The 72,089-nt window shown below is 45.3% G+C and overlaps 1 protein-coding gene and 1 pseudogene across 2 annotated transcripts; one reads left to right on the forward strand and one right to left on the reverse strand.

The window, feature by feature from the left end:
* Window positions 1-25,265: 25,265 nt before the first annotated feature.
* On the reverse strand, window positions 25,266-38,703 carry EMB2423 (telomere length regulation TEL2 family protein). Of its 2 annotated transcripts, none has more exons than XM_048677801.2 (13): window positions 38,325-38,703; window positions 38,195-38,223; window positions 37,491-37,593; window positions 36,990-37,209; window positions 35,773-35,961; window positions 35,416-35,576; window positions 34,580-34,856; window positions 27,945-28,159; window positions 27,761-27,859; window positions 27,169-27,671; window positions 26,325-27,085; window positions 26,043-26,241; window positions 25,266-25,753 (listed from the first exon to the last, which is right to left on the reverse strand). In XM_048677801.2, exons 1-13 carry the CDS (start codon window positions 38,530-38,532, stop codon window positions 25,583-25,585), a joined length of 3,135 nt encoding a protein of 1,044 aa, XP_048533758.2. In that variant the 5' UTR covers window positions 38,533-38,703; the 3' UTR covers window positions 25,266-25,582. The 2 variants fall into 2 exon arrangements, with proteins under 2 accessions (XP_048533758.2, XP_048533759.2); XM_048677802.2 differs by having other exon boundaries at window positions 36,990-37,161; window positions 38,325-38,702.
* Window positions 29,861-30,873, forward strand: LOC147965325 (uncharacterized; annotated as a pseudogene).
* Window positions 38,704-72,089: the final 33,386 nt, after the last annotated feature.

Here is a 72,089-nt window from a genome sequence, read left to right on the forward strand (position 1 = left end):
AACACACCCACACACTTTGTGCTACAGTGACTGATCTGCACCATCTGAGTTTGATCCAACGGTCATGTTGCGCCGAGACATGGACATGCCCATGCAGAGGGTGCCTAAACACCACCGAAGTCCCTCTGCTTCTCGAGGCGCATGACGTTGGTGATGCAGGGGGCGAAACGGCTGAAAGACAATGCAATCTACGGGAAGGCGGAGGAAGCCAGCCGAGGAGCGGGGAATCTTTTGGTTTTCACCATGGTAAAACACCAGTCGACGACTTCTCACATCAGGGAGCAATGGGTTTTACAGGCGGAGTCATCGTGACTAATTGCTGCCGTGCCTTCTCCCGTCAATCAAAAAATTAAAAATCCTGCCGCGCCTGCTCCCGTCAATCAAAAAATTAAAAATCCTACCGCACTCAAACACCAGAGCAACACCGCGGTGGATGTTTAAATTTACCTATCGGCAAGTAGATAAAAAAAGGGGTGAAAAACAAATGTGGTGGCGGCCTAGCTAATCGATCGAACTAGCCCAACTAGCTAGCCAACGTGCTTCACTGATGTATTCAGCGGGAAAAGTGGTCTTTTGTGATTTGACGACTCATTTATTTACTTGCTTCGGCGAAAACGCGCAGTAGGGCGTTCCACGTCAGGAAGAATATATGCGTGCACCACCCGGGAGGACCCCGAAACCGCGCGGTAGGGTGTGCCATGTCTCGGCACGGAGGAAAATGTGCGTGTAAAAATTTACTGTATCAGATGTAGTACCTACGGTTCGACCTCGGGACCCAGCCAGTCGGTCAAAAACACCCCACTAGCCACACAGCTTCATCATGCTAACATGGCACGGAGGATAGGTGTGGTTAGCTCCGTCTTGACCAGCCACAACGTCTCTTGTTCTAGGCGATTCTTCTATTTTCCAAGAATTTTTTTAGTTGTAATAACACCATGGCAAGCTAGCGCCACTCTTCGTGTGTGCCCGTGCAAAGGTTAGACGATGGAGAGAAGAGAGAGATCGCAGACCTGGGACCCACCAGTAAGTGAGTCAACGGTCATGCATGTGTAGACGAGGCACTCCCTCTACTCTACTCAACGTAATACTGTATAAAATCAAGTCATGGGACAAAGCCAACAACCGTTGTTGTTTCAGGCTATCGACTTACGCTTTGAAGTCTAGGTTGCTAGTTCGAAACTCGTCTTTCAGATTTGTTAGTTTAGGTCCGAATTTGATTAATGACAAGTGGGACCCCCGTGTGTTGTTCTGATATTTCAGTGTAGGATGGTTTTTTTGAACAAACACTTTGCGCGGTTAGACAAGTAACGGCACAAGTTACACGTATTTTGCAAGTTTACGAACAAAAATGATAGCAGCATAGAATATCACATCCACCCCGCAGCTTAGATGCTATGGTGATACGAGTTTTTACACCGTTGGAAGTGAGATCCAATGGCTTGGGAGTAGTCTTTGTAATTATGCGCAATTTCCAAACTCTCCAAAGGCTTTTTTGCAAATAAAACATTCAGGCCTCGTGTGTGCCGTTGCATCTTGGATCCAACGGCTCCCCGTTGCTCATATTAGGTGCTCCCCGTAGCTTAATTACCCGCTACGGTGATATGAGCATCTAGGTCGTATGATCAGTGGTCAGATGGCACATGCGTAGTACTTGTACTTTCTGCACAATTCCCAAACTCTCTCAGCCGTATATTGAAAAAACATTCAAACCTCCTACTGTGGGCCGTTAGATCTCCGTGAACTCGTATCACCATAGAATCTACGGTGCGGGGGCACCTCATATTCTCCCGTGCGAGAAAACATAAGATGCTCTCGCAGCTTGGATGCTACGGTGATACGAGCTTTGAGGTTGTTTGATCTGAGATCCAATGGCATCTGAGCAATCTTTGTGCTTGTAAGAAGTGGCCGAACTCTTTGGGGGCTTTTCTGCAAAAAAAACGTTCGAACCACCGAGGAGGCGTTGGGTCACAAATCCAACGGCTCCGAAGATCTTGTATCACCAAAGCATCTAAGGTGTGGTAGCACATTCTATTCTTACATACAGGAGAATATGATGTCCTCCTTCATCTTAGATGCTACGGCGATACGAGCTTCGAGGTCGTTGGATATGGGATCCAAGGGCATCTGAGTAGTTTTTGTACCAATTGTGTGCAATTCTCAAACTCATCAAGGTTTCCTGTAAAAATATTAAGACATCATGTGAGCTGCTATATCTCAGATCTACAAGCTCCAAGCAACTCGTATCGGCATATAGCATCTAAGGTATGGGGGCACATGATATTCTCCCGGGGAGGAGGGGTGGGGGTGCACAACCAATCGATGGTTGGGAGGGTGGGGAATATAATCTAAACAACCCTAAACTGAGCTTCACAATTTTCTCTAAGGTCGAGGGGGTGACCCCCGACAATCATAGCTCCGCCTAATTAAACACAACATTTGCATGTACTGTAGTACTAGACTTAATATTCATGTTTCAGTTTCATGTTCATTTTAAATATTGAATTGAGGACTATGCATGTCTTACATTTTACTCCCTTCGTTCCTAAATATTAGTATTTTTAGAGATTTCAAGTGGACTGGCACATACGGATGTATATAGACATATTTTAGAGTGTAGATTCACTCATTTTGCTCCGTAAGTAGTCGCTTGTTGAAATCTCTAAAAGACTAATATTTAGGAACAGAAGGAGTATTTTTGAATTCGTGTCATACATGCATGGTTTGGAAAAATAGATGCACTATACTTATTGGATTGTTGTTGTGTTCGTGTGTGGGTGTCTGTGTGTGTGTGTGTGTGGTCATATGCTTGATACATACAAAGTTTTCTCACCTCCATATTGTTCATCTTTTAAATTTGAATTTGCATTGAAAAACTTAGCAGGGATACCATGAAATGTGAAATCCACGTTGAGATCACTATATCGCAAACTCACTCTAATTCAACAACTCGTCATACACGTTGAGATTAGTATTTGCCAGGAAAATACGGGCATTGTAATACACATAGATTCGTTCGGCAACTTAAAAGGTTCCTTTCGTATTCTCGAATGGTAGGACCCAACGGCGTACCAGCCAGACCTTGGCTCGTGTTGATCCTAAAAAAACCGGGCTCGTGTCCTTCTGGTGGCGTGCGTGGTACGCACATTAGGCAACCCTAACCAGTCGAACCTCCGTGTTTTGAGTCAAAATATCTGGCGGCCAGAATTCCAGCCCTAGGAAATTCCCCTCATGTCCCCGATCCATAATGACTACCGATGAACAACGGAGGGATGCTTTAGTAACTAGACAACGTTGTGTTCAAAAAAAATTAACTAGACAACATTACCTACCATGTCGGTCACGGTTCAATTCCCTCGGTCGCCACTCGCCAAGGTCACCCATCAACTGCATTGCCTAGTACTACTACTACTACACCAGGATGAGCATAGAATTGAGCCCGTTTGTTCGTGCCTGGTACTTGAGTTAATATATCAGGCAATGCACTAGTACGGAGGGATTATCCTTTTGCTCTGCATATATAACTTGTCTGAAGTCTAACTAAGCAAAATGTTTGACCAAATCCTTTCTTAAGAAATACAACAGGACAGATGTATGGCTTGAAAATTTATTGCATGATGCAGGTTATGATATTGTTTCGAATCCTGGATCTTAAATTTCAGAAAATCCAAAAGTGACCATAAATTCTTGAAACTGAGCATGGTCACGTGATATGGCACAAATATTACTTCGTAATTTTTTTCTTCAATTTGAGACAAGCTTCTTATGACAAATTGCACAAATGAAGAGCCAAGGTATTTTGGAATAAAGACCTGTCACGTTAAGGCGAACGCTTTCACTATTGAAACCGTGGGCATTTACGTGCCGCCACGAGTCTCGCTTCTCATCGGCAGGTGCCGTCCGAGCAAGCGTGTGAGTCGACGGGAGGCGTGCGAGCAGGCCACTGCGCTGGCTGACAGGGAAGCGTGCGAGCAGACCACTGTGCAGGCTCACCGGGAGGCGAGCCCTTTGACCAGGCTCCGCCGCCCACCTTCGTCCCAACTGCTCCCACTTTTGATGTCGTCGGCGCCGTAGTTCAAAATCAACCCCGCACTACCCGGTATTGCTACAATCTTCTCTCTTCCTCTACGATTCTCCTGTCGTCTACCTCCAACCAGCCTGACCTAAACGTACGCCATGCCGCATCACGATGGTCTGCCCTTAGTCTTCCAGTTTTCTGAGGAAGACACCCAGCGGGAGTCTCAAGAACATAAGGCGCTTTGGGACGAGCTTGAACTGGCCTTGCAGGAAGACGCCGCGCCTGTCCCCGCTCCCGTTCCGGCTCCCGTAGCCCCGACTGCGCCAGCGCCCATCCCCGTGGCATTAATGGGCTGGGAGCCGCACATTGTCGCCGAGCTTGATGCCACGGGGTTCCACGTGGTCCCCGCCGACTTTCAAGCGCCCGTGCACCTGCTAGGGCATGCGCCTGTGCGTGCACTGATGCGCACGCCCATGCCAGTGCCCGTGCACCTACTAGCGCTTGCGCCTGTGCGTGCATTGGCGTGCGTGCCCATGCCGGTGCCCGTGCACACGAATGTCTCCGTCCCACCGTTGACAGCGCATGTCCCCGCGCGGGTGGCAGTGCCCCCCTCAGCGACATGGATGGCCGCCGTCGACCGCTTCCTTGCACCAACGCTAGTAGCCTCCTCCCGCCAGTTGACTCGCTCCTGGAGACCGAAGTCCAGAACATTGTGGCCTTCCTTGAAGCTAGGGCCAACGTCCAGGAGTATGCCAACAACGGCGCAAGACGTCGCCGTTGGTCAGTGGCCCGACAACACACAGAGGACGGCAGAGGAGCCGCTTCCCACCGCAAGATGCCCCCGCCGCCGCCGCGTAATCTAAATTTGCCATGAAAAACGTTCGGAGTGCCATGCTTAAAATCCGAACGTTTATCATTTCCGTTTATTTTAGATCGATCGTCGTATAATTTAAAGTTGGAGTCAGACTGGACAAAATCTATGGTTTGATCGATTGAATGTTCTGCTAGAGCCGTATCAAATTAAATATAAAACTTCATCAAGCCACATGTATTCCTTGTCATCCAATGACCTAGACTGCTTCAATGTCGAGCGCTCAACACGTTTAGCGTGCAGTTAATTTCATGCCAAAAATAGTGCTAATCACATAATAACACGCAAATAATATCCAACTTAATATCCGCATGTACTTAATATACTTCCACATTAACATGCATTGCATGTACACAGTGACTAGTGCTGCTAGCATGTGAAATTGGTGCCGTAACTTATGAATGCGTCCAGATATGGTCAATGGCAACATCACCCGCGAGTTCTTTGTGTTTGCCTGTGCGTCTAAACGCGGAAGGGGAGGAGAGAGAGAGAGAGAGCACACATGGAACCCACCATTAAGTGAAGGTGAATAGTACTAAAAATAATATCACATGTTATCAATTAAATAGGCTGCGGTAATATAAAAACATTATGTGAACAAAGGGAGGTACAACAAACATTGTTGTTCTACGTATGTTGCCTATTGACGTGCGACTTGAAGGCCCTGGTCGCATGTTCGATCCTCGTCCTTTATTTTTTAATTTATATATGGATCCAAATTTGTTTCATGACATGTGGGCCCCTCGGTGTGTAATTTGTAGCACTTTAATTTGTGGGTCCAAATCTGTTCCATTCCAAGTGGACTATCGGTGTGTAGTTTTGTAGCTTATTTATAATAATTAAAGAGAACAACAGAGTTTTTGCAATAATACCATGGTGCGATGTTGAAGGCGAGAAAGGACGTGCGAGAGAGCGATGACCGAGCCAGAGGGAATCAACTAGGGGAGTTGCGGGGGTTGCAACGGTGTTTCGAGTAGTTGTGGGCCGAATGCTACGAAAATATAATCTAAACCGACCGTAATAAATGCCTACACAAATTAATCCAAGGTTGGAGTGCCCCTCGCATTGTAAATAGCTCCGGCTTTGCGAGGGATGGAGAGGTAGCTTCAATGTGTGGAAGATACGGCGTGAGAAAGCAAGGTCAATCGAGAGACATATAGATAGAGAGACAAAGTGAGTGTGGTCCGACATTCATGGAACAAATATATATGCTCTGGAGAGATATTGTCCGATTGAGCTTTTGGCAAGGGTGGGGGCTGCAAGATAGAGCTTGAGAGATGATACAGTCACAGACGTGTAGATATATTTTGTGCTTGGGAGGAAGCAAGGTCGATCGATCACATAGGGTTGTCGTGCGATCGAAAGAGTGAGACGGTTGGAGTGACCTAGATAGACAATGTGTGTGAGAGAGTATACAATGTGAATAAGTCGAATTGGGCTCAAACATGGTAATATATCATTTTTGTCCGAGAAAGAGCGAGGTCAATCGAGACATCCAGAGAGAGAGAGAGGGAGGGAGAGAGAGAGGGTGTGGCCCACCATGAGGTCGAAAGAGTGGGGGCGGCTTCGATGGACTGACCTAGATAGACAATCTATGTGAGAGAGTATAGAGTGTGTCGATCGAGGCCCGAACAGGGAGATATATCATTTGTGTGTGAAAGAAAATGAGGTTAAACGAGACTCAGATAAAGAGAGCGAGATTGAGCGAGTGTGGCCCGTCGTGCGGAAGAAAGAGTGAGACAGTCTCGAGGGAGTGACCTAGATAGACAATGTGTATGCGTGCGCACGAGAGGTTGGGGGGCTAGATAGGCAATGCATGTATTTAGCGCGAGAGGGTGAGAGGGAGAGAGAGAGAAAGAGAGAGAGAGCTCGGCATGGGGTGCAATGGCGGGTGTATGAAGTAAATACATTTCGTAACATAGTAGAAAAGGGGGGTTCTGTAGTTGAGACAGTTAGAGATCGAAACATGGAGAGAAAGAATGGATGTGTGTTGGAAACCGATAGCTTCCTAAGCTGGTTAGGAGAGGAAGATTGACCGATATAGGAAGTATGTAGCATGTGTGCGGGGGGGGGGCTAAAAACAACATTTGAATGTAGATAGTACGAGACATAATATCGATGTTTCAATTCGGTGTACATTGTAAGATTTGAACTGAGGACCATGCATATGGGTAATTATTTCGAATTCGTGCCATACTAGGTTTTGAAAAGTTGACATTGACTCGATTTGTTGTGCTATTTTGTAGGTCATATGTTTGAATCCATCCAAAAGTTTTCTCACTACCATGGTGTTCATCATATACATATAAATTTGTATTAAAAAAGTAGTGTGGATACAGTGAAATGCGAAATCCACATTAGAATTGGAGATCGCTATGTGACACACACTCTAATCCACATTAGCGTGGATACCATTTCGATTTTTTTTCAAATAACTCCTCATTAATTAATTTATAGTATCTCGTTTCGAATGACTAATTATTGCAAGGAAAACACGGGCAAGGTAATACATACAGATTCGTTTGCAAATGAAAGAAGATTCGTTTGCATTCTCAAATGTAGGCGCACCAGGGTCGTGTCATGGTGGTCGCATGTGTCGGACATACGCGTAGCACCCAGCCACCCACCCCCCTCCCTCACTCCCCCCCCCCCTCCCCCCCCCAAAAGGACGACGACAAAATAAGTTCATGCTTCCACATTTCGGATTGAAATATCTGGCGGCCCCAGTTCCAGCCCTGCAAAATCTCCCTTGTCCATCATCCCCTTCCGCGCCCAGATTGCTCAAATCCCTAATTCCCCGCCAACCCAAGCAAAGTTCGAATCGCCCCTCGTCTCGTCTCTTTCCCCACCTATGTGCCGGATGACGACGACGAAGACAATGGTCGCGATTCACCGCCGCACCGGAGCTACCTCATCTACGCCCTCGTCCACCGCACCGGGTGGTCCACCAACAACGTCGGCCGCCGCAACCGACATGCCTCACAGACACCGACTTCCACCGCATCAGGTGCACTTCACCGACGCCGTCTCCCAGCTCACCAGGGCTACTTCACCGAGCACATCGTCGCACCTCCACCCCCCCCCCCCGAGGCCACTGGGGCTTCACCAATGGTCTCATCCACCGCATCGTAGCGCTCCGCTGCCAGTCAAGATCTGCATCCGTGCACGGCCAGCCAACGCCAGCGCATCACCCTCAACGGCTCTGAAGTGACCTGCACTCTAACTAGGCGAGCATGCCCAAATGCCGGCACGAACTAGGTATCCACACATCACTCCCTTGTGCATTGTTCCGATGATGTTTGGATATCCTTTCACTACTCTCTTAGCTTACACGCCTATCAAACTCTGACTTTAACTCTTATTTCTTCTGGAGATATCATCTGAAACAAGCAAATCCATTTTTTAGCGAAGCATGATGGCGCTACGGGATCTGGTACACATCCTGCACACCTGTATAACCTTGTAAGTATTTGTCCTCTGGTACAACAGCAAGGTCGGTTCCTCTTATTTGATCAGCCATTCGCCGTGTCAAAAATGCAGAGGGGGATGCAAGGAGCACAAGGCCTGCACATCCAAGCAAGTGGTAACATGGACTTGTACATGGAACATCCCAAGCACAAGCAGAGATGCAGTGAGCCTGTGCAATGAGCTAGCGTAAGTCCCTGCATTTCATTTAATTCATACTGGCATTCATGTATGATTTGTGTGTAGTGGCGGATCCACGAATTTAAGTTACCAGGGGCAAACATTTAACTTAAAAAATACGAAGGCACTTGCACTCCGGAAATCAACATAACTTGAGAAATGTGAAGCTACATGCACTTTGAAAACTAGCTAATGATCCAAAGTAGTTTAGATTATAAACACTAAATGATGCAAGCACCAAAAAACACAAAATGCAACATGGTATACAAGGACTACAAACATGGTCTGTACCTGCTTGAATTATTCGCTCTCTGGCTGAAAATATCGAAGTGTAATTGCACCTATAACCAGTGCGCAAACTGCATATCAATATATCTATCCTGCACAAGTATGCCAATAGTTTCAAACAACAGATTAGAAAAGTATTTATGCTACGCATGATACGGGGACTTTCTGGTAGATGGCCTCGATGTTTCCTCAAGCCATGAAAATGCACTATAATTTGCTTGTCATCAATGTCTGCAAATCTCTATGTCTCTCTCAACATAGCAGATCATCATTAGACACTAAATCCTTCAATGGGAGCTTGCAAAATGCTTGCATTAGATGCCTCATTAGACACTATATGTTCATCACCAGGAGCATGTAAAATGTTTGCATCAAATCCTTCATTAGCAGTCTGTTCATTAGACACTTCAGGCTCAAGAACAACATGAGCTTGGATGTTTGCACCGGAAACTTGATTAGATACATCAGATTCAGTCAGTCCAGTATTGATTGGGGGGTTATAAAATAAGTAGAAATTGGTTTCATTTTCTCATAGATTCCCTACATACAAGCAGTTTTACAACATCGTCAGGTTTAACTATTGGCCAGAAATTGAAGAGTTGAATTAGATATAATCAAGGATGTGATGTACCTGCTCGTTGCGCATGCTACTCTTGCAAGTTGCGACTGTCCGTTTGCGCAAGCTCGATGCCATGCCCGTGCTGCCGCCGTTGCCTCCCACGCAGGCTACACTAGGGTTGGATCTTCATATTCTTGTCCTTCCATTCGCTTGAAGTCCGGCGACCGCCCTCCAACGAGGGCGCGAGGAAGTGCTGTGTCGGTCTGTCCAGCGGCGGTTAGGTTAGGAGCGAACCAGATTGGAGGCTGGAGCGGATGAATTGGGATTTTTCCTGCTGTCGATCGATATGGGAGGCGCTCGTTTGGGCCGCGGGCCTGCTAAAGGGCCTGCCTTGCACTTATGTTATTGGCCTATCCAAATTGAAACATTTTTCTTCATTTTTTACATTGCCTGCTCGTGCATTGGGACGAACAAAACTAGCCTGGGCCAACCTGGATGACTCAAACTAGGTGCACACTTTTGAGCCACCCGAGGCGGCCGCCCATACCAGCCCCTATGGTGGCGTCGCCCCTTTTTGCGTGTATGATAGGGGTAGTGAAAAATATTCCAGTGGCGCTTTTGATTTAGCCACAGAAGGGTTGAATTGCTTGTTTCTATGAACTGAGTTCGCCAATAATGTGAAGGATGCCAGTCTTTTCATCCTATTGTAGATTGCTTAGATCTCGATATGCCAAAAGTAATCACACGAAATATACAGTAAAAGCTAGTGTGATGTGTGTGGCTACAACTAGTCTGACTACACGTCCTCATATAACATATCAAGGACGCACCATCTTACCAGATTAACCATTCGACTTACCAATGCAGTGTGGGAAGAAAGAAGTATTGGGACTGCGTATCCAAGCAATTGATGCCATGGACTCCTTCGTACAACCTTGTAAGCGAAAAAGAAGTTGCAGTGTGCCTGTACAAAGAACTAGCGTAAGTTCAGTTACCTGCTTCTCGGAATTTTAGTTAGCCACTTATTGCAAAATTGTTCAATTACGTTGCTTGGCTTAATTTAGTTTGCTACTGATAACATAATGCCACAGCCTGTTAATCCTATTATAGACTGCACCTATCTATGGGTTTGATACTTACTGTTAAGAATTACCTGTTTGCCTGAACTTAAGTAGCTACTTGTTTGTTTAACTGCTTTGCAGCTGCAACAACGGGTTACAATGATGTTAATAACTACTTTTCAGCATCGAATTGAAACTCTTTAATTCCTTGTTTGTTTAACGGGTTTGCTATTATAACTCCCAGTTGAGATGTTTTGCTAAATTCAACTTTTCTGAGTCCAATCAGAACTTTAATGGCAAAACAGGTTAGCCCAAGATCAAAGAGCGAGGTCCCCATGGACGTTGTATCATCCCACAGCAGTGGCACCGGCCCAATCGTGCATTATGAATTGACAATTGTTGATGCTCTAGAGGCTAAACTAGTGGTAGAAAGAGATTCTGCTTCTGCACTTAGAGATGAAGTTGACATGTTGAGGAAGCAAACAGCACAATCAGTAGCAATACTCAAGACAACCATTAAATATTTGGTGGATTTCAAAACGAAGCAAGATGAGACTGACCACATTGTTAAGGTCCTGAAGGAAAAAAGGAAATTAAATTCCCACTTGGTAAATCATAGGTGAAATGTTCTTTCCATCATTGAATAACCTTTGTGGTGTTTGTTCATGTAATCAATCAAACCATTTGTTTTAGAGATCATGTAATAATTGTTTTCTGTTTTTTGTTTTTTGGTTTGTAATTTTATTTGAGCACAAGTCTGCATTAATTGATAAGACTCGGAGACATTTCATTTTGATTGCTGTGCCAGACCTACAAATATGCCAATCGGGATGAATGTGCATTCAGCAATAATAGTAGTATAGATGGACCATAAGTGGCACGCATCGGAAAGGACCAAGATGTTGTAGTAGCTTGGCTAAAAACGGATGTTGTTGTAGCAAAGAAAAGTACAGCGGCCAGGCTTATGTATGTTAGTTGATATTATTGATCCATATACTCTATAAGTGTTTATATGTCTGTTAGTTCTGTACATTCTTGGTTGATTCACTCGGTATTTGAATCTTGATACATCGCTTGTGTACATATCTAAATGGGAGTACACATTATGCGGCGTGTGACATTTGAGTTGGACATGAAGTGTTCCAAATATTCGAATTCACCTTAAACTGGATTCTAGCTTCTGAATTTGAGTATCGGCATTTGTAAACCATATTCATATATGACAATGGAATACATCTTTGTCATCCTTTTGAAAATATATAAAAACACATAGAATGATTTATAAAGATTCGTATAGGAATACAAAATGGATTCGAATTTAGTTGCCAGGGTAAACGTGGATGTTTATTGTCCCAAAATTCGAAAGAAGCGGCAAAATGTCCACTCCCACGTCGGCTGCCCGAAGCCAAGTGTTTGGGAGATGTAAATTATTGTCTACCCATTACACGGACAAGCCATCGGCCTGATTTCCACTGCTCTAAATAGGGGTAGGATAGTAACTTCAATAAGACGTGACACGACCGCCTCTGAGCCCATTCCGACACGGTGGGTGCCAAACATGGGCGGCAAAACACATTTGATTCAAGCTCGTCCGAAAGACCTCTGTTTCTCCCTCCATTTCCCCATTCATACACGGTGGGCGGCAAAACAAACTCGACTCGGCCGAAATCGATGTAGGCAAATATTTTCAATAGGGGCAGGTTTGTAACTTCACTCAGACGTGACACAACCGCCCTACCTGTCAGCCCCGTTCATACACCGTGTGCGCCAACCATGGGCTCCAACCACCCTCTCCTTGCCCGAAATCACTCTGGGCAAATATTGGCGAGATGCGAGATTACCGTCGTATCCCCAACCGATGAGACGTCCAAATTTTAAACGGGGGCTAAGTTCATAACTTTCCCATATTTCAGACAGGCGCGTCCCAAAAACATGGTTCCCCGTACCTTTCCCTCCATTTTCCCATTCATACACCGTCTGCGCTAGAACACCATCCCCACACCAGCCTCCGCCCGCCACCCCATCCATCGCCGCCGCCCTCCACCACATCCATCGCCGCCGTCCTCCACCACATCCATCGCCACCGTCCTCCACCATGCTGGAGCGCCTACCAAGACCACGTCATCCACTACTAGAGATGGAAGTTTCTCATCCACGGCGACGGACCAAGAGCCTTGCATCACGTCCTCTCGCTTCATCGGCGCTGTCATCCTCTTTGTCGGGGCCGCTCACATGACCTTCTCTTCCACCGCAACGGGACTTATCCCCCGGTGCACCCGTCTACCATCGTAGATCTGCTTCAACGCCACTGACAGCCATCGCACCCCCGATTCCTACACGGCGCCGCAAGAGAGGTGGTACTTCATATCTCCTCAACTTTTTGATCTCAACCAGAAAATAGATCTTAACTTGGTTACTCTACTTTCTTTTCAGCTCTTAGAATTTAGTTCTTAGTTCGAAGCAAACAATGGCTGTTAAATATCATTTATCTGGTTTCCCCCTTTTATGATCACTATACGATTAGAATACGTGCTTCGTGTCATAATAGCACTGCTCGACCCATCAAGCTAAACAAGCTTAGTTGTTCAAATACGAATCTGATATTATTAAAACATATTCGTTTAATTGGTCAGCTAAATGTTCCTAAGTTAGTTTCGAAAATGCATGTTCGCCGCTCGAGTGTGTATCTCTATAGGGTGCCCACGGTGGGCTGGCCCACCCTGGGATTTTGGGTCGTCCCAAGCCCCGATTCCCCTCTGTTTTAATGTGCGCTTCCGATCTCTACTCGCCCCAGCCGCCTGCCTCGCCGGCGACTTGCCGTCCCTGGACAGCATGACTCTAGGAGGAGACGCCGGACTAACATGAAGTCAGGACTCGCTCGCCCAACAGCGTCACCGCTGCCCGGGCGCGCCGCCGTGCCTACCTTCCTAGTCCGTTCAGGGCTCAGGCGTGCAGCACCCACTAAGCCAAGCCGGTTTATCCTGAGATAAGTCCTCAACACTCAGCAGCCACTCCTCATCACCCATTTTCTAATTGATTCATTACTCATTAGGCAGGACTGTCATTAGGGTTTGTTGTGTGCTCAGTGCTACCTTCTTAATGGTTCAGATGTATTTTGGTAATCTTTAGTACTTGTAAAGTTCACAGGGTTTTCAAAATTCTGTCCCTAGGAACAGACACTAGTCATTTTGGATTGTTGGTCGTAGTGACATTGACCCAGATTACTACTGCAAGCCAGGTTTGTTGAAAATTTTACTTGTCTTGCTTACTCATTCGATATAATATACAATTATTCATGTCGATTAGTTGCAAACAATAAGTGCTAGACAAACTTCTTGATTTGGATTTTGGACGGTCTCTTACTGCAGTTACAATTCTGCATACTTGTCCTAGTGAGCTCACAAGTAAATGATTGATTCACTACATCTATGCTTGCCTTGTCATATTTGTTGTCAATATTCTTTTAGGGTGGACCACCCTGTTTCTAAATACTGCAACCCCAGACATGAGTGAATAGTATTTCTCTATGTGATCTCTTCCATCATGTGTGGGCAACGAACACTGCATTGTATAGAAAGAAAGTTTCATTTCCAGCTTTTACATAGGCTTCGATCTTTTACATGGAATACAATCTGCCTACTTGCTTTGTGTCGCACTACCAACACTCCACCCTTGAAGCTAAACATTATGCCACTCATAATTCCTTAGTTTATTTGTTCAAATACGAATTTCATATAATTCTAATGTTCCTACTTCGGTTTTGAAATGTGTGTCTGCCTGTTATAGAGACATAAGGGGTTTGTATTTCTGTGTGTGGTCTGATCAGCATGATTGGGGTGAACTTTGCATATGCAGGGGTTTATAGATAGACACTCTTCGAGTTGAATCCGCAATGCATTCCATAGATAATCTGACTACTTTTTATGTTTTCATGAATCTCAGATTCTGAATAGCATCATAATGATTATGAGCTTGCGCACATGAAAAGAATAAAGCAGAACAATGCCATGGCTATCAAACTTGGCATTAAGGGACTGAAATCAAGTCTAGATGCAATGCAATGCAAACGCTCTCCACCTACAGATTCATGCTCAGAATATGATCCTAACAGTGATTCTGAGCTAGAGGGAGACCTAAGTCAATGTAGCTCCCTAGTGGAGGAGTCAGAGGAAGATGCCCTATCTTATTCACCCATCAAGGTGCTTGCTCTAACTTTCCAAGGTTATATTTGTCGCACATATCTTACAACTGATGCCTTGCATTGCTTCTAATTTGTTGAACTGCCATTAGCTTAGTTTACACATCGTGTATGTGAATACGGCTTGCCTATCCATTTTCAGTACATATTCCATCTGTCATCATACCATATTTATCCATTCAAATGTTGTTCTTGTGTATCAGACGTTTAAAAGGAAGAGGGTGATTGCTGATCGTGGAGGAGCACAAGCAAAGTATTTGGAAAAGGTAGTGGCACCTGATAAATCAAATAGCCCATTAGGTGTAGTTGCAATATCACCTGACCCACAAAACACCCCAACTCTAGCAGACTCTAGCCCTACTACACTGGTCATTTCTGATGCCCCAACTCAGCAGACCCCAACTGCAGCAAACATTATGATTATGCCAGTTGACATAGCACCAGCTCTAGGACGCAAAACCCCCTGAGGCAAGCGCACTTCGATGGCAAGCCTCTAAACAAAATTTATGTAAAGTCTCCGGTGCTACATTTATCCGATGGTGACTGGTCTCAGCTGCAGCGTAAGGTACTATCTATGATATCACATCACAATTTGAACTACATTTCTGCATTTGCCTTAACGTCTCACTTGTACGAAAACTGTTAGCAGAAGAACATTCGTTCTCAAGGGACCAAGAATCTCGCAACTATACTGCACACTGCATTGCTCTTGTGAGTACCTCTTTCCCTGTATGACCATACTTACTTTCATAGTTGTTTGATTATGTAGCATAACTGCACATGTTAGCCTCGTTATCGTCCATTTGGTGGACATTATAAGATCCATATGGACTCTTACATAAATTTAGAATCAACCCAATGCTTTTGAAGAGGTTTAGCTCTGCAGTCCTCTTGTAAGGACTGAACATCGTCTATCATTGTACTTACATTAATAGCTACTCCCTCCGTCCCATAATATAAGAACGTTTTGTACAGTACACCAGTGTTCAAAACACTCTTGTATTATGGGAAGAGGGATTGGTTCATTGTGTAGCATTCTGCATCTTATCTCCCTCGCCCACCATTTACTAAAAAAGATCAGATCTATATTTAATCTTACCAAAAAGTAGAATACACAGACAATGCCAGTGCAGAAGTGTAGCCCATTGCTCTTGTCATTACATTTTGTCCTGTAATGCTTGTACTTCCAGGGATTGGTAGTTGATTATGTAGCATCAATCTGCATCTTATCTTCATTATCCTCTATCCCTTCCAGTATTATCATATCTATAATTACTCTCTACAAAATGTAGAGTACAGGCGATGCTTATGAAGAAGATTCTGTGCTGAAATTCTTGAGTTATCCTTCCCTTGACATGGAGAAGGGCATTATAAAGCCGATGTTAACTGTTAATGTAAGTCAGTCCTTCTAAAGCCTTTATCCTCAACTGCTGTTTAATTTGCTCATACTCCCTATCGTTTACTGCTGTTTGGTTTGTTGTTTCTACCAAAATGCATGTTTGCAAGAACCGTAAGTTCTAAGTTTTACTTGTAAAACCAAATTCCTTATTCATATCATGCACATTACTCAATACTCCCTATATGTATGCTTGTTTTTGTGGATCTATAATCTAGTGTGTGGTGAAGCAGCCCACGTTTGCACCTTGTCATCTCCTGTTTTATCTTACTGATGTGGCTGATGATATGAACAACATGCCATGCACATTAACCAAAATAGATACAATGATTTTCTTTGCCCTTCATCTATGCTTGTTATGTTGACATGGTAATCCAGTAGTGTGGTGAAGCTCCCCGCATTATGAACAATGCCAAATTATGCCATTGATATTTTGAACTTACTCTTTATTTTCTAATTTGAAATTGGATGGAATTGATAGCACAGTTATCATCTTTGTTTATACACGTGCAAAACCTATCATCTCTCTGCTTTGTTTCAAGGTGATATGCCTGATGGCATGCACATGTCTGCTGAAGGTTGTGCAACAAACCCAACATATATTGCAGCAAAGAAGGCAAAACATCTTGAAGATAGCGAGACAACCCCAAAGTCTTGTCTTGATGCAGTGTTCAAGTTACTTGAGACTAGCAGTCAGACAAGCTCACAGAATTCGTTGTCTGAATCAGTTCGACTTCTTCAGTCCCAAGTTCTAGCAGAAAGGCATTCTGCAACTCAACTTCGACTTGAAGTCCTATCTCTAAGAAAGATCGCGAAGAACACCAATGAGAACCTCATCGCTAAATAGCTACAGCTGGAAGCTATGACTGACATGCTAGGCCGGTCTCACAGCCTTGCTCAGCAGCTTGCGCAGCAGTTCTCGCGCAAGGCTAACCTTTCTTGAACTGTCTTGGAAGTGGTCTCGGTTCAGTATTATTTTGTTACACTGCAATGGTGCCCAGTTTTTGTAATCTGCTTCTTTGTTGCGCTTTATGGTCACTGGTGGCGAACTTCGATGCCCAGTGGATGTAATACACCATAAATCCTTTATTGTATACTGTAGGTTTATTCTTAGTTACTATGCCATAATTTCTTTAATGTATAGAGTAGGTTTGTTCTTAATTCCTACTGGTTACTGCCATCATTCGCTATCTGGAAAAAAATCAGATGTAGTCGACCGGGCCGAAACATTCGCCTCTAACGGGCCTGGTGTTTAGCGGGCCACAATTGGGTCGGCCTGCATCTTTCTTGGGCCCGAATGATTGCGGCCTTCACACTTTGCGCGAGGCCCGCAACTTACACCGGCCTATATTTTAGTTGGGCCTTTTGTGGACCCAGCACTTAGTTTGGCCCAGGTAGCGTTGGGCCATTAACAGGCTGAATATTATACTGGCCTGTTACGGCCCAGATGAAACCATGGGCCTTTAGCAGGCCGAAATGCATATTGGGCCTCAATTTTCACTAGTCGTTGACGGGCCTACAGCAGGCTGAAATGTAGACCGGGCCTTTTTGGGCCTAGTTATATCACGGGCAGTTACCAGGCCGAAACATATCTCGGACCTTAGTTGGCCCACTGATATCATGGGCCTTTAAGAGGCCGAAAGCTTAGTATAGACATCAACGGGCCAAATTATGCGACAGGCCTTTAACAGGCCCAAAGTCACGTTGGGCTTAACTGTTGCCACCTTTATCACGGGCCGTTAGTGGGCACGATGTCCCGTCGGACCATATATGGCCCATGGGCCGCACGGGCCATTCCCAGGCCGAAAGTCACACTGGGCTGAAATGGGCCCATGTCTACATCGCACCTCTAACAGGCCGAAAGTCACTCGGCTGTAATTGGGCCCAAATATTTGGCGAACAATTAACGGTCCAGATCTGGCTTCAGTCCGTAAATGGGCCTTTATTAAGCAGGCCGTTATTGGGCTGGCCCACTAGTACCTGAGTAAGTACTACGGGCCTTTTACTGGGCCGGCCTTTTTAACTTATATGGGCCTCTGTTGGGCCGTGCCACGCGTCGACGTATCATAGGCGCTTTGGGTCCAATGAGTGGATGACATTTGTCCCAACGGTGAGCCGACACGTGTTTCCTCCAGCCAATGATGATTTTACACGTGGAAAATCCCCATTGGTCGGGGCTGTTAACGGGTTACCGGATCCAAAACCGGACCCGATAGCTTAACGGCATTCCGTTACGGTGGATGCCACGTGTCGGTCACCCTTGACGAAAGCACTACTGTGACGCGCGATTTATCGTCATGGAAGTGGACACTTCCGTGATGATAATTTTGGTAATGTCATGGAACACGTCTACGACAGCACATGTATGACTATCTTGATTCTGTCATAAATTTGTCATGGATGTACATGCATGACAGAAAACGTGACATACTGTGACAAACACGTATCATCACGGAAGTGTATTTTTTTGTAGTGTATGGGCCTTATGGGCCAAGAGGTGAAACACACCAGCCACAAGGGGCTGGTGCGCCCCCCATATGGGCCGACCTAGGAGGAGAAGGGAAAGGAAAGAGTGGAATAGGATTCCCCTTCCTTCCCCCCCCCCCTCTTTCCTTCCCCCTCCAACAAACATGGCAGGGGGGCGCAGGGCAAGGCAAGCCCCTAGGGGGGCCGCGGCCAGCCCTAGGGCGCGCCCTGGCCTCTTCCTTCCCCCTCTCACCTATATATATGTGGGAGGGGGCGTCTAGCACACACCAAACAATTGCCTAGCTGTGTGCGGTGCCCCCCTCCACCGTTTACACCCCCGGTCATATTTTTGTAGTGCTTAGGCGAAGCCCTACGGAGATCACTTCACCATCACCGTCACCAGGCCGTCGTGCTGACGAAACTCATCTACTCCCTCGACGTCTTGCTGGATCAAGAAGGCGAGGGACGTCACCGAGCTGAACGTCTGCAGAACGCGAAGGTGCCGTGTGTTCGATACTTGATCGGTTGAAGCGCAAAGAAGTTCGACTACATCAACCGCGTTGTGAAACGCTTTCGCTTATGGTCTACGAGGGTACGTAGACACACTCTTCCCCTCATTGCTATGCATCTCCATGGATAGATCATCGCGTGTGCATAGAATTTTTTTTTGTTTTCCATGCAACGTTTCCCAACAGCTCCATGGCATGATTTACGAGGATTATTCTTTTTTATGTCGCAAATTTTGATTAGGTAATGATCAATCATTGTCCTAGAGAGTCTAATAGGGTAGCTTGTGTTCTAGCTAGCAAATAGGTGGATGCACAAAATATTTTTGGAATGTGGATGATCCGGATTTTCAAGGTTATGTAATCATAGATGGTGTATCTCTATTCTCAAACGTAATATAGTCCATCAAGAAGGCTTTCCGCTAAAAAGCAGCTAAATACATGGTTTATTTTTTTAGATAAAAGGCATACGCCCGACTTTATAAATAAAGCCACCAGGCAGAGTCACAGAGCAAGCACCAAGCCAACAAGAATCACAGCAACAGTTGACAGCTAACATAGTACGGATACATGGCTACCTAGCCAATCATGGCACGCAGGCCAGCAATGAAACCATAAGGGAGGGGAGACTAAGCCATCATTTGGGATCATCGCAACAGGGAGGAAGCCGTAGACCGCATCTTGGATAACATAACATCAAAAGCCTCGAGGTCCGCCTCCTTACTCAATAATCTCCACTGCTACAAGAAGACACTAGATTTAAATAAGAAGCTCACAAGGTTAGCCGGAAAGATATGTTCAATAGTAAACTTGTTCCTAGTAGTCCACAATGACCAACAGATCGCTGCAAAACCAACCCAGAACACCCTTTTAGCCAACCCAGATAAACCACTAGCGTAACGCCGCAGGTCCTCGAAGGAGGAGGGATTCCAATCAACGTGAAGCCAATGCCGAATACAGCTCCAAAGAAACTTGGCCAAAGAGCAGTGAAAGAAAATATGCTTAGTATTTTCAATGGCCCCACATAAAACGCATCTATCAGAGCCCGGGTCATTCCTTTTCCGGATTTGATCAGCTGCGGGGATCTTCCCACGAAAAGTTTGCCACATGAAGATTTTGATCTTAGGAGGGATACGGGCCTTCTAAATGCACTTGAATTTTGACGTATGGGAGCCGGATATAAGCTTAGCGTAGGCAGATTTAACCGAGAAGCGGCCAGAAGAGGAGTGAGGCCAGACAACCGTGTCTTCCTCATCCGAGAGCACAGGGAAGCAGGCAGTAAGATGATGCCAGTCTTCCAACTCTACAGGAGAGAGGGATCGACGAAGGGCTAGGTCCCAATTATTAACCGAGAGCTCAAAGATAGAGATCTCCGGATCAGAGCAGTAAGAAAATAATGCCGGGAACGCCACCACGAGGGTGGAATCCCCAACCCACCAGTCTAACCAAAAACGAGTGGACTTACCATTCCTAACTACAAACTTGACCAAAGACTGAAAAATCGGACGAACTTTAATGAGATGAAGCCAGAACTGAGAACCACCAGTAGAAGAAGCAAACATGGGGCTCGAGTCCGGAAAGTATTTAGCCTTGAGAAAGGATAGCCAGAGGGGGTGCTCCTCGAGGAACATGATTTTCCACCACCATTTTAGAATGAGGCACTTGTTCATAATCGACGTATTAATGATCCCTAAACCCCCCATGTTCTTTAGCCTACATATGAATTTCCATTTCACCAGCCTATATTTGCGCTTGTTGTCAGAAGAATTCCAGTAAAATGCACCCCTGTGTTTGTCAAAGCCTGCGTGGATCCCTCCAAAAAGAAGGTAGAAGCCCATTAAGAACATTGGGAGAGAAGACAAACAGGCATTGGTGAGAGCAACCTTGCCCGCTTGGTATTGTAGCGACCTCTCCATGGTAAGACCCTATTGCCCACCTTGGTGACAGCCGGAGCGAAATCCTTAGCCAATAGTTTACGGGGAGAGATCGAAAGGCCCAAATATTTGAAAGGGAAGGATCCTAGAGAACAGTTAAGGAGATGCGCAACTCTCTGAGCCTCGGTATCAGCGACCCCAGTAACAATGACTTGGCTCTTAGAAAAAATGATTTTAAGACCAGAGAGTGCTTCGAAGCAGAGAAGCAGGAATTTCAAATGAGTACTACTGGCCTCGTTAAGCTCAACCATAATGATGGTATCATCCGCATATTGAAGATGAGTGATGCCATTGGGGATAAGGTGAGAGCTGACAGGGGTGATGTGGCCGGCAAGAGCTGCCCGAGACAGAATATGGGAGAGGGCGTCCGTGACAAAATTGAAGAGAAGGGGGAAGCCGAGTCACCTTGTCTTAGGCCCCTGCCGTTAGCGAAAAAATTACTAATATGCCCGTTGACCGAAACAGCTGTGTGTCCACCCATGACTAGCTGCATCAGCCGGTGAACCACCGCACCATCAAAACCCTTAGCAAGAAGGACTTGACGAAGGAAATTCCAGCTAACCGAGTCGTATGCTTTCTCGAAATCGAGCTTGAGAACCACAACTTTAGTCCCCTTATCCGCAAATCATGGACAATCTCATGCAGACAGAGAACGCCATCCAAAATAAACCTGCCCTTTATGAACGCAGATTGAAAAGGGCTAATGGCACGATGAGCGATCGGAGAGAGCCTAGAGGCAAAGCCTTTAGCCGGCAGCTTCGCAAAGTTGTTGATCAAGGCAATAGGCCTAAGTTGAGAAAACAAGTCTGCCCCTTTAACTTTAGGAATGAGAGTGAGCACCGCGTAATTCAGCCTAGAAATGTCGATGGTCCCCAGCCAGAAACCTTGGATTATCGCCTGGACAAGGCCCCTTAGCTGAGGCCAAAACTGCCTAAAGAAGGGAATGGAGAAGCCATCAGGCCCAGAAGCTGGATTAGAGTTGGCTGATCGGATCATATCGAAAATCTCATCTTCAGAGAGGGGAATCAGCAAGTCCTCGTTCTCAACACTCGAAATCTGGTCATGGGAGGTCCAAAAAGCACTAGCCAGTCTAAATCCCACCTCAGGTTTAGCGGAGAGGAGAGAGGAGAAAAAATTAACCACATGCCGCATAATCTCAGACTGGTCAGAGACCCTGACACCATTGATAAGAAGGTTGTCGATCAGACAGCGATGACGCCTGCCATTAGCAATGGCGAAGAAGTACGAAGTGGGTGAATAGCCTTTTAAAGTCCAATTGATGGTGCCTCTTTGCCTCCAGTACAGTTCCTCCTGACGATGCAAAGCCAAAAGGGCCTCTTCAAAATCATAACGCACCTGCCATTCAGCGAGGGAAAGGCCCGGACCGTCAGCACGAGCATCTAGGGAGCCGATTTGGGCAACCAGCCGAACTTTGTCACGCCTTCACTCAGCCGAATGATTCTTGGCCCACCCACGAAGGAATCTACGAAGAAAATAGGAGCACTGATGCCAGTCGTCCATCGGGCCAAAGGAACGACGATTAGAAGATAGGAAGGTAGAAATCTTTTGCGCTATCAAGTCAACAAAACCCTCTACCATGATCCAAGACGCGTCGAACTGGAACCGAGGAAAGGAGACAGAATGAGTCCCGTCATCAAGAATCAGGGGGGTGATCAGAACCCACGATGGATAGAGCCCTGAGGGTGGCTCGGGGAAACAAAGTATCCCACCTAGAACAAAAGAAGATACGATCCAGGACAGACCGAATGGGGTTAGATTGGCGATTCGTCCAAGTGTACCGGGCACCAACCCTAGGAATTTCACGAATAGCAGTGTCCCGAATGAAAGCATTAAACGCGTCGGCAAGCGTCCACGAGAAATTAGACGAACTTTTGTCCGTAGGTGAGGGCAACAGGTTGAAATCCCCACCAATAAGTACAGGTAGATCACAGGACTCAATTTTATTTCGCAGTTCATCCAAAAAAATATAAGAAAGGGAATGATCAGCCGAACCATATACCACCATGATTTCCAATAAAGAATTGAGGGAGCGATGAGATACCACCGTACTAGCCCAGAAAATCCCATGGTCAAAAGCAACGAAATCAAACAAATCTTTTTTTGATCCAATAAGGATGCCACCCGAATGACCGGACGAAGCCACATAATTCCAGTCAAACCTATCGATCCCAGCGACAACGGATAGTTCATTCAGGGAGAAGGAAGGTTTCAGAGTTTCAACAAGACCAATAATATCAATATTCTCATAACGAACCATGTCTTTTAGCTGGTCCCGTCGCCCCCTAGTGCCGAAACCCCTAATGTTCCAGAATAAAGCCTTCATCTATGAGATAGGTTTTTAATGCGAAGACTCGACCTGCTTGGGGCCAAGCAGGATTTGGATCGTTTACCAACCCCATGCCTAGGCACAGCCGAGGGCACCTGAACCCTATCAGGTCCCTCCATGCCCCCACCGGCCACAACCAGTGGGGCGACAGACCCAGACACAGCCTCCTTGGCTTTAGCGATGTCCGCCTGAGCAATTTCATTTGCCCTGATAATATCTAGCAATGAGGAGGGGGAACCGAAACTAGGATCACAAGTAATGCCTACGTCCTCTAAGATATGTAAAAGATGATCATTGGACTGTGAAGGAAGCACTAGACAAACAAGGGAAAGTGCAGGAATATAGGGGGAAGGGGAACATGGAGGCATACCTGTAGGGGGCAGATCCCTGGCCGCAGCGCGCCGCGCCGCCCAATTAGCGACACGCTCGCCACTGTTGGAGACGCGGCCGCTCTTGCGGGCAGATACATGGTTTATTAGCAAGATATGTCTTACGAGTTCCGTGATGTTTGCTCCATTAGGACACCTTGAGCGGCTCACCAAATTGGCCTCAATTGACCGGAGCTGACAGCCCGAACACTTTTAGGCATCCAACATGGCTCACCAAATCAAACCGGACCGGTCCGGATGTCCAAGATCCTCTTGGTCTCTCTGGCATACTGTCAACCATAGCCCATAGTCCTAGAAATGAGGCATATAGTCGAAGGACCAAGCTATCCGCGGATACGTCCGAACGTGTTTGCACAGTCCAAATCATTGTTCGGTTGGTGATCCGTGTTTGGAGATGCCTTATTTCAGTAAAGAGGACGTGTCTACACACGACCAAACACAAATACATAGTATGGACAAAAGGAGGTCTCGCTAAATTTCTGTGCATTTGCGTGTTAATGAAATGAATAAAACTAAGCCGGGTTTATGCATTGTATATGAAGCTCATTTTCATATTAAATCAGTGATCCACACAATTTCCATATGCGTGTCATATATGAACTTCATTTGCCATGAAATAAGTATAAGGGCATCTTCAACCGGAACCTCGAATTGCCCGCAACTGTTCGGGCCGAACGGTCCAACCCCATTTTGCCATTAACGTGGTACACCATTGGTCCGCGGAGCGGTCCGGGCGTCCGTTTTCCAGACCACTGTCAGGTACGTGTCTGCCATCCCGGACCCACCCAAAACCCTTTCACCCAAAAAACCCTTTCCGCATGAAGTGGTTGTCGCGCATTCATGCCGATTAGTGCTACTCCAGAACAGACATGGCTCAGCTTCTCGTCCCTTCGCATGGTCTGGCCGCGCCTATATAAGCAGGGCTCCGCCGTCCACACCACACCATTCTCTGATCCTCTCCACCCCCACCCTCTCCGCCCCTCTCTTCGGTGCCGGCCAGACCATCATCTCCATGCCAAAGTCGTGGCCGCAGCGACAGGCGGCAGCAACTCCGAATCTTCGGGGTTCAGATCTTGGCGCTGGCGCCGTCACTCTCCAAGGCCCTCGTCCTTCACGGCCTCAGCTTCTCCAAGAAGGAGATCTTCCTCGCCGCACGAGGCGCCCGCAGCAACCGTGCCTTCTCGCGGAGGCCACAATCACCCGCAGCAACCATGCCTCCGCGACAATCAGGAACGATGCGTTCATGCAGCAGATCGAGTCCTTGACGGAGTGGCCGCTCCGCAACCATGATCCGATGTCACCCTCGCCCCCGCCAGCCCTCGTGTAGGAGCCGCCCTCAATGGCGCACTACCGTGTGAAGTGGGATCAGCCCTTGCCGCCTCTCCACCACATGAAAGCGCAGCCAGCGTCCCCCCAACGCAACCGTGGCGTCCAAATCAGGTGTCACGTCAAGGACGAACCTGCGTCGCCACCGCGACAAGCGCGGCAAGGCCGTGAAGGAGGATGTCGGGCGAGGGCAGGGCAACGAGGCAGGCAGCCCTAACGTCCTTTTAACTTGTAAATCCACACATGGGCCTCAGCCCGGAGCAATAGGACAACAATTACACTAAAACAATTAGTAGCTGAATTAGCTACTGCAGTATACACTAAATCATTATTTCAAAAAAGTACTTCCTCCGTCCGGAAATACTTGTCGGAGAAATGGATGTATCTAGACATATTTTAGTTCGGAAATACTTGTCGGAGAAATGGATGTATCTAGACATATTTTAGTCTTAGGTACAGCGACTTTTATCCATTTGTGCGACAAGTAATTCCGGACGGAGGGAGTACACACTAAAGCAATTCTATAGCACAACTAAAAAGAATCTATAATACAGGAACACAAATGAGAAAGAAAATACCCTTTACAACTTCAAGACTACATCAGATAAAATCATGTTTGCAAATGGTATTATAATGTTGTCGAGCTTAGAAGGTAGTGCCCTGGTGCCGGCCTTGGAATGTTCCGCAGATTCCAGGGCGCGGGATGTCTGGAGCACCATCTCTGAATGGAGCCGCAGGCAGTTCATGGCCATCTAGGAAACAAACATGGGGCATAGATATTATTTAGTAAAAAGTGGATAGAGAGACTGCATATCCAACATCTTAGTAATTCGTTTCTCTTTACAGTCGCCCAATGAACATAAAAGATGGTTAGCTACTTAGCAACTAAGAACTGTGAATTTTACTGACGATAAAACCATACATCCTACCCACTGACGATAAACTATTTCATATTAACTCCTTAGGCTGTATAGAAGGCGTACAATAGGTACTGAGAGCTGATATTTATGACCGAAAAATAAAAATGATTGTTCTACTCACTGATGTGCACTCTGTATCAGGATCAGCTTCAGCAATACGCAAGGCCCATGTACGTATCCATTCTAAACCAGTAGAAATGTCCTGGTTGCCTTCTATAAGAACTGATGCAACATATGACGGGTGCAAGGCTATCAATACACAAGAAGCTGCAAATAACACAGACCTTCGCACATATGCTTCAGCATGTTGCGAGACCTCCCTGTAGAATAAAATTTCATGTCAAATCACGCCATTTCGTTGCCAAATAAGAATATATGAAATGTTTATCCTGACACAGAATACCTGGCTCTTATCATATCCAAAAAAGCTGGGGCAATGGCTGATGCTTCCGGATGCATTGCCATGCACTTCATACAGACACCAAGCATGTATATCAATTTACCTAGGACAACAAAATCCCGATTGAGCAAGTCCACCCCATGTCTTCTCTTGTCATATCCTTCCATAACCGGGAGCATAAATGCAGCAGCATACAAAGGAAATCTGTTTTTTGACCGCTCCACCTGCGAATCTTTTGCTTTCCCAAGACCCCATTTGCGAGATTTTCCTGATTTAACCTGGCCTGGTCTAGATGGAACTTCTCTTTCATACCGGTGTGACCAATTTTTCAGAAGTGATCCTGCTTCTGATACCTCTCTCCAAGGGCTTGCCCCAACAGGTCCGCTGTCCCTAGGAACCAGCCAAGACGGAGAAGTATCAGATATCAAGTTCCCATGCCGCTGTTCACTCTTTACAATTTTAGTTTCAGCAAGCTCCTGTGCTGCCTCAGTCATAACATCAATAACTAAAATACGCTGACTTGTATCCACACTCGATGAATATAGCAATTTGGTAAGAACATCTAATGATTCAAATGGGCTGGTTACCAGCAAAGCGACTAATGCCTTCTGTCGCTTTTCTTCAGCAGAATCTTCCTCGCCTTCCATCGCAACATCAGAACAACGAACATGTACCAGTGCTTGAACAAGATCACCCGAGCAGTGGCACAGCTCATCAGGTGATGCTCTCACAAGCTTTTCGGCAGAACTAAGAGCGCTTTCAACCTTGTGAAGACAAAAGAAAGAAAGGTCAGGATCATGCAGTAGTTTTGTCTGGAAGGTATTCAAAACACTAAATGGAAACTTACACCATCTAGATCGTCAGGTTTTCGCAGTGCAGCTGCAAGATCACTTAGATGTGTGAAAGTCTTCTGCAAATCAGTATCATCATCTGACAGATCATACGGCTCCAGGGATGAATCACTGGAAGCATCAATGTTAATGCTTTCCTCGTCATAATGTTCCTCAAAATTTATAGCAGCGCCAGACATTTCATCAGAATCTAGTTTTGACTTGATCTCTACGATTTTTACTCTGTTATCTGAAATATCATGCTTGATGGTCTTTCCCTTTTTGTCACCAGCATGTTTCCTGTTCTTACGTGGACATGGTTTTGATTTGCTTCCAAATTCTACATCATGTGAAGGAGCTGTGATCTCCTTTGGAGAGAGAACCCCGAACTCCCAGTCAACATTCTCAGAACAGTCATCATCAAGGTAAAGAGGATTTTTTGGATCAACAACTTTAGAAAATGTCAATGCAACAGCACTTGCCATCTTCCGGACTAAATCAATTGGGCTCTCTAACCTACCTATAGTCAAAACAATATTCGGTGAGTAGATATTATGATTGTGCTTACCGTATCCTGGTAAACAAACACAAGGGAAGAGAAGTACTTACAGCTTACTCCTTGAAGAATACAATTTAATACATCTCTATTCATTTCTAATTCTTCTTTTGACATGTTCTCCAAACATAACCCTATTGCTGCAGTGATATCTACATACTGATTAAGGAGAACAATGCCAAATGATAACTTGCATTGAGAAATGAACAATATAGTTTTAAGTGCATCGAAGGATACAAGCTTGTTGCTCCACTGAATATGACTGAACAAACTCTTTCTTGGACCAAACAGTAACTAAACTTTGCAATGTAACCAGGAAGTTTGATGGCCTTCGCATTTGAGCTTCTGCGACTGAATTTGGTGGGAATTCAAAGACAGCATAATGAAGAATCCATCTCAGGCAGCATAATGGAAATGTTTTCCAAAGCAAAAATTTGTCAATAAACATTGCCCTGGAGAAAGCATTGTAAAGAAAACATATAAGAAAGAAGCTATTTAATAAATTGCTAGTTAGGACATACTGAATATAGTTGAACATACTCCCTCCAATCCATGCATTTGTCCTTCATAGTAAAATAGAAACAGCAAATTGTCCAAGAAAAGGGCCTGAACGATATTTCTTACCTTATCACCTAACATGCTGACTAAGAAAAAAAAGAGCTTAAAAGCCTTAGACATGACTGTATTAACAAAACCTAGCTTTTCAATCCCAGAAAATATTAGGTCCATGAGCAAATACAGTACTACTTTATGCTTATGCATCATGTTTTGCCCAGATATCTGTCTTCTGTGTCAATGTCTTATAGATTCACTATTCCATGAAGGACCGTCAAGGCCATCATCAAACAGACAAGGGACAAGCTTATTGGATGTTTCTGAACATGGCAACACAGAACTATATAATAATGATGGCATGCATAATATGCCACCACAAAATAATCGCTATCCATTAATAACTAAGACACACAAAACACAGCCAAAGATTTAATGAACACACAGCAGGCAGATTAACATGTACTTCCTCCATTCCAAAATACTGAAGTTTTAGGTTTGTCCTTGTTAGAGTTATAATATAAGTCATGTACCCCTTTGTATTTATCCCGTTGTATAAGGGGTTTCCTGCATATGTTCCACACCTGTACATGTATATATATATCGGCCTATGGCCTCATGGTAATACAAGTTGCCTATTCCTAACATGGTATTAGAGCTAGGTTAATTTTTTCGCACGCTGCAACTCGTGCGTTCGATCCCTCCTCTCCAGATCGATCAAGAAATAAAGTATTAGGTGCGACACGCACCTATTGCTATCCATCGGCGCCTCGTATTGTTTCACGTGTGTGCGTGAGTTCCCGGCGAGTTGCTTCAGCGATCAAGGAGCCGGCGTGATTCTTTCGTACGTGCATGTGCATGTACTAGTTCACGTCAAGAATCCATTGACCAGCTTGTTTGCCTGCTTGCTCCTTGTATACGTACGCGTGTGCGTCGTACAAAGTACGTCGGAAACACCTCTCCCGATCGGCGATCGAAGCAGCAGGCCGCAGGGGGCGATCTCTCTCCTCTCCCGATCGGTGATCAAGCTGCCGCTCCCGCTCGATCTCTGAATCACATCGCAGGACTCCATCGATCGCTCGAAGGCCGCCTCAGCATCGCTCGATCTCAGCATCGCTCGAAGGCCGCCTCTGCTTGATCGCTCCGCAGGCCCAGCAGGGGTTCGTCCCGCAGGAAGGTTTCCCTCCCGCACTGCCACCTCCGCCTGATCGCTCGATCTCATCTCTCGCTCGCAGGCCCGACTTTGGATTCCTAAAAAAAAAAAAAAAATGTCTGCTGCATCGGGCTATGTTGCTGTCCCTCGCTGTCCGGTGATCTTTGATGGTACTAACTACACCGAGTTTACTGGCTTCATGCGCATTCACATGCGTGGCATCCGTCTTTAGGGTGTTCTTTCTGGCGAGGTCTGCTGTCCGCCACGTCCAGTTCCTCCGGTGGCCCCTACTCCGCCAACTCCATCGGTTCTTCCTCCGGATGCTAATCAGGCCGCCAAGGATGCGGCTAAGGTTGCTGATGAGGCTGCTGATCGTGCTTATGATGAGAGGGTTTTGGCTTATGAGGAGGCTCTTCAGACGTATCATTGTGCTCTGTCTGTTTACACCCAGTGGCTTGATGATGATGCTCGTGCTGCAGCTGTTCTCACTGCTAGTGTTCTGCCTCAGTTTGCTTCTGAATTTCTGGGTCTTTCTACTGTCTTTGAGATGTGGACCCGTCTTCGTGAGCGCTATCAGCCCTCTGGTGATGCCTTATACCTCTCTGTGATCCGTCAGGAGCATGCTCTTCAGCAGGGTGACTCTACTGTTGATGACTTCTATGCACAGAGTTCTGCTATCTGGTGCCAGCTTGATTCTCTCCGTAGTGCTGGGTGTCGTACCTGCCCCTGTTGCCAGGCTGTCCAGGCCAATTTGGAGTTTCATCGCGTCTATGAGTTCCTGTCTCGGCTCCGTAAGGAGTTTGAGCCCCGGCGTGCTCAGTTGTTTGCTCGTGGCCGTATTTCTCTCATGGAGGCGCTTTCTGAGATTCGTGCTGAGGAGACTCGCTTACGTGGTGCTGGTTTGCTGGAGGTTCCCTCTGTGCTCGCTACTCGTGCTCCTACGCCACCTGCTCCACCGACCCCTTCTCGCTCGAGTGCTCCGCCGCTCTTGCCCACTCCTTCTGGAGGCTCAGGTCGCCCCCGTCCACATTGCGCCTATTGCAACAATGATGGTCATCTTGAGTCTCAGTGCTACACGAAGAAGAAACACCTGCGCAAGGCTCGATCATCATCTTCAGGGACTTCGTCATCTACCTCGACAGCTTCAGCCATTGCTTTGACTGAGCAGGATATTCTGAGACTTAAGCGTCTGCTCGCCGCTTCAGGCTCTTCCTCGACGGGTACTGCCGGTTCTGTGACTGATGCTTCCCGCACTGAGCAATCACCCTCTACACAGTCAGGTACATCCCCATGGGTTCTGGACTCTGGAGCTTCTTTTCATATGTCTTCTCATTCTTCCACTTTGTCCTCTCTTCGATCACTGGATTCTCCTATTCATGTCTTCACTGCTGATGGTACTCCACTTTCTGTTGCTAGTAGAGGCAATCTTACTACTCCTTATTATGTTCCTGATGTTGCTCATGTTCCTCGACTTACCATGAATTTGTTTTCTGCTGGTCAACTTATGGATTCTGGTTGTCGCGTCATCCTTGACGTTGACTCTTGTTCTGTCTAGGACCGTCACACGCACACTCTGGTTGGGGCTGGCCCTCACCGCCGTGATTCTCAGGGTCTTTGGGAGTTGGACTGGCTTCATGTTCCTTCTGCTGCCACCACCATCGCCAGTTCTTCCGCTTCTGTCGCCTCCGTCACTGGTTCCTTCCAGCAGTGGCATCATCGACTTGGTCATCTGTGTGGTTCTCGGTTGTCTTCTTTAGTTCGTCGAGGTCTTCTGGGGTCTGTCTCAGGAGATGTCTCTTTAGAGTGTCAGGGTTGTCGTCTTGGCAAGCAGATTCAGTTACCATATTCACATAGTGAGTCAGTGTCTAAGCGTCCTTTCGATTTAGTCCATTCTGATGTATGGGGTCCGGCCCCTTTTGCTTCGAAAGGTGGTCATAAATACTATATTATTTTCATAGATGATTTCTCTCGTTACACATGGCTTTATTTCATGACTTCTCGTTCTGAGGTGTTGTCTATTTATAAGCGTTTTGCTGCCATGGTTCATACTCAGTTCTCTTCACCCATTCGTGTTTTTCGTGCTGACTCCGCTGGCGAGTATATCTCTAAGATGTTGCGTGGTGTTCTTGCTGAGCACGGGACTCTCTCTCAATTCTCTTGTCCTGGTGCTCATGCTCAGAATGGTGTGGCTGAGCGAAAGCATCGACATCTTCTTGAGACGGCTCGTGCATTGATGATTGCTGCCTCTCTCCCGCCTCATTTTTGGGCTGAGGCCGTCTCCACATCCACCTATCTTATCAATATATAGCCTTCCGCTGCTCTACAGGGTGGCGTTCCTTTCGAGCGGCTTTTTGATCGTTCTCCCGATTACTCGATGCTTCGCTCGTTTGGTTGTGTTTGCTATGTTCTTCTTGCCCCTCGCGAACGCACCAAACTGACCGCTCAGTCTGTTGAGTGTGTCTTCTTAGGCTACAGTGATGAGCATAAGGGCTATCGTTGTTGGGATCCTATTGGTCGTCGGATGCGTATCTCTCGAGATGTGACTTTTGAAGAGTCTCGTCCCTTCTACCCACGCCCATCTTCCTCGACTTTTTCAGTGCAGGATATCTCTTTCCTCACTTTTCCTGACTCACCTATCACCCCCGCCGAGACTGTACCTCTCCGTTCCACTTCCTCTCCTTCTCCACATCTAGTTGATTTGCAGCCACCATCCTCCCCGGTCTCCTCGCCTAGCATGTCACCGGGTTCTCCACCTTCATTTCCGGTGACTTCCTCTCCGGTCTCCTCTCCCAGCCTGTCACCGAATTCTACACCTTCATCTCCGGTGACTTCTTCGTCGCCACCCCCTGATTCTACCTTGCCGATTCCTCCTTCTATTATTCCATCTTTTCCTCAGCATTACACTCGTCGTCCACGACCAGTCGATGCCTCTGTGGATGGGCCGTCATCTTCCTCTCAGCCTACTTATGACTTGCGTTCTCGTCCTCGTCCGCCTGTTGATCGCTTTGGATTTCCCACCGCTGGTGCTGCTGTTCTTGAGCCGACTTCTTACCGTCAGGCTGTTGTTCATCCTGAATGGCAGTTTGCGATGGCAGAGGAGATTGCTGCTCTTGAACGCACTGGTACCTGGGATCTTGTTTCTCTTCCTCCCGGAGTCCGTCCGATCACTTGTAAGTGGGTCTACAAGGTTAAGACTCGCTCCGATGGTTCTCTTGAGCGTCACAAAGCTCGTCTTGTGGCTCGTGGTTTTCAGCAGGAGCATGGTCGTGATTACGACGAGACTTTTGCTCCTGTGGCTCATATGACCACTGTTCGTACACTTCTTGCCGTTGCCTCTGCATGCCACTGGTCTATATCTCAGCTTGATGTTAAGAATGCCTTTCTTAATGGTGAGCTGCGTGAGGAGGTGTACATGCAGCCACCACCTGGGTATTCTGTTCCTGATGGCATGGTATGTCGTCTTCGTCGCTCTCTCTATGGCCTTAAGCAAGCCCCCCGCGCCTGGTTTGAGCGCTTTGCCTCTGTGATCACTGCTGCTGGTTTTTTAGCAAGTGCTCATGATCCAGCATTGTTTATTCACCTTTCTCCTCGTGGTCGGACTCTTCTTCTTCTTTATGTTGATGACATGATCATCACGGGGGATGACCCCGAGTATATTGCCTTTGTAAAGGCCCGTCTTAGTGAGCAGTTTCTTATGTCTGATCTTGGACCTCTTCGCTACTTTCTTGGGATTGAAGTCTCTTCTACCTCTGATGGCTTTTTTATATCCCAGGAAAAGTATATCCAGGATCTTCTTGCTCGTGCTGCTCTTACTGACGAGCGCGTTGTTGAGACTCCTATGGAGCTCAATGTTCACCTCCGTGCTACTGATGGTGATCCTCTCCCTGACCCGACGCGTTATCGTCATCTTGTTGGCAGTCTTGTCTATCTAGCTGTCACTCGTCCGGACATCTCTTATCCGGTTCATATTCTGAGTCAGTTTGTCTCTGCCCCCACCTCGGTTCACTATAGTCATCTGATTCGTGTTCTTCGATATCTTCGAGGCACGATCTCTCACCGTCTATTCTTTCCTCGCTCCAGTTCTTTACAGCTCCAGGCCTATTCGGATGCTACGTGGGCTAGTGATCCTTCCGATCGCCGTTCACTTTCTGCTTACTGTGTTTTTCTTGGTGGTTCTCTCATTGCCTGGAAGACGAAGAAACAGCTTGCAGTTTCCCGTTCGAGTGCCGAGGCTGAGTTGCGAGCAATGGCTCTTTTGACGGCAGAGGTGACTTGGTTACGGTGGTTACTTCAGGATTTTGGTGTTTCTATCACTACACCGACTCTGCTTTTCTCTGACAGTACAGGTGCTATCAGCATTGCACGCGATCCTGTGAAGCATGAGCTCACCAAGCATATTGGTGTTGATGCTTTCTATGTGCGCGCTAGTGTGCAGGATCAGGTTATTGCTCTTCAGTATGTGCCTTCCGAGTTACAGTTGGCGGATTTCCTGACGAAGGCTCAGACTAGAGCACAACATGGCTTTTATCTCTCCAAACTCAGTGTTGTTCATCCACCATGAGTTTGAGGGGGGGTGTTAGAGTTATAATATAAGTCATGTACCCCTTTGTATTTATCCCGTTGTATAAGGGGTTTCCTGCATATGTTCCACACCTGTACATGTATATATATATCGGCCTATGGCCTCATGGTAATACAAGTTGCCTATTCCTAACAGTCCTAAGTAAAACATCTTTATGTTTGACCGACTCTACAGAAAAATATATTAATACCTACAGCATCATACAATATATAATTTCAAAATATATTTTATGGTGAAACTAATATGATGTTGTAGATATTGGATATTTTTCTATAGACTTGGTCAAACTTATATGACTTAGGACAAACATAAAACTTCAAGTATTTTGGAACAGAGGTGGTAGTAGTCAACATCCCCAGAACAATCTTCACAGAAAGAAAAAGGTAATCATTGAAATACTGTTTTGCATAGTTGTCAAATTGGATATTTTGAACTAAATCCTGGCCAAGGAAGCCTTTCACGTATAAGTTTCCTATGCAAAGTAATGTAGCATGCCAAATACAAAGTGAAATAAGGAAGTAGCTAAGCAAGAACAAGCACATACAATGTTTAGCAGAATTAAAGTGCGCATAGGTACTATCTCACCTCATAACAGCAATATGCATGATACTCTGATTAAACAGAGTCCACAAAATCCAGTACGCTTCTTCATCATTTAAATGGTGTGATGCAAGTTGGCGCAACATCTCTTCAGTCAATCTTTCAATAGAATGCTGATCTCTCAATGCTTCAACCACATTGAACCAAAACCGAGACTGAGGAACATGCTTGATCATGTCAGGTATTATCGTCTTACAGTCTGGTGCTACACATCTTTGTAAGTGATTGCGGATCATAGGGATCAATTCAGCAACTAAAATGCCTGAAAAGACCAATGCATCTTATCATACATACAAAGAATGAAAGAAATGATTTGATGCCTAAACAGCTCGAATGCACCGATACGGATATGGGTATCAGTATCGGGCCAATACGGATACGTAAATTCATCATTTTGAAAAAGTGCCAATACGGATACGTTTTACTCCCTCCGTCCCATAATATAAGAGCGTTTTTTATACTAGTGTAGTGTCAAAACGCTCTTATATTATGGGACAGAGGGAGTACTATTTATTTTTTTGTGCTGGTTATCATATCCATACCAAAAGGATTAGAAAGGGGGGAAGGAAACTGCTACGTCACCCAAGCTATAGTAGCAGATAATACAAAAGGAAAATCAGCATGCCAAACTGAAGCATAAAGGGTTGAATGTACTGCAATTATTGTGTCCTACCAAACATAACTACAGCACGATATCATACTGCACCAACTAGAATCGGGCACACAGTTTCTTAATTGATTTTGTCATTCGTAAATGTATATTTCAGAACAAGCAAGTCAACAGCACACATAAACTTGCATTCTGAGATATTAAAACTTACCAGTAGATCCACGACGGCTAACACGGGATAACACTTCACCCACAAAGAGCAACACAGAACTTAGTGCATCCTGTTCGTTAAACTCTTTGTTAGCAGACGACTCGATAGCTGCTTCTTCCGCTCGAACAAGAAGTTGGCTGACAACACTCTTGAAGAATGACCTTGTCTTATGTTAAGGACTTAAAATCCAAGTGGTAAATATTGTGCAAATAATGGGGAAAATAATTAAGTGAGCAATCTCCACTCTCTCCCTACCAAACCCACTGTTTAAACTGCGGCCCATCACACCACAACAGGCCACAAAGATGTATTCTGAATAATTTGGGATGGAAGATATACTGTACAGAAAAAGGATACGACGCTGTAAGCGCAGATGAGGCTCCCATTCTTGCTTTATCTGGAACAGATGCAAGTAGTTGTGCAAGCCTTGAGATGAAAGTTGTTCTATCTGGGTTGAGAACGCCATCATTATGCTTATTGAGAAACATAAACTCTGCAACAATCTGGCCCACCCCCTTATTCTCAAGCAAGCATAATATTAATAGCCTACAGCGAAGGAAAGAACATAAAATTATTAATAACAAGAAAAAATAACTAACGGTAATGCATCAGAGTATGAGCTGATGGAGTAGACGCCTACATGGGTAGTCAAAGAGATTTCAAGTGGCCTCGGTTTCTACTTTTAAATTATTTTCTTTGCTTAAAATGATAAGAAATACCATAGGAACAAATTGTTCAATTGTGCAAATCAATTGCTCCTCATAATGCTATATTGCTTCCATGCCAGATGTTGCACAATGCGACCACCCTTTCCACATATGCGTTAATTCCACTAAATCATTCAATAGCTTTCAGCCTTTCACCAACAATCCAGAAAAGGCTAACTAAATATGTTATGAGATTGTATCAACTACTTCCGCCTTTCTTTTTTATTTGTCAATGCTGGACATCAATAGTCTCCAACACACATCTGTGACCATTGTTTTTCCAATTATTGCTAGCAAAATTAACCAATATCAACATAACATGCTTCTGATGAAAAAATCTAACAGAATATTTTTCATCTCACAAGTCCAAATACTTTATGTCCATCTGTAGTTGCAGTGGTTCCGAAATGACAAGTAGAAGAGTATCAAGTGATCTGCATCTGCATACTCATTATTTTCGTTATATTGTACTATCTCCTGTTTCTTCAGCAACCATCAGCGATGGTTATCAGAAAATGTGTCCACGTTGCTTCTGCTACTGCTAGATAAATAAGATACCCAGAAGTACGTGATAGGATCTGCACAAAAATCCACGTGCTTAATTGTTTGGCACCACGTGGCTCAAGTATAGCATGCAGTGAAAAAATAACCTATCAGGGGAAAAGGGCATGACACTAGTTAAGACTTGCATAGTTCAAGTGTTGAACTGTCATACAAGATTTGTGTGTGCTAAAATATAAGTTTTGGGGGTTGTCAATTGCCTAAGAAACAAGAGACTTAATTGATTCGAGATCGAAAAAGTTGAACTGACACAAAGACTCAAGTATGATGGCATAGCCTAAGTAGAGGGCTGCTTCAGAATAACACCTTTCAATGTTCAAACAAAAAATGTTATGATCCTCCTTAGAGTTTTCATTTTGAGATAAAGCTGGAACAAGAGCCTGAATCACTTCAGTAGGAGGTCCTCTGACAAAAAAGGAATCATAGACTTCCTTCCTCACAGTGTTGTGAATCTGCCGTAGCCACTTCAAAGCAATATCTGGACAACCAAAGCATGAAAGTGGGATCGTAAACAGAAACCATATACCTGGTATTAGCAAAGTGCAACAAGCTTAGTAAATGAACTAAGTGTACTGAACACTCTAATTGTTCATGGGAGCAAAATATACAGAAACCCCTATTCAATACAAGGACTGCATAAATCCATGAGATTAATGAGTGATGCAACAGAAGAATGATTGTATGGCATTGCCGTTCCCAGATCATGTTGATGGTGTATGTGTAATGAATACTTATGTGCAGATGGTGATCAAATACCCCAGCAATATTATGCATGCGCGGAGTGAGAAGTTTGGCAAGTGCACTTACTGCCAAGTAATATCTTAGACATGGTAGGAAATGCTGGACCATGATAAAAGGCACGCCTCCAAGACTCCCTTTCATCATGGCTGAGGCTCAGAACACTGATAATCTGAAAACAGAGGAAATACATGCATCATCCCTGCTCTGTATTGGCCAAAAGGGCTAGAACTCCAACTTTATATCTCTCAAATGTGCAACTTGGTCTTCTGTAACGAGTGCATTACCAAGGACTCAGGTCTATAAAGGATTAAAGGTGTATGATTTAAAGTGGATTACTGTACTTCAATGAAAAGTTATACACACCAAAAACCTGCACGACCCAAAATACATCGACAACAAATAGAAAGAACAAGGTTGCTAAACATATAGCGCATAAAACTAGGACCTCAGCGCTCCGAGGTATTGCAATCTGCTGGCGTTTTATGTGATCGTTCATGCTCCAAGGTTTGTTTATGCTTATTTATTGAAACAGCTTATGAATAACTGTAGTATAGTTAGGGGGCAATTCTTGAGTAATTTCCCCAAAGTCCAATCTAGGTTGTAAATTTGAGATAATTATTCTAGCCTCCTGGAGAATCTGGACTGTGCAGAAATGGGACTTGCAATTACTCCAGTTTGTGTTTTGACTTGCAGTAGCCTCCTGGAGTATTCTAGGCATGGAAACCTCATTGTTATGATCGAATGCATGGAAATAAGGCTTCAACTCTCACCTGGCTTTTGATGGGCTCGTCCAAGGTGCCTGCAGGAGAGCGCACACAGAGGAGAGCGCGTCAGAGACCTCCAAGGACGCGAAGGAGAGATGAGGGTGGGGGTGAGTGGGGCTAGGATTCAGAGCCTCACCAGCGACAGTGGCGGAGTCCACGGGGAAGAGGAGGACAGCAACGGCGTGGATCGCGCGGACCACCTCGCCGGCGCTCGACGCTATGGCGACTGCGTCGGCCGCCTCCGCCACCTTGTCCATGGCCAGGGCTTCCAGGCGTGCGACTCCGCCGCCACCCGCCGGAGAGGCCGCGGCCACTGCCATGGCGCTGCTTGGCTTGCTCGGCATGGGAGCAGTAGAGGAGCTACACAGAAATAGCTGGGTGGGATGGGGCGTGGAGAGATGAAACGGTGCGCGGCTGGCCGGGACGAGCCGCCGGAGAGGATGGAGCCGGAAACCCTTGTACTCCCGATGGCAGTGTGAATTACTCGCCAAAAAAAAAAATCGCAGCGTGAATAGAGGTTGCGTTTTGGCTAGGGGGGACGCGCTAGGTGTCATCCGGCTGATCCCACTCCAGGATCAGCCGGGTCGGCCACCGTCCGATCACAGCCCATCCGTGTCAAGCAGCTGATCTTGAGAAGATTTGCATCGCCCAGGTGAGTGATTGTAACGCCTTCGGGTTCAGTCCAGCAGTTAACTTCTTTTCTTCTTCTTTTAAGAAAGTCCAGCAGTTAACTTTTTTTTAGACAATTCCACAAAGCTTTATTAATTCGTCACAATGTTTAGAAAGGCGGATGGAAGATTTCCCAGATGACCTTACCAAACATGGCGGCCATCACCCAGGGTAATAGCATCGCTAAATTGTGAGCTTCAAAGTTTGAGCTCCTACGTTTATGAACTATATTACATGAAATAAAAGAACCAGAAATGTCTATGATTCCTTGAACTATTGCACCATAGCTGGCCAAACAACGCTTCTGTATGTCGTCCACCACTACCTTGCAATCCGAGGTAACCTGTATCCGTTGGGTGTATAAATCCTTCGCCAACGACATAGCTTCCCGTATTGCCAATGCCTCCAATGTAGGTGGATCTGAAATAAATCTGAAAACAAGTGCCGAGGCTCCCAGGAATGTGCCTCCTGGTCCCTACAAATCACACCAATAGACCCAATTCCATGCCTGGAGACCGCTCCATCAGAATTGTACTTCGCATAACCTGGGGCTGGTGGGATCCAACGTGATATGTTTTGTGGCGTAGTACTAGGAGGAACAGTAGTAGCTTTTACCTTGATCTTCTGCAATTCCATTAGGTATGAATTGATGAAACTGTGTACTGTTGCCGGCGACTGAAAAATATCCTCATGAATGGCCTTCCTCCTTGCTCCCCAGATTGCCCACAGAGTTACCACAAGTAGTACAAAGTCATCCTCAGCCATTGTTTCATGTAAAGCAAAGATCCAATCCTTGGCACTATCCTCCATGTGATCACTCATTATCTTCACTATATGACTAGGTGCAAGCACCCAAACACTACCTGCCATTGGGCACGATAGTAGTGCGTGTCGCCATGTATCCCGAGCCCCGCAGAGAGCACGGGTCTCGGTTGTCACCATATTCTGGTGTTGTAGCAGAACACTGCATGGGATGGATTGTCTTGCCAGTCTCCAGACGAACACCCGAAGTTTTGAGGGAACCTTGATGTTCCAAATAGATGTCCACTGATTGTTCTCCGACTGGTTCACTGACGTGTCAGCCTCCTCATCGATCCAACTCTCTCTACTAATTTTTGTGCGCAAGATCATGTGATATGTCGATCGGACAGTGAAGTTCCCCTTGCTTTCCTCGTGCCAAGCCCAAAAATCTGATACTGTACGCGTACACAGCGGTATCTTGAGGATCTCCTCTGCATCAAAATGTGTAAAGACCGTCCTGACCAAGTTCTTATTCCAGGAGGCATTCGTGGTATCTATGAGTTGAGCAACCGTGTTTGGAGGGTTAGATACCAGGGAGGTGATAGGCCGTTTGAATTTGTCCCGTGGTATCCAGTTATGTGTCCAAATACCTGTACTTGCCCCGTCCCCAATCCTTCGAATAATCCCTTGCGGCGAAATATCTCGACCATCCAAAATTGCCCGCCAAATCTGAGAAGGATGGGATCCCAGCTCCGCCTCTAGCAAATTACAGCTAGGAAAATAAATTGCTTTTAGCATCCGGGCGCTCAGCGATGTATCATTGAGCATTACGCGCCAAGCTTGTCTTGCCAATAGAGCTAAATTGAAGATCTCCAGGTCCCGAAATCCCAAACCCCCAAGGTGCTTTGGCCTCATCATTATGTCCCATGCAACCCAACAGGGCTTCCTTCTGCCTTGCTTGGAACCCCACCAAAACTGTCGAATGATCTAACTAATATTCTCACATAAACCCCTTGGGAGCCTGAAGCAAGACATAGAGAAAACTGGTATAGCTTGTGCCACTGACTTAATCAAGATTTCATTCCCTGTCGCGGACAAAAGCTTCTCCATCCACCCTTTGATCTTCTCCCACACACGATCTCTGAGGTATTTAAAAGTTCCATTCTTGGAGTGTCCAACATCAGTAGGCATCCCCAAATAGCGATCACTAAGAGTTTCATTATGGACCTATAAAGAGTTTTTCACCGCTTCTCTCACCGGGACTGGGCATCCCTTGCTGAAGAAAATTGAAGATTTATCATGATTAACTCTCTGCCCTGATGCACTACAATATATGTCCAATAGGTTTGACACCGCAACTGCCCCCTCCACACTGGCCTTAAAAAGCAACATGCTGTCATCTGCAAATAAAAGGTGATTAATGGTGGGCGCCGATGGGGCCACCTTAATACCTGTTAAGGTTGATGACTGAGAACTGGATTTCAGGAGGCATGAAAGGCCCTCTGCTGCAATCAAGAACAAGTAAGGGGATATTGGGTCTCCCTGTCGGATTCCGCTGGGTGGTTTAAAAGATTCGAGTTTCTCACCATTGAACAACACCGAAAAAGAGATTGAGGCAACCATGCTCATAACTATATCAATCCACTATTTGGAAAAATCAAGCTTTGCCATTATAGCCCTCAGGTAGGGCCACTCTAGCCTATCATAGGCTTTCATCATGTCTAGCTTCAGAGCACAGAAACTATTAGTTTTTGATTTGGTCTGTTTCATGAAATGCAAACATTCATAAGAAGAGATGATATTATCCATAATCATTCTTCCTGGAACAAACGCAGATTGCTCCTCCGAAATGATGTCAGGCAAGATAATTTTTAGTCTATTTGTAACCACTTTAGATGCAATCTTATATAAGACATTGCACAAACTGATAGGTCTGAACTGAGATAAATTTGTGGGATTCATTACCTTGGGAATAAGAACAAGAATCGTACCATTTATGCATTTAGGGCTCTTCTCCCCTCTGATAATCCTCAATACTATCTGTGTGACTTCCTCTCCACAAATGTCCCAGTGGCGCTGATAAAAGTGAGATGGAAATCTGTCCGGTCCCGGTGCCTTTGTGGGAAACATCTGGAACAAGGTAGTTTTAACTTCATCTCTTGTGTAAGGCGCACAAAGCGACGCATTCATCTCCACTGTTACCTTTCTTGGTACGTGAACAAGCACATCCTCCATGTTCTGGACTCCCTCTGACTCATAAAGATTCTGGTAAAAAGCATTTGCGAACGCCCTCAACTCTCCTGGATCAGTTATCTCGACACCCAGAGAATTCTGGAGAGCTTTTATCATGTTCTTTTTTCTCCTAAGGCTGGCACGGAGATGGAAAATTTTTGTGTTTTTATCCCCCGCTGAGAGCCATTCCAATCGAGCCCTTTGTTGCCACATGATCTCTTCGTGATGATACATTTCTATTAATTTCTCGTTGATTTTCAGTTCAACATGGGACAACGCCGACCGCAAAGGATCACTTCGGAGCTCTTCTAGCATTTGTTTCAAGTTCTTAATCTCCTTACGAACACTTCCAAAAGTGTCATTACCCCATCTACTCAGATTTTGGGACAAGTTCTGGAGCTTCATTCTCATCTCTTCCACGTAGTATAGGGCGCACCCAGGTCCCATCCCGCCATGATAATTTCCTTGAGCCCATCATGTGTTTCCCACATTAGCTCGTACTTAAAAGTACGTTTTATTTTTGGCTCTTGGTGGGTTCCAAGTTCCAGCAGCAGCGGGGCGTGGTCAGAACAGGCCGCCGTGAGGTGTGTTAAGGAAGCAGATGGAAACCTTGTTAACCAATCCGCGCTAACCAGCGCTCTATCAAGCCTACACCTTGTGTAACTTCCGCCGACTATCTTCCTTTCAAAAGTCCAGAACCAACCTTTATAGCCAATGTCTAGCAACATGCAAATATCAGTGGCATCTCGAAACGCTTGAATTTGGGCGTTGCTGCATTGCCCAACTCCCTCGTGTTCTTCTAGACGTAGAACTTCATTAAAATCCCCTATGCATAACCATGGCAAGCTGCTCAAAGTACTGATGTTTTTAAGATCGTCCAAGTTTGATGGTGCTAGTGTGTCTGGGCTTCTCCATACACACAAGTCATCCTCCATTTATCTTGCCCCTGCTCCTCAACAGAGACATCTAGGTGATATACAGAATAACCAAGAATTTCAACCTTTATTGAATTGTTCCAAAAAAGACCGATTCCACCACTTCTACCATTACTATCAACTGCATAAGACTTATTAAAGCCAATAGAACTAGCCAAAGATTCTACCCTAGCACCTTCAATTTTAGTTTCAACAATGCAAAGTAGGGTAGGGGTAAACTTCCTCGCGAAATTGCGAAGTTCGCGAACTGCCGCGGCTTTACCCGCACCACGGCAATTCCAGCAGAAAACACTCATTGGGCCCGGCAGCGCCCCTCGCCGGAGCCCGGCAAAGTTGCATCAGTCTTCCTCTGATTCCCACTCTTGCCCAAAATATTATCAGCTTCACTTCCCACCTTAGCTCTTTTGGTTTCCTGCTTGGCACTCGGGCTCGCTGGAATTGAAGGTGGAGGGAGGGCTAGAAGATTGCCCTTCCCTGTGATTGATGGAACTGCCGAAGGAGCAGAGTGGTTTGCTCCGACGCCCTCATCCTGCTGTCAGCGTCCTCCATCACAGCGTCATGATCTGCTGCCAGATTGTCCATATGTTCGTTAATGTCCGGTTCAACTCCTCTTGTACGCTCTCCAGTTCAGCCTCCCCGTCGTCCTCCTCTTCTACCGCGCCCACCTCATGGTCCGTGTCCAGTACGCATGGTCCATGATGCCCTTAGGTTTTTGAAAATCAGGGCCGACGAAGTATGGATTCCATTGCCATGCTCTTTGAAAAGATGTCCAAGCATACCACAAACGGTGCACCATTCTGGGAGTTTCTCATATCTAACCCTGTATATCTGGCGCTTGCCTTCTCGAATCATAGATACTACATTCTTCAGGGGTTTTGTGACGTTAATCCTGACCCAGACACGGTGAAAATTTCCTGCAAAGTCCTGAGATTGTGGTTCCGTGAAAAGAACTCCGCCCACCTTTGCAGCCAGGGATGGAACGAGATGAGAATATAGGGGTGGAACATCATGAATTTGAGCCCAAATCTCAACAGTATCCAGCTGAACAGTCAAGGATTTCGCCAAACCATCGTATGGCTTGAGTATGATGGCGTCACCCCTAAAGTGCCAATGCCCTTCTTGAGTAACTCTCTCCCAATCTCCTAAACAGGAGAATTGCACCATGTATAGGTTTTCCTCAAGTGGCTTAAAAATCACCTCATCGGCAAGATCCCAAGTTGATCTCATATTCCGAAAGAAACAGTATTGAGAGTAGGTTTGGGTAGTGTGCACCCTTGCTAGCGTGATCCACCGAGCCGCCTCCGCCGGTGCTTCCTTTTCATCAAAAACCACATCATCCAGGTCTTCCTCTCGCAGACCGAGTTCCTTCATCAGCAGCTGCACGTCATCGATCTCTGTTGGTCCAGCCGAAGCATACCCCGAAGCTTTGTTTGACGACATCTTCAAACCCTAACTCGATTGAAACTAGATTGGGTCTTTTGTAGACGAAACCCTAACCCTCAGTCTTGCCCCGCCACACCAGGGAACAGTAGGTGCTGCAAAGCGTGCCCCCCATCCAAGGAACGATGGGCAAGGGGTAGAGACGGAGGTAGGGAACAATGGTCTCGATGGCGGCGGAAATCACCCCGGGAGGAGAAGCGCCCTAGCGAGAGAGAATCCTATCTCTACGACGCTAAGTTCTTCCTACTGAACTATGCAACAGTTAACTGAACCCTGAAGCATACAGCCAGGCACTCGGTCCAATTGTAGTGTTGGGTTGCGGCCATGTAAGCGTGTGTGTGCAAGTGTGGCCTTGGGCTAGTACTACTTAAGTAGTTGTGGAAGTCTGGGTCAAAGGCATGAACGAGGTTGAGTCGGATCCCCATTTCTCCCCGAGCTCTCTCCTCACATGCTCCCTTCTCCAGGGTGGCCCATGGCACTTCCAGGGCAACTCGGTGATCATCACACCCTATGATGGATATTCCAAGCCGTCGTTCATAGAGCTCTACAAGTTTGAGATTTGGGCACGCATAATTGATCTCTCTATAGCTTACCATGGCAAGGTTAAGGCCTTGGCCTAAAAAATGGGAGAGTTTGTGGACTCGGAACCTTCTTCCTTCGATTTCAAGGGAAACTTCTACCGGGTCAGAGTGCGTCTGGATGTGCCCAATCCTCTCAAAAAAGCTATAGCACTGATACGAGGAGGTGAGGGGGAAATCTTCATCGTGAAAATACGAGCGCTTGCCAGACTGGTGCCAAGACTACGAAATGATTGGACACGAGTTCAAGGAGCACGGGGATGGGGTGCGTCCTCCTTCTGCTCTGACTTTCAAAAACCTCTGTGCACCGGCAACTACTGCTTGGGGTCCCCGTCGTCGCAATAGCAATCAGCAATGGGAAAAGCAAGAATGGCAGGCTAATGAGAAGGGAGTTGGGGGATCGGCTGTTGCAAGCCATTCAGAACACAAGGATGACGACGTGGACATGGAAGCTGCTGACGCCAACCACAAGAGGTCTTCTGATCAGGTGTTGGAGGCACCGAAACACATAGCTGTAACCGGGCAGGAGCTCGCTCTAGTACCAAAGTCAAGTGGCGGTGTTGTTCCCCTCAGCCCCCCACCAAAGCAGGACCCCAAGAAGGTCAAAATTTGCTCTATAAAATGAGAAGAATGGCAATGGGGGACTCGGGAAGACCCCACCAGGGGGAAAAGCTTAGACGCAAAATCGGCGGCCTCCTCGGGGGAGGACTGCTGGGCGCAATGAATCTGATGTGCTGGAATTGTCATGGGATTGGCAACGCCCTAACAATTCAAGAGCTACGCGAACTCGCGAAAAAAATTTGCCCTAGAGTACTTGGCATAGTTGAAACACAGGTCGGTAGTGTTAGAGCTGAAAATCTGAAAAGTACTCTAGGATATGATAATTATTTTGCTGTTGATTCCTCCGGTAGGAGTGGAGGTTTAGTTTTGTTTTGGAATAATGAAATAAAGATCGAGATTTTGGGTTACTTGAAGTATCACATCGATGCGAAAATCAGTGATCTGGGTGGTGACCCGTGGCATTTTTCCTGTTTTTATGGTGAGGCTCAAACTCACCTTCTTCAGCATACTTGGGATACAATGAAAAAGTTATCCACGTTGAGTAACTAACCGTGGTTGTGCATGGAAGACTTCAATGAAGTTTTGAGCCATGACGAGCATGACGACATTGGCACTAGAAGCCAAGCTCAAATTCAAGGTTTTAGAGACGCAGCCGATGTCTGTGATTTGGTTGATCTCAATTTTAAGGGAACATGGTGGACCTTTGAAAAGAAAGTCACTGGAGGTACTTTTACCCGAGTCCGGCTAGACAGAGCACTTGGTACGGCTGAGTGGTGTGCAAGATTCCCTGCCGCGATTATCGAGCACGTCACAGCGGTAACCTCGGATCATTCCCCATTACTGCTACAGCTAACCCAGCCACCAACTGGGAAGAGGCATGAGAAGCTGTTTCGTTATGAGGTTATGTGGGATACACATCAAGATCTCAAAGGCACCATTCAGAATTCTTGGGAAGCCGAGGGCCATAATTTGTCAGCTACTGAAGTCCGAGCCAAGCTAGATGCTCTAGCAAATAATCTTGGCGAGTGGTCAAAGTCTACTTTTGGGAGTGTCAGAGGCGAGATACGGAGTTTGAAGAAAGAACTGGATCGCATGCGAGGTGATCCAGCGAGAGTGGGTCAGTCCCATGCAGAAACAAAAATCAATGATCGCCTAATCGAGCTATATTTGTGCGAGGAACTAATGTGGAGGCAATGATCTCGTGTACAATGGCTCGCTGGGGGCGATCGCAATTCACACTTCTTCCATATGAGAGCCTCGATGAGACGCCGTAAAAAATTGATCAAGGCCCTACAACGTGCAGATGGGCATCTAACGGAAGACTTGACCGAGATGCAACAGCTCGCACTGGAGTATTATGAGAACTTATATACATCGGAGGGAGTCCAAGGCATGGCAGAAGTGTTAGAACATGTTCCTGTCAAGGTAACACCGGCAATGAATGACATACTCTTGGCCCCTTATGATGCCAAGGAGGTAAAAACGACACTCTTCCAGATGTTCCCAACTAAAGCTCGGGCCCAGATGGGTTCCGCGCACATTTTTTTCAGAGGCATTGGGACATTTGCGGAGATGCAGTTGGCAGTACTAGGTATTGTGAAGGGTGATGAGAATCCAGCTTGCATAAATGACACGTTTTTGGTACTTATTCCTAAGGTATCCAACCCCACTTTGATTTCTTAATTTCGCCCTATCAGTTTATGTAACGTGTTCTACAAGATTTCCTCGAAGGTACTTTCAAACCGTCTAAAGAAGATTCTTCCGGACATCATCTCTGGGGAGCAATCAGCGTTCGTACCAGGGAGGTTAATCACCGACAACATAATTTCAGCATATGAATGCCTGCATTTTATGAAGCGAAACAGAGCCAAAAGCAACAGTTTTGCTGCACTAAAACTAGATATGATGAAGGAATATGATCGTGTGGAATGGAGTTATCTTAGATCAGTCATGGAGAAGTTGGGCTTTGCTGCAATGTGGGTTCCGGTAATCATGAATATGGTGAGCTCAGTATCCTTTTTAGTTATGTTTAATGGAGTTAAGTCAGAAGTGTTTCACCCAACACGAGGTATCCGACAGGGAGATCCTATCTCTCCATACCTTTTCCTGTTAGCAGCGGAGGGCCTTTCGTGCCTCTTAAAATCTCAGAACCAGTCGTCCCAGCTCAGCGGCATTAGGGTGGCACCATCGGCCCCGGCAGTGAACCACCTTTTATTCGCGGACGATGGCCTATTGTTTTTCAGGGCGAGTGTTAATGGAGCGGAAGAGGTTTCAAACCTATTGGATAGATATTGCATGGCCTCGGAGCAACGGATTAACAGAGATAAGTCCTCAATATTTAATAGAGACTACGCAAACAAGAACGCACACAAGAACAGATCCGGCAAGAAAACGGCGAACGAAAAAGAGAGGCGAATAAAACGGCAAATTTTTGTGAAGTGGGGGAGAGGAAAATGAGAGGCAAATGGCAAATAATGTAAATTGCAAGGAGATGAATTTGTGATTAGGAACCTGGTATATGTTGAAGATCCACCCCGGCAACGGTGCCAGAAATTCATTTTGATGTCGCTTGAAGCTACGTCGGTATTTCCCCAAAGAGGAAGGGATGATGCAGCACAGCGGCGGTAGGTATTTCCCTCAGATATGAAACCAAGGTTATCGATCCAGTAGGAGAACCAAGCAACACAACGTAAACAACCCTTGCACATAGATAACAAATCCTCACAACCCGACGTGTTAAAGGGGTTGTCAATCCCTTCCGGGGTACGACGCCTCAAGTAGGCAAACAGACATGAGATAAATTTGTAGGAGATTGATAGATCGAACACCAAATAAAATAAATAAGAATAAATTACAGCAAGGTATTTTTGTATTTTTGGTTTAATAGATCTAAAAATAAATGCAAGGAAAAAGTATATCGCAAAGGCAAATATATGAGAAAGAGACCCGGGGGCCGTAGGTTTCACTAGTGGCTTCTCTCGAGAAAAATAGCAAACGGTGGGTGAACAAATTACTGTTGAGCAATTGACAAAACTTCAAATACTCATGATGATATCCAGTCAATAATCATTATATAGGCATCACGTCCAAGATTAGTAGACCGACTCCTACCTGCATCTACTACTATTACTCCACACATCGACCCCTATCCAGCATGCATCTAGTGTATTAAGTTCATGGAGAAACGGAGTAATGCAAGAAGAACGATGACATGGTGTAGACAAGATCTATCTATGTAGAGATAGAGCCCATCGTTTTATCCTTAGTAGCAACGATACATACGTGTCGGTTCCCTTTTTGTCACTGGGATCAAGCACCGTAAGAACGAACCCACTACAAAGCACCACTTTCCATTGCAAGATAAATAGATCAAGTTGGCCAAACAAAACCCAAATATCGGAGAAGAAATACGAGGCTATAAGATATGATGCATAAAAGAGATCAAAGAAACTCAAATAGTTTCATGGATATAAAAAGATAGATTTGATCATAAACTCAAAGTTCATCGACCCCGACAAACACACCGCAAAAGAGATAATTCATATGGATCTCCAAGAGACTATTGTATGGAGAATTCAGAGATAGAGAGAGAGATGAAGCCATCTAGCTACTAACTACGGACCCGAAGGTCTACAAAGAACTACCCACACATCATCGGAGAGGCACCAATGGAGGTGGTGAACCTCATCCGAGATGGTGTCTAGATTGGATCTGGTGGTTCTAGACTCTGTGGTGGCTGGATGAATATTTCGTTGATGCCCCTAGGGTTTTGGAAATATTGGGGTACTTATAGAGCAAAGAGCCAGTCCGGGGGGCACCCGAGGTGGGCACAACCCACCAGGGCGCACCTGGGCCTCCTGGCATGCCCTGGTGGGTTGTGCCTCCCTCAGGGCACCCCCGGGCGCAGCCAGGGCCAATTACGTTCCTTCTGGTCCAAAAGAATCTCCGTAAAGTCTCGTTGTGTTTGGACTCCGTCTGATATTGATTTCCTGCCATGTAAAAAACATGCAGAAAACAACAACTCGCACTATGTCAATAGGTTAGTACCAAAAAATGATATGGAATGACTATAAAATGATTATAAAACATCCAAGATTGATAATATAACAGCATGGAACAAGCAAAAATTATAGATACGTTGGAGACATATCAGCATCCCCAAGCTTAACTCCTACTTGTCCTCGAGTAGGGAGGTGATAAAAACAGATTTTTTTTGATGTGGAATGCTGCCTAACATGTCATATCATATTCTTTTCTTTATAGCATGGACATTTGGACTTTTATATTGTTCAAAGCAATAGACTAGTTTTGACATGATAATTTAAATACTCAAGCCTATCAACAAGCAACCATGTCTTTCAAAATATCAACGCTAAAATAAGTTATCCCTAGCCCATCATGCTCAAACATTGATCCATTCATGAAACACACTCGCATATTAGTTACACCCAATACTTAAGTACGATCACATTGCCTCCTAGTTGGTGCTTTTGTAAGAGAAGATGGAGACTCAAATTCAAAAATAAAAATTGCATAAAGTAAAAGAAAGGCCCTTCGCAGAGGGAAGTAGGGTTTTGTAGAGGTGCCAGAGCTCAAAGCGAAAAACTTTGAATAAAAACGTTTTGGGAGGTGTATCCATCCCACCAACGAAAGCGACTTAGAGTTCCCAACACTTTCCATGCTAGATATATCATAGGCGGCTCCCAAACAGAAAATGAAGTTTATTCCTTTTTCAACCATACTTTCGCTTTCCATGGCTAGCCGTATCCACGGTTGCCCTCCATATCAACATTTTCCAAGGAATTTATTATTTGACAACGTAAAGTAAATTCATTTTTCATTTCAGGACTAGGCATCCCTAATACCTTTGCCTTACTCTCGTGCAATGACAAGTGAATAAACACTCATCTTGAGAATAACACATCTAGCATGGAAAATATTAGCCACCCTTCACCGCTCCGCGAGCGAAGCAAACACACAAAAGAAAAGTTTATTTAGAAAATTAGAGATGGCACATGCAAATTTGCGTAGAAACGGCAAAAGAATGCCGCATATAGATATATATAGTGGAATCATGTAGCAAAACTGGTTTAAAGGTTTTTGTATACACAAGTAGAGATCATACTTAGTGCAAAATGAAGGCTAGCAAAAGATTGAGAAGCGACCAACCAAGAAACGGATAATCTCATAAGCAAGCATTAAGCATAAATAACACCGAATAATGCACCACAAGTAGGATATAATTTCATTGCATGACTATTGACTTTCGTACTTGCATAGGGAATCACAAACCTTAACACCAATATTCTTACTAAAGCATAATTACTCATCAACATAACTCACATATCACATCATCATATCTCAAAACTATTACTAAGAATCAAGTTTATTTTGTCCAATGATCTTCATGAAAGTTTTTATTATATCATTCCTCGATATCTATCACTTTGGGACTAATTTTCATGTGTTGCTTTTCATAAGCTCAAACAAATATAAGTGAAGATCATGAGCATAATTTTTCTTTCTCTCAAATTAATTTAAGTGAAGCAAGAGAGAATTTCTTGAAAATTTTACTAACTCTCAAATAAATCTAAGTGAAGCAAAGAGATCATTTCTTCAAAAAATACTAAGCACACCATGCTCAAAAAGATATAAGTGAAGCACTAGATCAAGTCCATTGCTCATAAAAATTTAAGTGAAGCATAGAGAGCAATTCTAACAAGTCATGACATAATTTTGGCTGTCTCAAATAAGTGTGTCCAGCAAATGATCAAGACTTAAAACACAAAATAAAACAAGCAAAGACTCATATCATACAAGACGCTCCAAGCAAAACACATATTATGTGACGAATAAAAATATAGTTTCGAGTGGTCATTAGAAGAAAGAGGGGATGCCACTCGGGGCCATCCCCAAGCTTAGTTGGTTGCTCATTTTTGGATAATAGCTTGGTATGTCAGGGCATCCCCAAGCTTAGGCCCTTCTATCTTTTATTCCTTCATCCATCGTAAGATAACCCAAAACTTGAAAACTTCAATCACACAAAACTCAACAAAACCTTCATGAGAACCGTTAGTAAAAGAGAGCAAATCACTACTATAAGTACTGTACCAAACCAATTCATATTTTTTTTGCATTATATCTACTGTATTTCAACTTTTTTATGGCAAAAACTCATCAAAGAAAACCATAGAGACATCAAAATAAGCACACAACGCAAAGAAAAACAGAATCTGTCAAAACATAACAGTCTGTAGCAATCTGACTATTTCGAAAACTTCTGGAACTCCAAAAATTCTAAAAAATTAGGAAGACCTGAGCAATTAGTATATTAATCTTCTACAGAAAGAATTGGCATTTTATCACGCTCTGCTAAAAAATAAGAATTGTTTTCGTGAGCGCAAAAGTTTCTGTTTTTTAGCAAGATCAAACAACTATCACCCAAGAAGATCCTAAAGGCTTTACTTGGCACAAACACTAAGTAAAACACAAAAGCACAATCATAACAATAGCATAATTGTGTTAACACTCAAGAATAGAAAGCAAAAAGAAAAAACAAATTTTTTTCATTTGGTTGCCTCCCAACAAGTGTTATAGTTTTACACCCTTAGCTAGGCATAAAGCGAGGAGCTAAGTTTTGTCATCTTTGTTTCGAGATCCATAAGATGCCCTCATGATTGATTTATATGGTGGCCTAATTCTTGTTATAGGGAAGTGTTACATACACTTCCTCAAAGGAAATTAGAACTTAATATTGCCTTCTTTCATATCAATCACGGCATCGATAGTGCGTAAAAACGGTCTACCAAGAATAATTGGACAAGAAGGATTGCAATGAATATCAAGAACAATAAAATCTATGGGCACATAATTCCTATTTGCAAGAATAAGAACATCATTAATTCTTCCCATAGGCTTTTTAATAGTAGAATCCGCCAAGTGCAAATTTAAAGAGCATTCTTCAAGATCGGTAAGACCAAGCACATCACATAAAGATTTCGGAATTGTAGAAACACTAGCACCCAAGTCACACAAAGCAAAACACTCATAATTTTTAATCTTGACTTTGATAGTAGGTTCCCATTCATCATGCAATTTTCTAGGAATTAAAACTTCTAATTCCAACTTTTCTTGAAAAGCTTTCATCATGGCATCAACAATATGTTTAGTAAAAGCTTTATTTTGTTCATAAGCATGGGGTGAATTTATAATAGATTGCAACAAAGAAATACAATCAATCAAAGAGCAACTATCATACTTAAAGTCTTTGTAATCCAAAAGAGTGGGCACATCACTAGTTAAAGTTTTGACCTCTTCAAACCCACTTTCATTAATTTTCTCAACAAGATTTTCACCCTCCGAAATATTGGGACGCCTTCTACCTAAAGCTGACTCTTCCCCGGTTCCTTTTTCATCAATCTTAACTTTACTAAACAAGGAATCAATAGAAGAAACACCAATCATTTTAAGATCTTCATCACTTTTGTCCTCTAACGAGATTGGTTTAGCGGCCATTTAATTTACTAAGGTAGCTTGTGCATCGGATATTTTTCCTAGCAAACTTTCGGCAAAAGCATACTTAGATTGGAGATTGCAAACTTCTCTACTAATATCATCAAGTTGTTTTGTAATAGCATCTAGCACAACAGAGTGCTCCTAAAGTTCTTCAGTAAAATATTTATTATGCTCAAATTGTGTAGTCATATATTCCTTAGTACTTTTCTCAATTTCAAGCAAAATATTAGGGTAGGGAACATCATAATATTTTCTTTGAGGCATCATGACTACGCAAACAAGAACGCACACAAGAACAGATCCGGCAAGAAAACGATGAACGAAAAAGAGAGGCGAATAAAATGACAAACTTTTGGGAAGTGGGGGAGAGGAAAACGAGAGGCAAATGGCAAATAATGTAAATTGCAAGGAGATGAGATTTGTGATTAGGAACCTGGTATATGTTGAAGATCCTCCCCGGCAACAGCGCCAGAAACTCCTTTTGATGTCGCTTGAAGCTACGTCGGTATTTCCCCAAAGATGAAGGGATGATGCAACACAGCGGCGGTAGGTATTTCCCTCAGATATGAAACCAAGGTTATCGAACCAGTAGGAGAACCAAGCAACACAACGTAAACAGCCCCTGCACATAGATAACAAACCCTCGCAACCCGACGTGTTAAAGGGGTTGTCAATCCCTTCCGGGGTACGACGCCTCAAGTAGGCAAACATACATGAGATAAATTTGTAGGAGATTGATAGATCGAACGCCAAATAAAATAAATAAGAATAAATTACAGCAAGGTATTTTTGTATTTTTGGTTTAATAGATCTGAAAATAAATGCAAGGAAAAAGTAGATCGCAAAGGCAAATATATGAGAAAGAGACCCGGGGCCGTAGGTTTCACTAGTGGCTTCTCTCGAGAAAAATAGCAAACGGTGGGTGAACAAATTACTGTTGGGCAATTGACAAAACTTCAAATACTCATGACGATATCAAGGTAATGATCATTATATAGGCATCACGTCCAAGATTATTAGACCGACTCCTGCCTGCATCTACTACTATTACTCCACACATCGACCGCTATCCAGCACGCATCTAGTGTATTAAGTTCATGGAGAAATAGAGTAATGCAATAAGAACGATGACATGATGTAGACAAGATCTATCTATGTAGAGATAGACCCCATCATTTTATCCTTAGTAGCAACGATACATACGTGTCGGTTCCCTTTCTGTCACTGGGTTCAAGCACCGTAAGATTGAACCCACTACAAAGCACCTCTTCCCTTTGCAAGATAAATAGATCAAGTTGGACAAACAAAACCCAAATGTCGGAGAAGAAATACGAGGCTATAAGAGATCATGCATAAAAGAGATCAAATCAACTCAAATACTTTCATGGATATAAAAAGATAGATCTGATCATAAACTCAAAGTTCATCGATCCCAACAAACACACCGCAAAAGAGATACATCATATGGATCACCAAGAGACTATTGTATTGAGAATTCAGAGAGAGAGAGAGATGAAGCCATCTAGCTACTAACTACGGACCCGAAGGTCTACAAAGAACTACTCATGCATCATCGAAGAGGCACCAATGGAGGTGGTGAACCCCATCCGAGATGGTGTCTAGATTGGATTTGGTGGTTCTGGACTCTGCGGCGGCTGGATGAATATTTTGTCGATGCCCCTAGGGTTCTGGAAATATTGGGGTATTTATAGAGCAAAGAGGCGGTCCAGGGGCACCCGAGGTGGGCACAACCCACCAGGGGGCGCCTGGGTCTCCTGGCGCGCCCTGGTGGGTTGTGCCTCCCTCGGGGAACCCCTAGGCGCAGCCAGGGCCCATTAGGTTCCTTTTGGTGCGAAAAAATCTCCGTAAAGTTTCGTTGCATTTGGACTCCGTATGATATTGATTTCCTGCGATGTAAAAAACATGCAGAAAATAGCAACTGGCACTTGGCACTATGCCAATAGGTTAATACGAAAAAATGATATAAAATGATTATAAAACATCCAAGATTGATAATATAACAGCATGGAACAAGCAAAAATTATAGATATGTTGGGGACGTATCAATACCCACATGCACTAATAACACCGAGGACTTTTGGGCTTGGTACCCGGATAAGGAAGGGAAGTTGATGCAGAGCATCCTATGGTCATCCCCGTGGACCTACCATCGTCTCACCAAGTGCCAAGAGGGCCTATGCACGAGCTAGAGCTAGAGCTCTCGAGACCGAGGTGACTTCCTTCCTTAGCGATATCACATATGATCCACTCGAGACATGGCTACTACCTAAGTCTGGAATGTTGTGGATGATCAGGTACCAAGAGGACCTTCCCGAAGATGCACGTGAAGACAGACAAGTCCCCAAGTTCACGGAAGAGGAGAACCGATGGAAGGAGTCAAGAATAGCTCCCAGGTCCCGGACATCCGGCCATGACCCCGGACATCCGACCCCTGGAGGTGTCGCCTGCAGCAACGGACCAGCGGCCAAGTCTATAGGGCCCGAACATCCGGCCTCAGCCCAGACATCTGGCCCGATAGCCTGGACATCGGGCCCCCGCCTGGAAATTCGGCGCCCATCACCGAACGCACCCGAAGCTGAACCACATCAGCCCGGACATCCGGCCAGAGGCCCGGACATCCGGCTCTTCCCGAGCCGCCGGACATCCGGCTCCCAGCCCGGACATCCGGACCCCGCCTATCCAGAGAGTGTCAAGGCCAGCCCCGATCGCCCGGACATCCGGCGCCAGCCCGGACATCCGGCCCGACGCCCGAACATACGGCCTTCCCTGTCTACGCACAGTGTAAGGGCCAAGGCCCATGTACCCCTTCGCCCACCTAGACTATATATACTCCTCCCCTCCCTCTTTCTAGGGTCAGCGTTGTGATAGCTCATATGTGAGATAGAGCCTCGCTCATCCATCCGGATCTACTCCACCGTGAGGGACCGACACATCTTCGGAGAAGATCCACTTGGATTCAAGACCCCTAACGGGAAGACCTCAAGACCTCCTCATAGAGAAGAACCGGTTACCCTATGTATCGTCTCTTGTTGGATTTGGACCGTGTGATCTCTATGTGTACTTGGATCTAGCATATGTGTGACCTAATCTTGTTCGTTTGAGTGATTCTCTCGTGTTTTCCGTTGTGCTTCCCCTCGTGTTCTTCGTGTTCATAGTTGGTATCCGCTCCTTTCATGAAAGATCGGCCGTATAGGGTTCCACCCTACATCATCTTGGATCAGAGCAAGGTTAATCATGATTTCGGAGCCCCCTCTTTGTTTTCTAGCCTAGTTTTGTTGATTTTGTCCCAAATTCGAAAATTCCCCACAAAAATAGCCCCCCAAATTTTTTTGTGATTTGTCGGTGTGATGAAAATTTGTTGGATTTGATCCGCGGATTTCGTGTGTTGCAGGTAGATCTAGCTTTCCCCCATCTTTTCCCCAATTTCCATCCACAAAATCCCCCGAATTTTGCCTCTTCCATGCGGAGTTCTTCAAGTTCATCCACGGATCCAGCGCCCAGACATCTGGCCCGACCCTCGGACATCCGGCCCCTGACAACATCTCTTCCATCCACCACCCCGTTTCCCGCCTAACTCTCGCCAAATTTTGCTCCGGGGCCCACGTACACTTCCGCATACCACCATCATTTCCGCATGGCACCACCTCTTTCCGCATAGCACCACCATCGCTTACCCACTACCAATTCTGACAATTTTGGCACGTTTTTGCTTTGAGAAATTTGAGTTGTGGTTCCCGTGTCCTATTGTGTTTAGGCTATTTAGGTACAGTTCGACATCAACATCACCACCGCTCATCTTCGCAATGGACTCGTCATCAACACCGTTACCACTCTTGCTTACTTACAACCAACATCAACGGTAACCTCATCTTTGTATCGTGATATCATCATACATTCTTGCCATTGCATTGATAACCACCATAGCCCAATTTTGCGTATCTTACCCATCGAGACTAGCCTTTGAGTATTGCCGGCAACGTCACTTGTGCACATTAGTGGTCATACTTTACATTGCATACTTGCCATATCATCTTGGTACATATCTTGGTATCATCTTTTGTGTCACAAAGTTGTCATCGCATACACAATTGCTATTTTGGTTTCTGAAGTTTTGCATGAGAAAAGAGCTCGAAAGACAAAGAGCCAAACAAGCTTTTAAGCAAGAGGGAAAGATAAGCAAAGAGCTTATAAGCAAGAACCATAGCATCATACTACATTAAGATTGTCATACTCGATCATCTTGGATCATATCATCGGAATACCATACATATAGCATACTTGGGATATAAGTCGTTGCATTTTTGCTTAGTAGGTTGTGCACAAGTTTTGTATCCTCCTATTGTGCAATCGTGCTAGCGTCTCTCTAGTGTTGTGCAACAAGAGCATTTTCATGGATTCCACATTTTGGCTCATTCTTTGGTTGCACGACCCCACTTATCTATTTGCGTGTGTGTTTCCGTGTACCATATCTTGCTATTGGTCTACTTGTTGCATTTGCAAATTTGTGAATCTTTTCCAACATTATTGAGGCTCACTAACAATTGCATCAAATTTTGTGCCACCATCCTAACCAAGCTCCACCATAAGCTTTTATTTGTGTAGGTGTGAGAAACCAACAAGAATTGGTACCAATTGTGCTATTTCCTTGTTACACATTTGAGTGATCATTGATCCATCTTCAACATCGGTCAAGGTACATTTGGTATAAGTTCTTATCTTTCTACCACTCACATATTTTGCTTGGAATGATGGATAGGCCAAGTACTTCTACCAACCCACTCTTCATCGAGCAAGATGACGACATGTCCTCCTACGTCACAAAGAGCCACCTCTTTGGTGTACAACGAGCTTTGCATCAAGAGCAACAAGCAATGAACGAATGCATCGACAACCTCGCCACCAACTTGCGACTATCCGAGCAACATACAAGAGACTACTTTGACAACAAGCTCGACGACCACAAAGAAGAGAATGACGCAAGAATGGATGAGATTCGTGCTTTGTTGGTCAACCGCTCTTCTACCACTTCGTCCTACTCAAGACGGAGTCGATCGAGTCGACACTCCGACGACACTATCTCCGGGTCAAGTACCCCGACATCGAACACTCTTCGTCGTGCCGCACGTCAAGAACGTCAAGCAACCCGCAATCCTCTACACGACAACGACTCTCAAGAGAAAGCTCGTGCGCAAGAACATCGACACCGTCAAAACCAAGCTACCTTCGCACAAGCACAAGAACGACAACGTCAACGCCAACAACAAGAGGAAGAGCGTGCGTGACAACACCAAGATGCACAAGATGCCGAGGCACAATGCCAAGAACAACAACTACATGAAGCTCAAGCACTTGAGGCGCAACGTGCCCTCCGAGATTCAAGTCGAGCCGTAGCCACGCGCAAACGACAAGCTCATGAGCAACAAGAAGCGCTTCGTGATGAAGTTCAAGAACGAATATACCAAGCTCGCGTGAATCATCAAGCTCGACAAGGTCAAGAAGAACATCAAGTTCAACACGAGCAAGAAGATAATGGAAATCCTCCAAGACAAGAGCAAGTTGAGGGAGACAATCCTCCTCGTCAAGGATGTCATCATCCCCGACCCCAACACAATGAAGAACAACTTTACGGCAAGCTAAAGTTCACCATGCCCAAGTTTTCCGGAAGCAATGATCCAGAAGAGTACCTTTCATGGGCATTGAAGGTTGATAAAATCTTTCGCTTGCACAACTATGAGGAAGAGAAGAAGATCACGATGGCATCCCTTGAGTTCCCAGACTACGTTCTCATTTGGTGGGAACAAGTCATTGAGCGCAGAGTGGCAAGAGGTGAACCACCCATCACAACCTGGGAGAAAATGAAGGATGTCATGAGAGCACATTTCGTACCGACCTACTACAACCGCGAACTCTTCAAGAAACTCCAACTCCTCAAGCAAGGAACCAAGAGCGTTGAAGAGTACTACAAGGAAATGGAGATTGCCATAATATGAGCCAATGTCATGGAAGATGATGAGCAAACTATGGCACGTTTCTTGAATGAACTCAATCATCCTATCAAGAAGATCGTCGACTTCCAACCATACTCGAACCTCATCGAGCTAGTGCATCAAGCTACCAAAGCGGAACGTCAAGTGCAAGATTACTTCAAGTATGCCAAGTTCTCATCCAAGTCCTATGGCTTCTCCAACAACCAAGCTTCAACGACTCCAACACCTTCTACCTCAACCAAGCCATCTACAAGCAACGGGGACAAGTCAAGTTACAAGAAAACTTCGACAGCCTCAAGTAGTCCTCCTACTACAAGCAACTTCAAGCCGAGAGCTTTGTAAGTGCATCTAGTGCCACCCTAGTTGGTTTTGGAGTATTGACGACAAACCTAGTTGAGGGACTAATGTGTTTGTGAGAATTGCAGGATAACACAGGTAGAATTCCCTCATTGATTCGGTTTTCCTACCAGAGATGACCCCTAAAATTGTATGAAGACATTGAAGTCAAAGGTGGTATATGAAGATATTCACATTGAAGACTATGACAAGAGAAGACACCACATGAAGCCTATGGAGCTCGAAGACTTAGATCTTTTGTAGTTCTTTTTCTTCTGTGTTGAGTCATAGGAACCACCGTACTGTTAAGTGGGGTCCAAGAGAACCAGTCAGAATGACTGAAGTGATGCTTAAACAAAACCTATGTCTTTGAGTGAAGACTTTGAGAGCGAATCTTGTCCAGAGTCGGGCAAGTCAGCTTTGCTTGAAGCCCAAGTAAAGTTGCCGTGTGAGTTCGAAATCTGACCGTTGGAACACGTGTCAGTTCCTTAGTGACCCAGGGTCATTTCGGACAAATCAGGTCGGGTTGCCAAGTGGCTATAAATAGCCCACCCCCTACAACCATAAATGGTTGGCTGCTTAGATTCAGAGTACGGCTTTTGTCGTTTGAGAGCAACCCACCTCGAAGCCTTTGAGAGAGAATTCCTTGCGAGGATAAAGCCCTAACCACCTAGAGCCAAAGAGAATTAGGCATCACTTAAGTCTTCTTGTCTGTGTGATCTGAAGACTTATTACACTTCAGGACTGTGCATCCTCCAGCCGGTTAGGCGTCGCGTTCTGAGCATCCAAGAGACATTGTGGATTGCCGGTGAACGAAGTCTGTGAAGGTTTGGGAGTCTACCTTGAAGACTTACCAGAGTGATTGGGCGAGGTCTGTGTGACCTTAGCTCAAGGGGAATACGGTGAGGACTGGGTGTCCTGAGCTGCGTGTTCAGGACTGGGTGTCCGGGACTGTGTGTCCTAAGGTTTAAATACCTAGCCGCCCTAACCAGACGTACAGTTGTCACAACAACTGGAACTGGTCCAACAAATCATTGTCTTCAGCGAGTCACTGGTTTCATCTTCCCTTCCCTTTACTTACTGTTACTCCTTGTGAAGTCATTGTATGTTCGCACTATCTTTTGTCTTCACTGAGTGACTGCGTGTTCTGTGTGGCTTCACAATATCTTCCTACCCGTTCCTTACTACATTGCTGCTATTAGTCATTATGCTTTCACTCTATTGAATACTTGACTATGGCTTGCCTAGTGTAGTCTACCTTCCGCTGCAGGGTAATAGGTTTATTTCCATCGTTTGTCTTCATAACTTCCACGTTTTGAAGACTTTCATAAAAATCGCCTATTCACCCCCCCTCTAGTCGATATAACGCACTTTCAATTGGTATCAGAGCGAGGTGCTCCCTTGTTCTGTGTGATTCGGTTTAACCACCTGGAGTTTTAGCTATGTCGACTGCAGGGATAATTAAAGTCTCTGCTGCGTGCCCCGTCTTTGATGGAACTGAATATCCCTACTGGAAGAATAAGATGCGCATGCATCTTGAAGCCATTGACGTCGACCTATGGTATGTCGTCAAGAACGGCGTTCCCAAGGCTGGAGAAGGTGTCACTGCTGCTGATGTCAAGAAGTTCGTTCAACTGGACTCTACTGCCAAGAATATCATCTGTGGTCATCTGACCAAAGGACAGTATGGCCGTGTGAGTGCTTTGAAAACATCTAAGCTGGTCTGGGACTGGCTCTCCAAGGTCAATGAAGGCGTCTCAACCCAGAGAGATCAGAGAATCAGTGTCCTTCGCAACCTCTTCAACCGCTTTAAGCGAAATGACAATGAGAATGTCCAGCTCACATTTGACCGACTCACTGACATCACAAATGAGCTTAGCCCTCGGCGCTACTGAGATCACCAAACATGAAGTCGTCAAGACACTACTGAGATCACTTGATAGTTCGTTTGACACCCTAGCCCTGATGATTCAAGAACGTCCTGATTTCAAGACACTCGATTCGTCTGACATACTTGAGAGGCTCAACACACATGAGTTTCAGCTTTTTGAGAAAAGAGATATCTACGGTCCAAACTATGGGCGAACTCGTGCCTTGAAGGCAAAAGCTGTCTCCTCATCTGAAGAAGAATCTGACAGCAGTTCGGAAGATCCTGAAGACATTGGAAGGGAACTTGCCATGCTTGTGAAGAAGTTCCAAAAATTCACCAAGAAGAAAGGTTTCAGAAAGTCTTCCCGATCAAGCTCAAGGAATGATGAAGCTTCTGCTCACGACTAGAAGAAGAAAACATGTCACAAGTGCAAGAAACCTGGCCACTTCATCTCTGAGTGTCCACAGTGGGACAATGAGAACAAAAAGAAGAAGAAGAGCAAGGAATATGACTCTGACGACAAGAAGAAGAAGAAATACTCAAAGTCTTCTTCCAAGTCTTCCTCAAAGTCTTCATCACACAAGAAGAGCTCATCTGACAAGGCACGTGCGTTTGTTGGCAAGGAAATGGATTCAGAGGAGGAGTCCGCTTCTGAGGAGGCGGAGGTGGAGTCTGAGGAGGAGTCTGATTCAGGCGTCGCAAGTCTGGCTACATCATACGTTGCCAAGTCCATCTTCAACACTGAAGACAATGACTTCATCACTGACACCGATGCAAATGACAAGGACTACTCCGCTTCTACCTACTGCTTCATGGCACGCGGTGCCAAGGTAAACACACGCACTACTCACTATCAAACATCTAGTGACGATGACTCTGATTGTGGTTCAAAACCCAGCTACAAAACACTTGCTAAAATTGCAACTGAACAACAGAAAGCTATGGAACATATTCAAAAACTGTTAGATAGAAGCGATGATCTGTTAGGTGCTGAAATGACTCGATCTGAATCCTTAATTGAAGACATAAAAAATCTTCACGTTAAGTATGAGGAACTTGAAAGTCGTCATGAAACTCTCTCAACAACTCATGAAAAGCTTTCCTATGATTATCTTCAAAGGAAGCAAGATCTTGAGAAATTGAGAGCGGCTCATGAAGATCTTCAAAAGGAAAACGAGTCACTTCACGCCAAACAGATCGGTTCCGCTCAGGAAGGATTTGAACCACCATGTCTTAAATGCATTGAGCGTGATAATGCTACTTCTGTTGCTGAATGTTCTACTGCTACTACTGTTGCAATATCTTCAACTGTTGATGTGGTAACTAACCCCTCTGCTGAAGATACCACTGCTATTGCTGATGAGAATGCTAGGTTGAAGATATTGCTTGAAACAGGGATGTACAAAAGTCTTAAAGGGCATCAGACACTATGTGATGTCCTCAAAAAGCAGATTCTGAACCGAAACCCGAGGAAAGAGGGTGTTGGGTTCGTAAGGAAAATGAATGCTGATGGCTCTTACTGGAAACCTGAGCAGTACCCCAAAACCACGTGGGTTGCTGCAAAGGAACCTTCAGCAGATCCATCCAATCTATCTGGCTTCACTTGTGCTAACCCCATTATCATTGATGAATCCCTTGATGCAAACTATAAACTGTTTAAGAATCAGAATGGTGAAGTGTTTGCCAGGTACATTGGTACTAACTGCAGGAATGGACCACCTATGAAGAAGATCTGGGTTCCGAAAAGGTGTCTGGAGAATCTTCCTGTGAATGTCATCATGACACCTCACGTGAAGAAGACAAACCTCAGATCAAAGGCTTCATACAGTCCAAAGGCTTCATATAGACAGAGGACTCACCTGAGTCGCACTAACGCAAATGTTTTGCAGGGAAACCATACCCAGGCATATGAATATGAGAGCGGTTCATCAAACCGCCATGTTCATAAGACCAAGAACTATTCTGCTTATTCTTATGAGTACTATTGTCCGCCTGCAAGACTGTTTGCTAGGGCTCCAAAGCCAAAGTTCTCAGATGCTGCACTTAGACTTATTGCTTCTAAGCCACCCTTGAAGATGTGGGTGGCTAAGAAAGCTTAACTCTCTTTTGCAGGGAAAGGTCTCCAGCAGAAAACCAAAATCGTCTGATGCTATTGCTGGGGGCCTTAAACATCTTGTAGGGCGCAAGATCAATTGCCCGAATGGTCTTAATATGTACTTCGTTCCTGAATCGCTTGCTACTCTCCCTATTAGTCCTAATCTGGATCTAAGCTTTCATAACCCACTGGTTCGTCAAATATTTTTGCTTCACAATGCTCTTCGTGAAGCCTATCCCCCTAACTGCACTGTAGGGTACGACACCAGCGTCTTCAGAATGGATTATTGACAGTGGGTGTACAAATCACATGACTGGCAAAAGAAGTCTTTTTATGGACTCAACCTTACGTCCATCAGACAAGAGCCACATCACATTTGCTGACACTGGTAAAAGTAAGGTATTGGGTCTAGGTAGAGTTGCAATCTCAAGGGATCAACACATGGATAAAGTCATGCTTGTTGAATCCCTTGGCTTCAACTTAATGTCTGTCTCAATGCTTTGCGATTTGAACATGATCGTAATGTTTGGAAAATATCGTTGCCTTGTACTAATGGAATCTGACAAGTCTCTAGTGTTTGAAGGGTATCGAAAAGATGATTTGTACGTGGTAGATTTCTCAGCAGGGCCACAGCTTGCAGTATGTCTTCTAGCAAAGGCTTCAGAATGCTGGCTCTGGCATCGGAGGCTTGGACATGCTGGCATGAGGAACCTTCACACCCTTGCGAAGAAGAAGCATGTCATAGGCATCGAGGGCGTCAAGTTCAAGAAAGACCACTTATGCGGTGCCTGTGAAGCAGGGAAGATGACGAGGGCCAAACATCCCTCGAAGACAATCATGACTACTACTCAACCCTTCGAACTGCTTCACATGGATCTTTTCGGTCCCACTCATTACTCAACTCTAACTACTACTGCTTGCCTCTATGGCTTCGTTATTGTTGATGATTATTCTAGATATACTTGGGTGCACATAATCCTTTACAAGACTGAAGTGCGGGATGTCTTCAGACGCTTCGCCAATCGAGCTATGAACAATTTTGGCGCCAAGATAAAGCACATCAGAAGTGACAATGGCACTGAATTCAAGAACACTGGCCTTGATACATATCTTGATACCTTGGGCATCACACATGAATTCTCAGCCCCATACACGCCACAGCAGAATGGCGTCGTCGAACGCAAGAACAGGACACTAATTGAGATGGCCAGAACGATGCTAGATGAATACAAGACCCCAAGAAAATTCTGGCCCGAAGCCATTGATACTGCATGCCATACAATCAATCGTGTTTATCTTCACAAGCTACTGAACAAGACATCTTATGAGCTCCTTACTGACAAAAAGCCAAATGTCAGTTACTTCAGAGTATTTGGCGCAAGGTGCTGGATCAAGGACCCACATCACACCTCAAAATTTGCACCAAAAGCACATGAGGGTTTTATGCTTGGATATGGAAAGGATTCGCACTCCTACATAGTCTTCAATCTCTTTCATTACAAAGTGGTTAAAACAGTGGATGTGCGGTTCGATGAGACCAACGGTTCACAAACAGAGCAGCTGCCAAATATGCTAGATGAAGTTCCATCTAGTGAATCAATCAAGCTAATGGGAACTGGAGAAATTATACCTTCTGAAGCTCATCCTGAAGAAGAACTTATCATTTCAGCACCTGATCAACATGAAGACAATGCTCAGCCTGAAGACATACCTTCCAACAACGACAATGAACAGCAAGAGCAAAGTCTTCGCCCTATACATCCTCACGTTACCAATGAAGTGCAGATTGAAAGAATAATTGATAGCATCAATGCACCTGGTCCACTCACTCATTCAAGGGCAACTCATCTAGCAAATTTCTGTGGGCACTTCGCATTTGTCTCAATATCAGAACCCAAGAAAGTTGAAGAAGCCTTCATGGAACCTGAATGGATTCAAGCTATGCAAGAAGAGCTTCAACAGTTTGAGCTGAATAATGTATGGGAACTGGTTAAGCGTCCTGATCCACGTAAGCATAATATAATAGGCACCAAATGGATATACCACAACAAGCAAGATGAGCATGGTCAAGTTGTCAGAAACAAAGCTCGTCTCGTTGCTCAAGGATATACTCAAGTGGAAGGCATTGACTTCGATGAAACATTTGCTCCTGTGGCTAGACTTGAAGCCATACGCATACTGCTGGCCTATGCAAATCATCATAACATACTTCTATATCAAATGGATGTGAAGAGTGCCTTTCTCAATGGCAAGATTGAAGAAGAAGTGTATGTTGCACAACCGTCTCATTTTGAAAATCCAAAACATCCTGACATGGTATACAAGCTCAACAAGGCACTGTATGGCCTCAAACAAGCCCCTAGGGCCTGGTATGACACACTCAAATACTTCCTGAAGAGCAAAGGCTTCATACCTGGTTCCCTAGATCCCACTCTTTTCACGAAGACATATGATGGTGAACTGTTTGTGTGCCAAATATATGTGGATGACATTATCTTCGGCTGCACCAATCAGAAGTACAGTGAAGAGTTTGGATATATGATGCAAGAGCAATATCAAATGTCCATGATGGGGGAGCTGAAGTTCTTCCTTGGTCTTCAAATACGACAACAACGCAATGGCATCTTCATATCTCAAGAAAAGTATCTCAAAGATTGCCTGAAGAAGTTCGGTATGCAAGACTGCAAAGGCTTCACAACACCAATGCCAGCCAAACATCATCTGGGTCCTGACGACAATGGTAAAGAGTTCGATCAAAAGGTATACCGCTCCATGATTGGTTCTTTACTTTATCTATGTGCATCTAGGCCAGATATTATGCTTAGTGTTTGCATGTGTGCTCGATTTCAAGCGGCACCAAAGGAGTCGCGTCACTTAGCTGTGAAGCGAATTCTTCGATATTTGGCTCACACCCCAACTCTAGGATTATGGTATCCAATGGGCTCAAAGTTTGATCTGGTTGGATTCTCGGATGCTGATTATGCTGGTGACAAAGTTGATCGCAAGTCTACATCAGGCACATGTCACTTTCTGGGACGATCACTTGTATGTTGGTCTTCAAAGAAGCAGAACTGTGTATCTCTCTCCACTGCCGAATCTGAATACATTGCTGCTGGATCTTGCTGCGCTCAGCTTCTGTGGATGAAGCAAACACTCAAGGACTATGGCATTCATCTGAAGCAAGTGCCACTTTACCGCGACAACGAAAGCGCCATCAAGATTGCTAACAATCCAGTTCAGCACTCGAAGACAAAGCACATTGAAATTCGTCATCACTTTCTCAGAGATCATGTTGTGAAGGAAGACATTGATATCATACACATCAACACTTAAGAGCAATTAGCAGATATCTTCACCAAGCCCTTGGATGAGAAGAGGTTTTGCAAGTTACGGTATGAACTAAATATCCTGGAATCCACAAATGTCCTGTGATCAGGCACACATCCTAACCCTTATGCATATTGATGACTTAGATGTGCAACACACGAAGTGAAGTATATCTTCAATCAATGAAGACATACATTCTAAGTGTGAATACATTAATGTGGAATTTGACTTCGGAGCGCCACGATAATTGTGCGCCGTGTCTGGGTCTAATACTTCATATACGGTGGGTAACGCCACCACCAAACGTTCTATTTTGAAGTGTTTCACTCATGGCGTTACCTTGCAATGTCTTCACATTTGGTTTGGCTTCGCTCTCAACATATTTTCATGATTATCTTCACTATGTTGATTATATATATATATGCTAGTGTTCTGTCCTCTACAGCATTCACTTATAGCTATGTCTTCGTGTTGAATCTTTTGAACTAAGTGAATGTGATCGGACCCCAACCTCTCTATGCTTTCTATCTCAAACTCTACCTCACCAAATCATATGCATTCTATTGAAACTGTCGAATGTCTTCTCTGCGTCCTTGTCAGCAGAAGATACAGAGACAACCATTAAGTCCGTTTTCAATGCTCATTCCTCCATATGAAATCCAAAGAAGTAGGAACGACCACCCGACAATCCAGGCGTGCGTGGGACGTGGAACAAACCCCAAAATTCCGCATACTGGCCACGTGTTCCTCAGATGCGAATCGCCAGGGGCACCTGTGTAATAGCATAGTGCCGCCCCTGTGCCTATAAATACACACTCACAGCGGTAATTATCTCTTCTTCCACCCTCGCACGAACCCTAGCGCCACCGCTAGCTCTCGACGACGCCGGCGACGAAGCGCTTCGTTGCCGCAACCTCTCCGACGCCGTCTTCACGCCGACCGCGGACATCGTCCTCTCCGCCGTCGCCGTAGGTCTCCTCCGTCGCCAAGTTAGGGCACGGAAGAGTGAACTGCTCGGCCTCATCTCTCACTCCGTCTAGCAGTTCTCAGTGTGGTAAATAAAACTCCCTTTTTACAACACCGTTGATCCTATTGATCTGTCACTTTCTACCACAAGTAGTTTCTGTTCACACAAGCTAGATCTCTCTCATACTGCATCTCATAACATGCCTAGTATATTCACTTGTGCTTCACAAAGTAGTTAGATTCCTCACTTGTACTGATCTGTGGATTCGTACAAATCTGGAACCAACTTCTTATCTATGAGTTAATGTCTTCGCACGATGAGGTCAATGTCTTCTAAACTGATTTATCTTCTAAATCTTTTGAGAATGCATATGACCTCTTCCCCTTCCCTTGCACCTTAATGCTGTCACAGGTACATGTCCGTGGGAGAATCCTTCGGTTCTCATAGTCTGCATTCATTTGCAGAATTCTTATAGCATCACATAAATTCTTCCGAAGCCAGTTCCTGTTGGTCCAGCAAGAGAAAGCCTTTGAACATCTTGAAGCCTTTCAAGTTAAAGTTTATGGTTTCAGAGAAAGCAGCAAGGAAGGGGGGCAGACAACGTTGTGGCGGAACATCCAGAGATCTTCCTAATGAACTCGCAGAAATGTATAAGACAGATCCTGAAGAGGATTATAGTCAGCGCAAGACCCGAATCCAATGGATTCGACGCTATTGGGCAGAACAATGGTTCAAATACCGCTTCACAACCCAAAAGTATGCTGAGAAAAGTGCCATCAAAAAACCGTGGGGAGACATCTTATACAAGAACCTTCTACCCAGGTCCAGAGATGAAGCTATTGCCCAAAGCTTCTATCCATGCATGGTCCGTGGGCCACAGCCTGATGATGCACATCCGTCGTCACTACTCTGGTGTCGTGACGACAATCTGTTCAAGCGCAACTTCCAGTTTGCCCAAAACTCAGCGAAACAGAACAAGAAGAAATTTGGATTAGACTTCAACCCTGGTCCCTCAGCACCAAGGGCAGATGGCACACGACATGCAGAACCCAATGTCATCGGTCCTTTCGCCAACCTTGAAGGCCTCATCACCTACATCTTGGTTCAAGGGACTGCAGTGAATGAGCCTGCGGCTGACACTGAGTCTGATGACGTGCCTGCAGTGCCGAAGCCAAAGCAGTTGAAGAAGCCAAAAGCTTCAAAGCCAGCCCCTTCACCAAAAATCTCAAGGGCGAAGCCATTGGCAACTACACCTCCTGAAGACAGTGTGCAGTCTGAAGATTTATCACGCGTCTCCAAGCCCCAGAAGGCCAAGATGCCTCTGTCTAACACTGGCAAAGAGCTAACAGCTACTGCCATCCTGCGCAATGACGACATTGATCTGTCAAGTGATGAAGATCTTGCAGATGACGCTCTTGAGCAACTCATCAAGAGCAAAGAAGAAGTAGAAATCTTCAACGATCTGCCTCTCTTTGATGTCACCATCATCCACAACTTCATTGATGAGTGGTTTGACACGCCAAACATCGGCTTTGAAGATCTGCAGCTACCTATTGGCCTCAGTATTGCCTTCCAAGGCGCCATTGCTTCAGAACTTGCTATTGCCTGGCGCATTGTTGAGCTGAAGCAGAAGATTGACTATGAAAAGGCTCAGTTCAAGAAGCATATGGCCAAGCTCAGCGTGCAAGAAGTGAAGAACTTTAAGACAATGATGCACGAGCTCAAGGAAGCCTTTATGAAGAAGCGTGCAGAAGCTCAAGGTTCGCGTGAGCGCATGAAGACTTTGGCTGACAAATGTGTGCAAGCCTATAATGAGGCTGAGAAGCGCAAGGCACTTGGGCGTCCTGGCATCGACCCCAGGATGGCCGCGAAGAAGAAGAAGAAGCCTGCTACGGCTAAATCTGATGCACCAAGGCAAGAAGCAGTTCCGATTGTCTTCCCAACAAGAATGACTGGCTCGAAGCCAAAGAGCCGGTCAACAGCTTCAGAGCTCAAGAAGACAAGAACTGCTGAGGCTGAAGCCAGGAAGAGGAAACACTCTGAAGCCTCTCCTACTGCCCCCACCAAGAAAAAGAGAAAGACCAAGAAAGCTCGGGCTACTCCCACAGAGCCCTTGATAGTTGAACCCATTTCTATGGTTCATCCTGACGCAGAACGTCAACTGACAGTTCATGAGCCTGCTTCCACAGAGGCTCCTGAAGCTGAAGACATTCCAGCAGCTGATCCCATTGCTGCTGAAGACATTGGTCATCATGACAATGTAGAAGATGATGCAGTCCTTCCCTAGTTAGAAAACAGCGAACTCATCAACATTGGTCGTCCACTGACGCCAATTGCACAGGATGCTTCATGGGCGGATCGCCCACAAGAGGAAGAAGACTATGAGGCCCAGCCCACTCCAACTCCATAGGCGTCGTCTGCGTTCCGCAGGCTTCGCAAAGGTCCAAGGCCTCAAGTCTCTGCTGAAGACATTCCGGCTGCATCAGCCGCAGAAGAAGTAGTACCACAAGATCCCACTCCCCTGCTCCACCAAGAAGCAGTTCTCCAGGAGAACGTGCCTGTGACCGACCCTCCAGCTAGTCAAGTGGAGGATGAAAATCTTGAGGCTGCCACAACCACCAATGAAGCTAATGTGGAGCCCTCCCCAGCAAAAGCTTCAGAAGATAGCGAAGCCTCTGATCCCGCCACTTCTGTTCCTGAGTCTGCTGCCGGTCCCCAATTCAACTATCATGTTGAGCACAGGCCTCAGGTCCAGAAGCCAATCCCAAGACTACCAAGGTTTCCAGGTCCTGCATCAGCACCTGGCTCCTTCAACATCAATGGCTTCAGGGCAGACAACACGTTCTTCGATAGCTTCAGGAACCCCTACTTAAGGGAAAGGATATCATCTGATCGGTTCTGGAGCTATCCTCAGCGAAGCTATTACTCTTGCATTCTCTACAACCAAGGTCGCATCTTCCCACACAAGCTCCTTGACGTTGAAGCTATAGCTGGTCTGCCCTGTCTAGAAGAAGTGTTGGATTGCTTCGAGCAAGTGGGTCTGCTGCAATTTGTTACTGATGAAGAGCATTGGAATGAAGAGCTGCTGCTACAATTCTATGCCACACTTCACATCAAAGGATACAACAAAGATCCAAAGACTTGGGTCCTGGAGTGGATGACTGGCAACGTTCATCATGAAGCCAATGCATTTGACATCATTGAGCTCACTGGCTTGCCCACTCCTGGCGATCTCTTCGAGCAAGGCTGTCAACTGCATGCTGAAGCTATTGAGAGCATCTTTCAGCGGCCAGAACCTAATATGAGTCAAATGCTCAGCATGATGAAGCCATTGCCTCAAGATGATGCGTATCCCACAGAGTTCTTCGTTGAAGACCTTGAGTACCTGCCCAGAACCATCTATCACATCATCAGGCGAACTCTCTGGCCTATCAAAGGGCACTCTCCAAATGCCAAGCTTCAGGGTGCAATGAAGACTTTGGTCTTCTATATACTGCATGGCAAATGCTTCAATGCACATGACTTCTTCATACGCCAATTTGCTGCATCAGGCATGGATCTGTTTGGTTTGAAGTTCTACGCCCCTTGGGTCATGCGGCTGATCAAGCTACACTCCGCCATCTCTTATCAGCCCTCAGCCCGCAACCATCGGATCTTCTTGCCTGACGTGGACATGTCTACTGAAGCCATATATTCTGAGCCTGCAAAGCAACCTCTAAGTCTTCAGAATGCAGAACATCAGAGTTTTACACAGAACGTTGAAGGCGTTAAAGCAGTTTCTCGGGTGTATCCTTTGGCTGGCACTACACGTGCACCACACCCTGCCTCAACTGAAGCCACTGACAGTGCCACTGCTTCAAGACCCAAGAAGCGCACTCGTGTTCTCAACGACCGAGAGCTTCTTGTGGCCCTACATCAGAAACAAGATAGGCATCATGACTGGCTGAAGCGTCAGATGAAAAGCCTCTTGGTGGATGTTAATCGCACTCGAAATCTTGCCACCAAGAATGCTTTCGTTGCCCATGAAACCTGTCGTCGCACATGGAAAGGGCTAACGATGATGCTTTCTGAAGCTGATCTTCAAGAGGATGGCTTCACTGAGAGATTCAAGTTTGACTCCACACCTCCTCGAAGGGCTGCGCTGCTAGGAACTCCATCCCTTGAAGACTCTGAGTTCTCTTCCTCTGCTGCCACAGTCACTGCCAGAATTATTAAGGAAGAAGACGATGCTACTTCACCGCCACCTGCTTCAGCACCTCCAAACTCTTCTGCACCGCCAAACAACACCAACAACCCTACTACTTCACCTACTCCTCATGGGAACGAGTAGAGGCTCTATATCTTCAAACCTTTTTGGTCATTACTGACAAAAGGGGGAGAAGCATATGAGATTGATAGTCTTCAAGCGGGTTCATATGGGCGGGTGCCTTATATTTTGCTTGGTACTTACAACTCTCGTTTTTTTGCTACATTTGGTTCTTATGAGTTGTAACACTTAAACTAGATAGTCGTCTGCTACTTATTCGCCACCTTGTTTTGCGAAGATAAATTCCGCATGTGCGACGATAAATTCCGCACTTAGCTCATTCTGCAGACGTCCATTTTCCATTATGCATGGCATTATCTT

The sequence above is a fragment of the Triticum urartu genome, chromosome 6A (assembly GCF_056163025.1).
Source record: "Triticum urartu cultivar PI428250 chromosome 6A, HENAU_Tu73, whole genome shotgun sequence".
NCBI classification, from domain to species: domain Eukaryota; kingdom Viridiplantae; phylum Streptophyta; class Magnoliopsida; order Poales; family Poaceae; genus Triticum; species Triticum urartu.

What these genes read in the sequence shown, in the direction of transcription:
- EMB2423 (XM_048677801.2), bottom strand. Translation starts at nt 38,532, where the DNA reads ATGCCGAGCAAGCCAAGCAGCGCCATGGCAGTGGCCGCGGCCTCTCCG. An exon ending in ATGCATATTGCTGTTATGAG is followed by an intron (nt 28,160 to 34,579) that starts GTGAGATAGTAC and finishes TGCTTTCTCCAG; the next exon opens with GGCAATGTTTATTGACAAAT. An exon ending in CTGATACAGAGTGCACATCA is followed by an intron (nt 25,754 to 26,042) that starts GTGAGTAGAACA and finishes TTTGTTTCCTAG; the next exon opens with ATGGCCATGAACTGCCTGCG.